General features: G+C 36.7%; 2 protein-coding genes and 4 pseudogenes across 2 annotated transcripts in view; 1 reads left to right on the top strand and 5 right to left on the bottom strand.

Annotated features, from left to right (window-relative positions):
* The window catches only part of LOC120154887, a 2,591-nt gene extending 922 nt beyond the window's left edge, over nt 1–1,669 (bottom strand). Inside the window, exons 1-2 of the mRNA XM_039166523.1 lie at nt 1,558–1,669; nt 1,241–1,343 (exon numbers count right to left, since the gene is read on the bottom strand). Coding sequence (XP_039022454.1) covers nt 1,241–1,343; nt 1,558–1,669 — 215 coding nt within the window. The remainder of the gene's footprint in view (nt 1–1,240; nt 1,344–1,557) is intronic.
* Nucleotides 1,670–9,743: 8,074 nt separating this feature from the next.
* LOC120154886 lies at nt 9,744–15,670 on the bottom strand (annotated as a pseudogene).
* A 3,364-nt stretch (nt 15,671–19,034) lies between these two features.
* Nucleotides 19,035–20,529, bottom strand: LOC120154845 (annotated as a pseudogene).
* Nucleotides 20,530–27,519: 6,990 nt separating this feature from the next.
* On the bottom strand, nt 27,520–37,737 carry LOC120154844 (annotated as a pseudogene).
* A 1,747-nt stretch (nt 37,738–39,484) lies between these two features.
* Nucleotides 39,485–68,259, top strand: LOC120154788 (annotated as a pseudogene).
* Nucleotides 68,260–68,860: 601 nt separating this feature from the next.
* Nucleotides 68,861–70,107, bottom strand: LOC120154741 (DNA damage-repair/toleration protein DRT102-like). Its single transcript, XM_039166396.1, is given in 2 exon segments — nt 68,861–69,307; nt 69,309–70,107. Coding segments are annotated over 2 exon segments (921 nt in total). The 5' UTR covers nt 70,038–70,107; the 3' UTR covers nt 68,861–69,115.
* Between the last annotated feature and the right edge of the window lie 1,982 nt (nt 70,108–72,089).

Genomic DNA, 72,089 nt, shown 5'->3' with positions numbered 1-72,089 from the left:
TAACTGGGAGAAAGTGAGCTAATTTGGTCAGATGGTTTACTATGACCCAAACTGCATCGTGTCTCTATCTCGTCATTGGTAACTCGATCACAAAATCCATGGTTACCCTATTTCGTTTCCATTGAGGAATCTGAATGGGCTGAAACAATCCTGAGGAAACCTGGTGTTTTGCTTTAACCTGCTAACTCACTAGACACTTAGTGACAAACTCTGACACTCTCCTTTTCATATTCAGCCAAAAGTATAAATGAAGAAGCTCTTGATACATCTTGTTACTGCTTAGGTAAACTATGAAAGGGTTACAATGTGCCTTATGGAGAATCTTATTACGCAATTGAGTGTCTGCGGGTACACACAAATGAGTCCTAAGTACAACAAATCTTTATCGCACAACTCAAAACCTGGGACCTCATCCTGAAAGACATGCTCAATCTGAGTTCTCAATCGGTCATCCAAACTCTACAATATCTTGGTTTCACCTATCAATTCTGGCTCAACTTGCAACTCGGCTAACAACCCACCATCACTGGTCAAACCCTTCTATGCTAGAAGGCCTCACAATTCTGATATTGACTTCTACATAAGGCTTCTACTACGACATTAACCTTTCTTGGGTGGTAATCTATCGTACAGTAGTAGCACTTAAGCAACTTGACCCATATGCACTGTCTAAGGTGCAACTCTTTCTAAGTGAAAAAAAAATACTTGAGGCTCTTGTGATCAGTAAAGATATGACATTTCTCTCTGAAAAAGATAGTGTCACCAAATCTTCAAAGCGAACACCACTAGTGCTAGGTCATAAATAGGGTAACTACGCTCATAAGGCTTAAGTTTATGGGACGTGTAAGCTAAAACTATACCCTCCTGCATCAGAACACATTCAAGTCTATTTAATGAAGCATCGTTGTAAACTGTGAAGTCCTTACCCGACTCTGGTTGGGTCAACACTGGGGCTTGGGTTAAGACGACCTTCAACTATTCAAAGCTATCCCAACGTTTCTCATTCCAAATAAAAAGAACTCATTTCTTAAGCAATTTGGTTAACGGGATTGCTATCATCGAGAAGCCTTGAACAAACCAATAATAATACCCGGTTAGGCCAAGGAAACTGCGCACTTTTGACACATTCTTAGGTGGCTCCTATTCAACTATTGCTTGGATTTTCTGAGGATCGACTCTAATGTCATCTACTAAAATGACATGGCCTAAGAAAGAAACCTCTAATAGCCAAGATTCGTACTTTCTAAACTTGGCACACAACTGTCTATCTCTGATCGTCTGAAGAACAATACGGAGATGTTGATCATGCTCATTCTCTGATGGGGAGTACACCAGGATGCCGTCTATAAACACCACCACAAACTTATCCAAGTATGGGTGAAAATGTAGTTTATTAGGTCCATGAATACCGCCGGCATTGGTGAGTCCAAACGGTATAACCAAGAACTCATAAATGATCGTACCTCATCCTAAAAGTTATCTTTCCCATGTCATCTTTCTTAACTTTCAATTAATAATAACATGATCGTATGCCAATCTTTAAAAAGACATACACACCTTTAAGCTGGTCGAAGAGGTCTTCTATCTTAGGAAGTGGGTAATGGTTCTTCATGGTCAACTTGTTCAACTGCCTATAGTCGACGCTTAGCCTCATCAACCCATTGTTCATCTTAACGAACAAGATTGGCGCTTCCCAATGAGAGATGCTTGGTCAGATGAAGCCCTTCTCTAGCAACTCATGAATTTGATCCTTTAACCCCATTAGTTCAGTCGGTGCCATGCGATATGGAATAATGGACACTGGAGCTGAACCTGACATTACCTCAATATCGACCTCCAACTCACACTCAGGTAGCAAACCAGATAACTCTTTTGGGAAAACATTGAGAAAATCTTGCAATGCTCGAACATCTTCAAGTGTAGGTGCTAAAATTCGAGTGTTGACCATATGAGCCAAAAAGACCTCACACCCACGATCGATCATCCTTTGGGCTTTTAGAATTGATAATATCATCGTCTGACGAGATCTCTCACTGGTCATCACCAACTTGGTTCCACCGACTGCTCTAAGCTTAAGTTTACTGGCTTTATACCTCAAACTGATATCGTGCTCGGCTAGTCAATCCATCGCCAAGATCAAGTCGAACTCCCTGAAGGGTAACTTTATCAAGTCTGTTGAAAAAGTCTGATTCTAAATCCTCACGGGGGATCGTTTAAACATTTTGTTCACCATGATAGCTAGACCTAAGAAGCTTGAAACTCGAACACCAGTCTCTAGATCCTCTGCTAGGATTTCTATTTCTTAAACTAGGTTTGAGAAAATGTAAGAGTGGGTGAAACTGGGGTCTATAAATGAGGTAACAAGTAAGGAAAAGACTGTAAAGGTACCTGAAATGACATCTGTCACGTCAACCTCCTGTTGATCTTGCACTTTATATTGTTTTGAAGTCTTTCTAAGCTCTGCATTAGCCATCGATCTAACCATGCCATAGCTTTACTTTCTAGAAACAATACTACCACCCCTGGTTGACATTGAGCCCCTCTGCATTGATGTGTCAATCGCTAAGTCGTCGATGATGTCGCACCCTAAACTCCAAGGCAATCTTTACTGAAATGACCCATGGAGTTACAATTGTATCAACCTTCAAATCTTAGCTGGAATGTGCCCAGGTGTCTCTTCCCGCTTTGAGCACATATGGTATAGGTGAACCCCTTAGCTGTCTCACTGGTTGTACTCTCATACATTAAATTCAATGGTCTCCTCCTCAAGTTAGACCTACCCTCGCGACCCAAACTCTGCCCACTCTTCCTGGACTCTACTACTAGGACCTCAAAGAACCCTGATTATCCCTAGCCCTCTTAGTTGGAGTGTGTGGAGGCCTGCTGACTCAGTGGCTCTCATAATCTATCATGTCATCTCACTAGATTGTTTATCCTACCTATTCAAAGCCCTCTAAACTGTATTTGCCTGGTAAGTATGATGAACGAAGACCCTGAGAGGATCAGCTATTAGGTGGGTCAAAATGTCACAACGAAATCCCTTTCTGAACCAGTAATAGCGACACTCCGCAGTCGGGATCAGATATGTGATATATTTGCTAAACCTGAGAATCTCTTGCTCATACTCTAATACTAAGCGATTAAACTGAGTCAAGTGCAGGAACAACTTCATCAGGTCATCGGTGTGGATCTGCCCGATGTACTTATCACAGAACTCGGTGAGGAGCTACTCCCAAGTTGGCCTCTCTGGCTCTATCGCTATCTCAAAAGTCTCCCGCCAATCTATTGCTTCATTTTTAAGCAGGGATGTGACACACGCTAGGTTACCCGTTGGGGTAAGATGTAACTGTCTGATGGTGCGAAGCGTCTCTCTGAGCCATTGGTCTGCTGCTATTGGGTCCTCATCCTCTGAACTAAAGAACTCAATGGTCTTATATATGCATAATCACTCTACTAGAGACTCTTAGAGAATGACTACTGGCTGAGCTGGAGGTACTGGTGGAGGAGGTGGTTCAGTTAAAGAACTAGGAAGTGACCTAGCTATTTGCATAAATACGGAGGTGAGGTCCCTAAAAAAGGTCGACTCCTCTACCCCCGCATCTACTAGAGCCTCTTGTTGGAATGTGTCTGGAACGAACTCATCTTCTGTATATGAGGCTAGTGAGGCATGACTCTCGTCTCTGCCATCCTGACTATGATTTAAATTTATATCTAAAATTAGAAAGAAAAAGGGGTTATTATCGTCATTCTAGTTGTTAAAGTATTCTAAACTCCCTAAAGGCATGTACTTATACAGTCGCTAACTAAATCTAACACGCGGGTCCTAAAAATGACTAAACTTGGCTACTCTAATATCGTTAATATAAAACTCTAATCCATTTGACCCAAAAATCCATGGATTACAATGTTACACGGGACTACCGAAATAGTGGCCCAAATTTTTTCTTTTAAAATTATTTATAATCACTGAAAATAATTCATCCATAGTGATAAAATAAAATGTAATAAACTGGGTTTACAAAAAAAGGGAGCTCCCAAAATACATCCACAAAATAATACGAAATATTGAGTTCCAAAAAGAGTTATTACTAAATACATAATAAGGGTCCATAACAGTACATGCCCTCTAAAGATGACTTACGACATACTCTGAAGGTCTCTGGGAATCTGATCTGCTGTACTGGAATATCTGTCGACGATAACTCTCCATGAATTGACCCTAACAACTTGTGCATGGAAACACATTCCAATCGCTGAGCTTACGAGCTCTGTGACTCACTAAAAGTTGTATTATACCTTATGCATTCATTAAATAAAATTACAAATGGCACATATCTAAGTATACAACTATTGAACTGCTAATATATGGATGCCATCAAGATACGATTGAGGGATTTTGCATCTCAGAGCTCACACACCCCTCTAGCACTGCCAATGTACCCATGGATACACCTGGGTAAGGTCTGTAATTCTGCATCGAAAACATACACCTACCAACTTACTCCGTCGAGTGTTGGGGCATCTAGCACCCAGTTGGAAAAAAGTGTTGTAGCACTGAGTTGGATCTATTAACTGTCATATTCTGCTAGAAAAAACTTAGGTGTCCTGATTGTTTCTCGAGCATCAACCAATGCCAGTTTTATGTAAACCTAGCTATTATTGTTTCTAATGTTATGATATTATTTACAGTTATTGCTTGAAGTCTTATTTGTCGCTACTCGGGTGTGTTTGGGGTACCTTGGGTCTGATCTAAAGTCCCTTGAATTATTTATTAAAAATTATCTATCAGATTTGATATTGAGACCTCAGTATCGATATTGAGCCACTTGGTATCGATACCCATATATTGGTATCGATACCTACTGACTGACGTAGGCTATTTGGGTAAGGTAGTATCGATACCCATGAATGAGTATCGATATTCTGGCTCTGGGGTATTGATACTAACATGAGTATCGATACCAAATTTATGTTCGATGTTCTAAAAAATAATTCCAGTATTGATACCACCCTTGTAGTATTGAAACCCCTGACTTGGTATCGATACTCTATGTGAGTATTGGTATAATAATTGTATTCTAGAATTTTAGTCTCGAAACCAATCTGATCAGTATCGAGGCCAGGACTCCAGTATCGATACTCTATGAATGAGTATCGATACTCCCCCTTGAAAATTGCATATTTTAAGCTTGGCTGAAGAACAATATCGATACCCACTACGAAAAGCCCTATTTTGGCTTGAAAGATCCTATCTTTCTACCTCAAAACCCCTAGTGAGGTCCCCAACTGATAATTAAGTGTTTTATGTGATATTAGGGATCATAAATAGGTCTAAAAACATGTTGAAACACCCAAATCATGCATCTACCATGGAAATACTTCAAGCTCATGCAATCCTACTTCATTTCATCTAAATGACTTACACATAATAAAGTTAAGTTAGAAGTTAGTTACCTAAGTGTCTAAGCTGTTGGAAAGGGCAATTGCTCAACTTAAGGTAAGTTTTTCCTTCCCCTAGTTTTGGTGCTTTCTCTAACTTTTTTCTCTAAACAAAACAAATGCATGGGTTACCATCTGATTCTAGGATTTTAGAAAGGTTTAAAAACACTTCTAAAGGTCTAAAGTTTCTGAAAATTAGACTAAAACTCAAAGGTTTCTTAAACCCTCCTAAAACCCATTTTCCTAAAACCATGGCCAAACCTTGTGTTTGGGAGCTTAAAATGGAACTAAAGGTGAAAGTGTGCTGATTTTTACCTTAGATTGTCCTTAAAACACTTGAAAATCTATAAAGTATCGAGGTTTTAACTTGGTTGAAGGAAGAATATGAAGATGAGATAGGAGAAGAAGACAAGAGTTGGTGAAGGAAAAAGGGAGACATGCTTCAGACGTGATATCACCCATTTTAATGGGTTTTCAGGCTTTTGAAATTAAAATGGCAAAATCACCTCCTTGGTCTCTCTGATTTTGGTTGCAACATGATTTTACCCTTTTTTTTTATCATTATTGGGATAATACTCAAGCCCAAAATAAATCCAAATTGGGTCAAAGTTTTCCATAAACTAAAAAATTAAACTAAAGTCCACTCCGGGTTAGCCCGAAACTCCTAACTCGGGATCCGGGGCGTTACAAGTTTAACTCGTTGATATGTTGCTTGCACTCCCGAATGTCCTCCTTGTGTGGAGTCGTGTAGAGTTTGTAAAATAGTCATTCATAAGTCACCAGTTTCTCCCACACATACTCTATCTTGATATTGAAGAATACCTCTCTTGTACCGCCATGTAAGATTGTCCGAGGGTCTTACTGTCAAGATAGATCTATTCCTTGGTTGTACCATCACTCACATGACTTGCTTCAATGTCCTGGATCCAATTAGGAATAATTGAAGTTGCATCTATAGAATGACACACACATTGATCTTCAAATTTCCTAGACATAGCATCTACCACCAAATTTGTCTTCCCTTTGCGATATTGAATAATATAATCTAAGCCTAGAAGCTTAGTCAAACCCCTCTTCTGCATTGTAGTCATGAGCTTTTGTTCCAAGAGATATTTCAATGGTTCATGATATGTTTTAATCACAAATTGAGCCCCTTCCAAATAATGTCTCCATTTGAAGACAACCAATAAAATTGCAATGTATTCCTTTTCATATATTGAAAGATCGACATGGAGTAAACCTAGTGAAATAATAAGAAATACAATAAGACGGCCTTCTTGAGATAAAACTACTCTAACCTCATTAGAACTTGCATCTGTTTCCAAATAAAAAGTTTTGGAAAAGTCTGGTAGTCTTAAAACAGGAGCAAAACACATAGTTTTCTTCAGTTCTTCAAAAGTTGTCTTAGCTTCAGGTGTCCAAATAAAGTTCTCTTTCTTTAATAGTTGTGTTAAAGGTCGGCTAATAGCACCATATCCTCAAATAAATCTTCTATAATAGTCTATCAGCCCCAAAAATACCCTCAAGGATTTTAAACTCCGAGGAAGTGCCTAATTTCTCATAGCCTCCACTTTCACAGATGTAGAAATAATATGGCCGATATACTCAATTTGATGTTGTCCCAAAAAAACACTTAGAAAATTTTGCATATAACTGGTTGTAAGGTGGCTAGAGCATTTGTAAGGTTGAAAGGCATAACTTTGAATTAAAAATGGCCATGATAAGTACAGAATGTTTTCTTATAAATATCCTCGGGTTATATATGAAACTGCTAATACCCTGAACAAATGTTGATTTCTTAAAAAACACCATGAGTTCATCTAGGAACGATCAAAATTGGAAACTTATTGTTCATTGTTTGGTTGTTCAATACTCTATAATCAACACAAAAATGCCACGAACCATCATTCTTCTTAACCAAAAGACAAGGTGAAGCAAAACAACTTTTACTTGCCTGAATTATAGAAGAATATAATATGTTCGTAATCTGCCAATTTACCTCGACCTTCTGGTGGTGAACAAAACGATAGGGTCGAAGGTTAACTGGGCACATCATAGTCATAGGGTGATTGAGTGCTCGTAAGTTCAAATCGGAGGTAATACTTTAGGTTCATCGAAGACACTCTGAAACTGGTGTAACAAGGGTTGTAGAACAGTAGGAATAGATAAATCTTCATAATCAACACTAAGAACATAAAATTCTCCTTGGATATTCGGATATCTGACAGTCAATTTTTGCATTCGTTCCCCTGAAATCAGGCGTCTGTCCTTGTATAATAATTAGCTGACCATTCTTTTAGAAACTCAGTGTCATATCGTTGAAATCCATAAGAACTGGGCTATAGTGTTTCATCCAATCGACTCACAGTACTATATCGCTCCCACCCAACTGTAAAACACAAAATTCGTGGCGAAACAAGTGTCTTTGCATTTTCCAACTGACTTGATTAGATCTCACTAATGTGAATAAATTCTCCCTATTGGCCACAATGATTGCTAGGGGCTGTGTGGTAACCTGCTCTAATCCTTCCTTAGCTCAGCTTGGAGTAATGAAACTGTGGGTACTACCACTGTCTATTAGAATATTCAATGGCCTACCTTTAATTAACCCACGAATATGAAGTGTAGTATGGCCAACATTACCAGTTAAAGTACTTATTGAAATTTTCAGAAGTTCATCAGTTTGCAATAGTTGAGCATCCATATGATCCTGCTTTGCAATATCCTGTTCAGCCACATCATCTTCCTTCATCAAATTAATCCGATGATTTTTGCATTGATGTTCTGGTGCATATTTCTCACCACATTAGAAGAAAAAATTGTTCATTCTTCGACACTCAAGTAAGTTGGTTTTATTTTGAGGAGTAGGGTGGTCTGTTTTGGAATCATATTGGGGTTTGGATGGGGTGGGCTTCGAAAATTAGATCTTTTTTTTCAAACTCCATTGCAATTTCATATATCTTTGCTTGTCTACTTGCTTCAGCTACACTGCTAGGATTGAGGACCTCTACTCGGTGTTTAAGCTCATCCTTCAACTTACTAACAAAAGGAACGGATGTAGGATTTTATATTAAGTGATGAACTAAAATTCTAGGGGTGAACTAAAATTCTAAGGAACGAAATAGATTTTTAATAAAAAAAAATACGTAGGGACAAATTTAAAATATATAGCAATTTTAAATTTTTAGAGAGTGACTGCCCCTACCCGCACCCTCGGTCCATCCTTATCTGACAAATAGGGAGACAAAAAACTCTTCACGTAAAGTTGGATTTTGTTGCAACACGAAAGGATGTAATTCTTCGAAACGATCTTGATATTCCTCTCCCGATCTTTTTTGTAATAATTTGCTAATTTTTTTCATGATGTCTGGAAAAGCTCGATCGTTAAACTGGTGACATAGGTCAACCTCAAATTCCAGCCAAGTCACCCTATTTTTCTGCATGATGAACCCATCGAACCAAACTTTTGCCTTTCCTCCTAAGTGCATCGCGACTAACTCGACTTGTTCATCTTCAGGAACCTTATAATAATGAAAAAAACTAGAGGCATCTTTGAACCCGTCCCCTCGGATTTGAACCTTTAAAAATAGTAGTTTGATTCGAGGTTTTGGCATTATCGACCTTGAATTTCCAAATGGGTCACCTTATCCTCGCCTTTCCTCCAAATATGCCCCATGAGAAAATTTTGTTGTACTGGTATCCTCTACCTGCACATCTACTCGTTAACGTTGTTGGTCCTTCATAAAATGATCTAGTTTGGATTTAAGAATCCCCTGTTCATCAGGCTGATATGAAAAATTTGACTTTTCATTTATCACAGTCATGGTGATAGGCTTTTACCAGTATTTTTAGAGGGTCCCAGTGTTTTTCCTTGATCAGTGTTTAGATTGTTGTGCTCTTTTTCCTCACTCATTCCTGTCAAAATGCTCAAGATCTGCTCTACATAGCCCTGGTTGGTATTAAGCCTAGACTCGAGAGTACTAATTATGTTATCATGTGCTTCCAACCACTTGGGAGGATTGGTTTCCTCATTCGCTTGTTTCACCAACGAAGCTAATTACTCAAGTTATTTTTGTATTGCAGATAACTCTGATGATTCCGTCATGGGTTGGTTTCTCTTTGGCATGCCTGATCTTTAGTTGCCAGGAATGATGATCCTTGATACCAATTTGTGATTACCCTGTGAGAGAAGAAGAGTATTAGAATAGAATAAAAGAAATGGATATCAAAGAAGAGGAGAAATGTGATCCAAGAAGCTTAGATTTAATTCAATTCAATCATAAAAAACTTCCCTTGATCTTTCATCAAATTTTGATATCTGCACGGGTCTTGATCGGCTTAACCTTCATCCCTAGACCCTCGGTAGAGAGAAGTCCTGGAGCTATGGATGGACTTGAAGGGTTCAAACCATTGCTTGATGGGTAGCAAAATGTGGTTATATTTGGAAACCAAACCCCATCGGTAAGAATTTGATAGGGACTAGCATGGCCAATGGGTGCTCTTCTGTCACCAATGAGCCACATGCTTTCACCTGGGAAACTAGCACAAACAAATTTAGGCAACGTAGATCAATTGCGCCTTCAAAGTTCGAAACCGAAAAGAATCGACTCTACAAAGAGAAACCTACCTCGATGAGAATGCAACTCTTTCGTCCGATTTTGGTACTCATATGCACAAATTTTGCATGGAATGGATTGCATTCACCCACAAAAATAAGAGTATTACACTGCAATTCCTTCAAGTCATCCGTAAGGTCATGCCTCCTGCATAAATACTTCAATCAATGCCACATACATGCACTTATATACACAAAATAAAGATGAAATGAAACAAACTTACATGTTATTTGCTTGAAGAAAGCGGTTGACATTTGGACTTTGCCTTACATCCAGTAACTGCGATCAAAGTACCGAAAGAATAACTGTTAAATATCAGGTTATATCAATAAAATATAAACTATAGACGAGCGTTGGATGCAGATTCTTGTTTCGTTATATAAATCGGCATCTTATAGAGAATACAGTGTTAAAAGTTCAAAGTTTGGCAACCAACTTTGAAAAAATGATTTTCAAAGTTTGGTAAATGTTTATTTGAAAATGGTTTTCAAAGTTTGGTAAATGTTTCTTTGAAAAATGGTTTTTCAAAGTTTGGTATATGTTTGTTGAAAAATTGTAATGGGATAATTATTATTAGTCACTGGACTTTAGGGTATTTATAAGATTAGTCATTAACCTTCAACTATAAATACCCTATCTCATTTAGCTTCAAAATCATCCCAAAATCATTTCTTTCTCCCAATACTAGAGAGTTTTTTTGTAAGTAGTGAGTGTTTTGTAAACACCTGTAAATTTTCTCTCTTAGTAAAAGATCTGCAGCAGTCTGGAGACGTAAGCAAATTGGTTGAACTCCGTTATCAATTTCGGGTATTATTTTTCTGCTTTTATTTCGCATTCTCACTAATCTGGTTATAAGAAAATTACTTGTTCTTGTTTATTTCCCAACAACTGGTATCAGAGCTTTTGGTTGTGAATTTTGTCAATTTTTGTGATATTACTATTCATTACTATTCATGTGAATAGTAAAAAAAATTGTCGGCGATACGAGTTTGTCGACGGAGGTGTTATAATACACGGTGGTTCGCACAAATTGTCAGAAACGATCCGAAGAAGCCAGATTCGAGTGGGAGCGATGGCTGCAGACGAAGGGAATGTGAAAATTGAAAAGTTTGATGGTGCAGACTTTGGCTTTTGGAAGATGCAGATTGAAGATTTTCTGTACCAAAAAAATCTATATCAACCTCTCTCAGGAAAACAACCAGAGGGCATGAAGAATGAAGACTGGGCTCTTCTCGACAGACAAGCCCTCGGAGTTATCCGACTGACATTGTCCCAAAATGTTGCTTTCAACATAGCAAAGGAAAAGACCACGGCGGGTCTTATGACAGCTCTCTCCAGTATGTATGAGAAGCCATCGGCCTCAAACAAAGTTCATTTGATGAGGCGATTATTCAATTTGCAGATGGCGGAAGGGGCATCAGTGGCTCAACACCTAAATGAGCTCAACACAATCACAACCCAGTTGAGTTCCGTGGAAATTGAATTTGATGATGAAGTTTGAGCTTTAATACTCTTATCATCTCTACCAGACAGTTGGAATGCTATTGTTATAACAGTTAGCAGCTCGTCGGGAAATAACAAATTGAAATTCGACGATGTTCAGGATCTAGTACTGAGCGAAGAAATTCGACGGAGAGAATCAGTTGAAGCATCAACCTCCTCAGCCTTGCACACGGAGTCCAGAGGGAGAACTTCAGAAAGAAATTCAAATCATGGCAGATCCAAATCCAGAAGGGGAAAATCAAGAACGAGAAAGAAATATTTTACCTGTTATAACTGCGGCAAGAAGGGTCACTTTAAAAGAGATTGCCGAGCACCGAAGAAAAATACCAGCGCACAAGAATCTGCCAACGTGACAGAGGAGACAGGTGATGCCATGATTTTAAGCATCAACAGTCTGATTGAATCATGGATCTTGGATTCAGGGGAATCTTTCCACTCCACCCCATGCCGAGAAATCATGGAGAACTATGTCAGTGGAGATTTTGGGAAGGTTCATCTTGATGATGATGAGACCTTGAAGATTGTCGGAAAAGGAGACATCCGATTAAAGTTGCCAAACCAGACCACCTGGACGCTGAAAGGAGTAAGACGTATTCCTGGCCTCAAAAGAAATTTGATTTCTGTAGGACAGCTTGATGGAGAAGGATATAGCACAACATTTTCAGGATGTGAATGGAAGATCACCAAAGGAGCACTCGTCATTGCTCGTGGTAAGAAGACTGATACTCTCTATGTAACCTCAAATTTAGAGAATATCATTACTACAGCAGATGCTGATGGAAAATCAAACCTATGGCACCAAATGCTTGGCCATATGAGCGAGAAAAGGATGAAGACACTTTTGTCAAAAGTGAAGCTGTCGGATCTAAAGAATGTAGATGTCGGACTATGTGCGGATTGCATCTTTGGAAAACAAAAGAAAGTCAGTTTTGCAAAGATTGGCAAGACACCCAAGGCAGAAAAGTTAGAGTTGGTTTATACTGATGTATGGGGACCATCTCCAGTTCCATCCCTTACAGGCTCACTATATTATGTCACCTTCATCGATGATTCAACAAGGAAGGTGTGGGTTTATTTTCTGAAGAAGAAATCAGAAGTCTTTGATACCTTCAGAAAATGGAAGGCCATGGTGGAAAATGAGACTGGTTTGAAAGTCAAACGGTTGAGGTTTGATAATGGAGGAGAGTACAGAAATAGTAGATTCAGAGAATTTTGCGCAAACAATGGGATCAAGATGGAGAGAACAGTTCCCATGACACCGTAGCAGAATGGCATAGCAGAGCGTATGAATAGAACTATGAATGAACGTGCCAGAAGCATGAGGATACACGTCGGCTTGCCCAAATTGCTATGGGCTAAACCTATCAACACTGCAGCTTATCTGATCAATTGTGGGCCCTCAATTCCCTTAGATGGCAGAATACCAGAGGAAGTTTTGGAGCAAGAAAGAAATAAATCTTTCACACTTAAGAGTTTTTGGTTGTATTTCTTATGTACACATAGACTCTTCTGAAAGAAGTAAACTTGATGCTAAGTCCAACAAATGTGCCTCTGTTAGTTATGGCGGCGATGAGTTCGGTTACCGGTTTTAGGACTATGAAAATCGAAAGATCATCAGAAGCAGAGATGTCATTTTCAATGAGAATATGATATACAAAGATAGATCAACCATAGAATCAAATAGCTCAAACACCGAAGCTAAAACAAAAGAATTTGCTTAGTTCGAGGAGATTTCTGGAAATTATGTTTTGATCAGTCCTGAAGCAGTTCAAGAAGAACCAGGCACACCAGAACTAAGACGTTCCTCCAGAATTCCTAAACCAACCAAGCAATATTCTCCTTCTTTGCACTACTTGTTGCTGACTAACAATGATGAACTAGAGTGCTATGATGAAGCAATGCAAGTGGAGGATTCAGTCAAGTGGGAGTCTTCCATGAAAGATGAGATGAACTCGCTTATGTCAAATCAGACATGGGAATTAGCTGAACTACCACCAGGCAAGAAAGCGCTTCATAACAAGTGGATTTGCAGGATCAAAGAAGAGCACGATGGGAGCAAACGCTACAAAGCAAGATTGGTTGTCAAAGGCTTTCAGCAAAAAGAAGGTATTGACTACAATGAAATTTTCTCTCCAGTTATAAAACTATCTACAATTAGACTGGTGTTGAAAATTGTAGCTGCAGATAATTTACATCTTGAGCAGTTAGATGTAAAGACAACTTTCCTTCATGGTGATTTGGAGGAATATATCTATATGAGGCAGCCAGAAGGCTTCATAGAGGCAAGAAACAAAAACCTGGTATGCAGGTTGAAGAAGAGCTTGTATGGTTTAAAACAAGCTCCTAGACAGTGGTACAAGAAGTTCGATAGCTTCATGAGTAGCAGTGGTTTTACCAAATGCCAAGCAGATCATTGTTGCTATATCAAGAGGTTCGACAATAGCTTCATTATTTTATTGTTGTACGTTGATGACATGTTCGTTGCAGGCTCAAACATGCAAGAGATTATAAACTTGAAGCAAAAATTGTCGAAGCAGTTTGCTATGAAGGATCTAGGCGCTGCAAAGCAGATTCTTGGGATGAGGATAAAGAGAGACACAAAGTTGGGGACTTTGATGTTATCACAGGCTGAGTACATCAACAAAGTACTCTCCAGGTTCAACATGCAAGATGCTAAACCAGTAAGTACACCTTTAGCTGTTCATTTTAGACTCTCCAAAGAACAGTTACCAAAGACGGAGGAAGAACGTGCATACATGGTGAAGGTGTCGTATGCCTCAGCAATTGGAATTCTGATGTATGCCATGGTTTGTACCAGACCAGATATTGCTCATGCAGTGGGAGTTGTTAGTAGGTACATGAATAATCCAGGCAATGTACACTGGGAAGCAGTCAAATGGATCCTCAAATATCTACGGGGTACCACAAACAAATCACTTTGTTTCAAATGTGGATATACAATACTAACAGGTTATGTAGATGCTGACTTAGCATGAAATGTCGACGTTAGAAGAAGCACTACAGGGTATGTCTATACTCTAGGAGGAACTGCAGTGAGTTGGGTTTCTCAACTACAGAAGATAGTTGCTCTCTCCACAACTGAAGCAGAATATGTCGCTGTTACGGAAGCCAGCAAGGAGATGGTTTAGCTCCAAAGTTTCTTGGAAGAGTTAGGCAAGAAATAAGAAAACAATATCTTGTATTGCGACACTCAAAGTGTTATACATCTAGCAAAGAATTCGTCTTTTCATTCCAGAATGAAGCACATACAATTGAGATACCATTTTATCCGGTCTCTTCTGGAAGATGGGATTTTGAAACTTGAAAATATTAGTGGAGCTCAAAATCCGGCAGACATGTTGACAAAGACGGTGACTACGGACAAACTGAAGTTGTGTTCAACTTCAATTGGCATGCTAGAGTAACAATACTAGAAAAGCTGCTGCATTGATCGAGGTGTGAAGACAAATTAAAATCAGTCTTCAAGTGGGAGATTGTTAAAAGTTCAAAGTTTGGCAACCAACTTTGAAAAAATGATTTTCAAAGTTTGGTAAATGTTTCTTTGAAAATGGTTTTCAAAGTTTGGTAAACGTTTCTTTGAAAAATGGTTTTTCAAAGTTTGGTAGATGTTTGTTGAAAATTTGTAATGGGATAATTATTATTAGTCACTGAACTTTAGGGTATTTATAAGATTAGTCCTTAACCTTCAACTATAAATACCCTAGCTCATTTAGCTTCAAAATCATCCCAAAATCATTTCTTTCTCCCAATACTAGAGAGCTTTCTTGTGAGTAGTGAGTGTTTTGTAAACACCTATAAATTTTCTCTCTTAGTAAAAGATATGCCGCAGTCCGGAGACATAAGCAAATTGGTTGAACTCCGTTATCAATTTCGGGTATTATTTTTATGCTTTTATTTCGCATTCTCACTAATCTGGTTATAGGGAAATTACTTGTTCTCGTTTATTTCCCAACATACAGAATGACTAAGCGTTGGCGTTTATCGCTTATAAGTTTCCTTACTTTCAGGAAAGCTTGGACGATCTCGAACCCTGTACCATGCATGCCATACCTGAGTTCCTGCAAGAAGAATTCCACAATCACACCATTGTTTTAAAATATTGTTTAAAATCTTAATTTAGGATTTAGTGAAATTATTTTTTAAATTTCAAACTTGATTATATTTAAAGAAATTATATAAAAAAAATCAGTGTAGTTTAAAAATGGATAAACTATGTCAATATTCTCCTTTGTTTTCGATCTGACAGACTTTGATCACCGGTTTTTTAATTAAGTGCACTTGATCTCTTATGTTATCGGTCCATTCAGTTTAAGTCCTCTGTTGTTAACTTCCGTTAACCTATTAACAGAAATTGGAGTTGACAATAAAAAAAATAAAAAAAAATATTTGGTGAAGTTGCCATGTCTATGTTGGAGTCTCGCCTATAAAAACTCACCTTTCCTTTTTGAATTCCCTATTTAGCCAGCGCTACAAGAGCTTGAAAATGCTTTTCAGGATCCCCAATCTCTTCAAACTCCTAAATAAAACATAATAGACCAAGTTGAAGAAAGACCGTCAACAACTCGTACTCGGAAAACAAAAGGACCAAACAACAAATTTCTAGAACTAACCTTACATCTAATCAGGTGCACCCCAACTGTGCCGAAAAAGCCTTCCTGTGATGAAAATCAAACTTGAGACGATAACCAAAAGAAACAATCTAAAACATGAGAAACGACATGACAGATGTGGCAACAAATAAAGAAGAAGAAACATGGGTATTTTGAATTATTTTAATCTTTTAATTGTCAACTTAGACTTCTGTTAATGGGTTAAACGAAGCTAAGACTGAGGTACTTAAATCGAATGGACCAATAACGTAAGAGACCAAACACACTTAATTAAAAAACTAGTGACCAAAATAAGTCAGACCGAAAATAAAGGGGACTATTGGTATAGTTTACCCTTTTAAAATATAAAAATCTAAATCTTACTTTTTTATTTTAAAAAAACCAATTTGATGATTATTTATAAAAAAATATTGTATAATTTAATCAAATATAGCCTTGGTTTGATGGTTAAGATGTTTGTACTCTCTTTTAAATTTCCATATTTAAATCCAAATCCCCTTACAAGCATGTTATTCTCTCTTTTTTTTTCTTTTTTTGATGAAAGGAAAAAAGGGTATTATTACCACGAGTTTCATTAAAAAAACCAATAATCCTAGTCAGACGAAAAGAGTATGATATTATCTTTTTTAACCAAAATATAATTTAATTTTTTTAATATAATTAAGAATCCTTATATACAATCATTAAATAAAATTAAAATATTAATTATATTTAAAAAAATTAATTTAATAATTATATATAAAGAAATTATATAAAAAATAAATATAGTTTAAAAAACAAAATTTAAATCTTACTTTTTATTAAAAAAACACAATTTAAAAATTATATATATAATATTGTATAATTTAATCAAATAAAAGCCTTTGTTTAATAGCTAAGAGACTCTCTACTAAATTCCCAAGTTTGAATTCCCATACATTCATGTTATTCTTTTTTTTTTCTATGCCACAGATTATATATAAAACGTTGTAAATAATTAACAATTGAGGTGCTTAGCCTAGTGGTTTAAGCCTTTCTAATGTGAATTAAATCTTGTGTTCAATTCCCATCTGTTGCATAATATTTCTTTAGCCTATTTAGTATGTAATCGAATGATGACACATATCACAAACTGATTGGGTATAAAATAAATTTAATTAAAATTAACAAATTATCATTCAATCTGATAATGATGTGTTATTGCCTATCTGGTTATTAAATTTATTTAAAATTACAACCAAATTAATTGAGTGTATAAATATTGATGACTAATTGTGTAATTATACTAAGTTTTTTAACTAACATGTGACTACCTCCGATAAATATTAATGGCTAGTGGCTTGATTGAATGCATTTAAATAGTTGAATGACCTAATTGACAAAAATTCAAAAATGTTTGTCAAATTTAAAAAAAAGTTATAGTTAGTTGGTCACTGGTATAGTTTACGCATATATTTATCACTCAATTAATCTTAATATTTCAAATCTTTCCTTTTAAAATTATATAAACATTGATACTATAAATTTTAATTATGTACAAGACTTGAAGTTTAAAAAAATAAATTAATTATAAATGAAAATAAATAATGAAGAACATAAAATTTAATCTAATCTTTTTTTAAATGGGGATTAAAGAGTAATTTAATTAGGAAAGTTTAGATCATAGCTTAATTCCATTGATTTCAAAATTTATTAGGCTTTAAAGAATAATTAAACAAAAAAATTAGAGATCTCCATTTCTTTAAAAAATACTTTTTAAAAAATACAAAAAAATAATATGAATAGTTTAAAATGGACTTAACTATGAAATTAATAGGGATTTTTACATAAATTATGCAACAAAAAAACAATTATAGAGAAATAAAAGGTAAAATAACTTGGAAGATTAGTAGTTTTTTTTTTGGCCCAATACCCATGCGGGTTAATTATTTTGGGTTTTAGAGCAGCCTAATTTTTATTTCGGGAAATTTGATAAAAGCTATATTGTCTATGGAATTTGTCATCTCGAGATGACGAGTTTCCCTGGATATTGTTTTTTAATGGTCCCCGATGAGTTGACTTCAGGTAAAAATATATAATTTTTAAATTTTAAAAAACTTCAAATTCAAAAAAAAATAGTCATTTTGTAGCGGTTGGTCACGGGCAGGTAACTGTCCGTTTCAGGTTTCTGCAAAAGATCAGTCATGAAACTAATCCGAGAAGCTACCGAACTTAACTTACCGAACCATCCGAGAAGAACGACATATTTTTCTCAACAAGACCGTCGAAATGCAGTTATCGTGCTGCATTTCGACAGTCGATGTCGAATACTTCATTTGCTATCCTCCAACTCAAGGCAAGGCAAAACTCAAAATCACAAATTTCCCAAGCATTCTCAAACAAATACACCTTCCACAAGAAGGATTCTACACTAGCAAGATGTTGCTTAAGGTTTCAAAGACGAGAGCTATCAGAATTTCATTTTCGGTTCGGTTGTATACCAAGGAACATTATGCAAGAAGAAACGCCTCGATCTAATGGGAATTTAACATAGAACGCAAAGTTCGATACTGATACCGAAGCAAACCAAGCAAATGATGTTTCAAATGCTAACAAGCTTAAAACAATGCTCTTCATATATCCGGAATGACCCAAGCACAGCTATAGTTCCGACCGGATTTTACCAACGGCTTAACACGCTACAATAAATGCAAACAAACTAAAGCAATGCATAATGTTTTTGTCTGTTGAACTGACCTAAAAACGAAAGCCATACTTACCTGGTGAGGCTTCGAGGCGACTTCAACCTGGCTGGTCTACTAAACAGGCTCAAACTGCAGCTTAAAGAAGATTTGAACAACTAATGTATTACCGATATACAGACGAGTAAGAACGAAAAAGTCATCTTTGATGCATTAATAGCTCAAGTCGAGTTAACCCAAGGTTGAAAAACTGAAGATGAACATAAACACAAATGGACAAACTTTTCATTGAATTAATTGTAATTAAAATCACAGAGTAGACAAAAATCACCACTTGCTAAAAGCTTTTGTTAGCATTCGAGAGTTTAGAGGAATTTGAAATCTCTCTACTCGTTCTTCCAAGCATACAAAATCAGCGAAAAGCCGGGATTCTGTGACTTTGCATCTTGAAATCTCTGCGAGAATGACCATTGCAAGGAACTCGGGCTGGAAATGTTTTGGCTAAACCACAACTTATCTTCTGATGCACCAGATGTTTTGAACAAAAAAACAGCATTTCCCCCAAGAGATGTTCCAAAGAGCCAATTATGCACATCCCAAAACACTTCTACAGCCATCCCATCGACCACAATGGTATGGTTCCCTCTGAACTTCCACCGCAGCCGCTTCACTTGCATCAAAGCTTTCCATCCACACGAATTGTAAGGCACGGATCGCTCACACCAACAGTGTCGCATTCGATCATCAGATCATGAACCCGACCATTATCACAAAACCGTGCCTTGGTAGCAAATACCCTCTTCCCGAAAACATGCTCTTTCCTGGCCACCAAAATGGAACTACAAGGAACATGAGTTGCACCAGTTTTCTTACAAGCTTCTTTCTTCATGTCCCCAAGAAGCAAAACCATTTTCTTATTGGCAACAACACCAACATAAAACCCTTCCAACGGTTCAGGCCCAGATCCGAACTTAGCCGAAGAAAGGTCCCAATATATGTCTATTTTACAAGAATATGCTTCTAAACTCTTAGACCCTTTTCTCCTGGAGAATAACCAAGGTTTTATATCAACCTTACAAACACAATGATTTGCAGAATCATCAATCCCTATACTCAACCCTTGCCCCATCAAGTTCTTGGTCCAAGTAACAGTTATTAAACAAGTCCGAACCGGAATTCGACATCGATAAACACAAGTAACCAAATTCTGAGCATTTTTACTACTACCTGATGATGAAGAATCAGCCACTTGAACTCCATTTTCACCAAAGCAAGATGGAAAATCTCTCATTTTCCCCCACTAAAATCGAGTTCTTTTTCTATTCAATTCTTTACACAAACTGCTTTCTTCCCACCTATTGTAACCTAAAAGCACACAATTAAAACATACTTAAGAACATGGAAAAGAAGAGTAACAGACACAAAGAGTAAAGAATTGAACCCTTACCTTAAACTGAACAGTTAATAAAACTGTCTCAGAAAAAACATCTCAAAAACCGTTTGTCTGGGTTTGATTTGATCTGCGATGGAGCCCTCTTTTTTTCCTGCAAGAAACTGGAAACACCCATCAATGAAAATTTCCTAAAGTTTCAAAATTTGAAGACAAATCAAGAGAATGTGGGGGGACATGTTTCAAGTAAAGTAAAACTTGAACAAAGAGAGTAGACAAAAAAGTAGGGTTCTTTCACTGTAAATTCTCAGGAAAACGACAGACCTGAAAAAGAAAACACTAATGAAAGGAAAACATGAAGGATTTTGGCAACTGAGTATTGCTGAAAAGGCTGGTTTTTTGAAGATTACTCTTCATCGGGCTGTTAGAGAATACATAATAAGTAGAAATAAAGATAGGGTAAACTACAGTTTCAGTACTTCAACTATAATTTTTTCTCAATTTTGGTTACAACTATTTTTGTTTCAAAATCACACCTGATATTACGTTTTAGTTTCATTTTGGTCACCCTCCGTTAAAAGATAACGTGTTACCATAAGATAATATCACATCATTGAAACAATTTTTTAACTATGAATAACCAAAATAAAACCAAAACGTAAAATTAAGTATGATTTTGAAAAAAATAATAGTTAAATGACTAAAACTAAACAAAAGTGATAGTTAAAGTACTACTATGTAGTTTACCCTAAAGTTAAGCTCTAAGACAGAAGAAGAAAAAGCTGCTTCATTTGGTGGACCAAAGGAACACATAAAAATTGCAATTTGCTAGCACGATTTATGTATGTATATAAACTAAATAATTAATTAAATAATAAAATCGGGTTTTGATACTTTAATGTGAAAGACATGGTTATCATGTTGATGATGGTGGTATATTTCCATGATTGATGATTACTATGTTTTTTTTAAAAGATTTAGGAAGTATACTTATATTCTTATAATTCAAAATAGGGTAAACTACACTGATCATCACTGTACTTTGTTGTATTTTTTTTAATTTTGCTCGATGTATTTTAAAACTGGTCAATTTCATCACTGAACTTAATATAGTTAACAAATTTGGTTACTTGGTCGTTTCCTCTAAAAACAACGTTATGACGGCGTCCGTTAAAATTCGTTGGTGAATGTCACCGCCTATGGCATCGGATAAAACCCCTACCGACCCCACTTCGTGAAGTGTCTTCGTTCGCCGTCGAGGACTGATCGAAGTTTCGTCAAAACCCATAACGACACCGCTGTTGATTTTTGCGATTTTTGACCAATTTCATCGTCGTTGCACCTCACCGCATTCACCAATGAGTCCCTTGTCCAATTCCGACCGAAGCCCATGTGGTAGTGTCCTTTCGTCGTCGCTCTATCATCGTGCGTCTTACCTCCACCGTGGGTAAGTTTTCAGTTGCCATTGAGAGAGGAGGGATGATGGGGGAAGATGACGGCAGTAACAGCTCAGTGACCCAAAAACTAATTTTATTAAGTTTAGTGACAAAAAACGCTAAATGTATAAAGTTCAATGATGAAATGGACCAGTTTTAAAGTATAATGAGTAAAATAGGAAATAAAGCAAAGTACAGTGATGATTTGTGTAATTTACCCTTCAATATCTTTAAAATTTATATACAAATCAAGCGATATCAGTTATTAAGAGACTTGTCATTCTCGTTAGAGACCTCTAATTCAATCACCACCAGAGATATAAGTGTTTATTGTCAATTGATTGAGAGTTTTTGAACAAACAATACCTTATAATCACCACAAACAATTCAAAAGAATAAATATATTTAACTAATTTTTTTTATAAAATAAGATTTTTAATACACAAATTTAGGTGATGAAAAATTATTACATAATAAAAGAATTATAATGTAGTTAAGTAATTGTTGTTATTTCTTGAAATCACATGTTTAAATATCATGTATACAAAGATTAGGGTGATTAAAACTCAACTCTACTTGAAAAATCAATTTTTTCAATTTCAAATTATGCGCGTTAAATCAAATTATCGAGTCAATTTTGAGTTGAGATTTCAAAACTTTGAGTCACTCGAAAAAACCAAAATTATGGATGAGTATTTTAATAGTTTTACAATTTAGTCCACAATTTCCTTATTCCTTCATTTTAAGCCTATTTTTTTTATCAAATTTAAACAACATGCTTCTAAACTCTTGTAGAATACATATGTACTTTTAATTCCTCTTTTTGATAATACAATTTACATTTTTTTAATTTAGCCCCTCAACTTTCCATGATTTTCTTATTTCTTCAATTCATCCTTCATTATGTCTATTTTTGCCCAAATTTGAACCACAACTCCCCTAACATTACAAAATATCTATGTAACTTCAATTCCTTTTTTATGATTAAAATATACTTTTTTGAATTTAGTTCATTAACTTTACATTTACTCAATTTGATCTTTCGACTATAATTGTTTGCAAATTCTTTATTCTTATCAATTTTTTTGACTAATTTATACTCATATAAGTACTTTACCCTCAAAATACCTTATTTGAAATATAATAATAAAAATATATTTTATAAAATTAGATTGTAATTGATTTATTAAATACTAACATTATAATGTGAAACAAATATGAAGAAGTATATATATATATATATATATTATGGTTAAAGAAAGTTGATAAATTGGAACTAATTTAAATCACAATACTATAAATAATTACAATTAAATTTGTATAGAAATTTGAACTATTCGACTCGAAAATATTTCAAGTTTAGTTCGAGTTATAAAATATAACTCGTCAACTCAAAAACTCAAAAAAATTATACTCAACTTGACTCGATCGAATATTCACACCTAACAAAAATGTCTAAACGTTCAATATCAAATATCTTTAAATTAATATTATCTTATTTTTATCTCATATCGATAAAAAAAACACTTATCAAAGAGACTTTGAAGGTTTTATTAAGTGTACGTGATGTAAAAAAATATTATTAATATTATAAGTGGAATGTCGTAGAAAACGAAATGACAATATAATGAATAGTAGTAGATAAATTTAATGCGGACAAATAGAATAGGAAAAGGTGGTAACAAAATCAACAGCTTTATTAACTTTTTTCTTTCATCATTCGTCTTTTGTCACCTGTCCAAGCCATAAATACAAGGGTAAACTATGCAATTAGTACCTAAAGTATTAGTTTTGATCCGTTTTAGTATATAAACTTTAAATTTTTTCAAAATCATATCTAACATTTAGTTTTCATTTCATTTTAGTATCTCGTAGTTAGGGGTGTTCATTTTTCGGTTTTAAATGATGCACCGAATTAGTTCGGTTAATTCTGTCGGTCATCGAATTAGTTTGGTCGGAGAACGTTTAATGTTTTTTCTATATTCGGTTAACGGATAATTCAGTTTGAAATCGGTTAATCAATTTAATTAACCGAAATTATTAAATATTAAATATATTAAATACATATTTTTAAGCTCAAGCCTATTAAGAATTAATGTCCAATTATTTTTTAATCACACTAGACTCATTAAATTATTAATACCTAATTAAATTTTAACTCAAATTAAAAAAAAATACTTCTATTATATTCAAATTAATTTAATTAAAAAATATAAAAAAAAATGGTTAATTCGGTTAACCGACCGAAATAACCTTAATATTAAAAAAAAGTTTTGTTCGGTTAACGGTTAAAGAAAAAAGTTCGGTTAATTTGATTAATGATAATTCGGTCGGTTGGTGGTCGTTTTAACCGTTTGAACACCCCTACTTATAGTTAAAAACTTAACGCGTTTAGCACCTAAACTATCAGTTTTGCTCGGTTTTAGTACCTAAACTTTCAAATTTTTAAAAAACTTAATGTTAGATTTTGAATGAGATACTAAAATGAAACAAAACCCAAATTTTTAATGGCGGGTACTAAATGAAACAAATACTAAACTTTAGGTATGATTTTGAAAAAATTGAAAGTTTAGATATTAAAACGAATCAAAACTGATAGTTTAGATACTAAATATGTAATTTACCCTAAATACAAATACAAATCAAATTACTAATTTGCATCACATATATTATATTAATAATATATTTATTTATCTAATAATAGCATAGACAAAATCATCATTTTTTAAAACAAAAATTTAAATTTTAAAATTAAATTATTGAATTTTAAGTCGATCAAATTATAATTTCTCTATCAACAATTGGTTGGTATAGTGGGATGAAATATTAGATCTCTTAAATAGTATCAAGAGTTTAAGTCTTAGTATTTATGAAAGGAGAAACCTTAATTGAGAGAGTCGTCCTACAATATATCGATTTAAAATTCGATCAAATATAATCGATTAACACATCATATACAAGTGATTAAAAAATTACCTATAATTTCTCTAGTTAATCAAATGGACCATACCCCTATTTGCCTCTGGGTTCACACCTCGTTGAAATCAACTAGCAACAAACACGAGTAATACATGAATCAAGCCTACAACATCGGTTATTATTAGCTAAAATATTTGAGTTTAATATGTTTTGATCCAATTTCAATGTAAGTTTTTAAAAATTAAAATTAAAATTGATCAGGATTGAGTTTAAAGATGATATGTTCTAGCCTATCTTAGTTTAATTATAAAATTATTCTTACATACAAACATATATAGACAAAAGCAAAAATTTATGTATGAAGATATGAATTTAAAAAGTTATAATAAAAATTATAAGGGTGCGAAGTTATAAAATTTTAAGTGATACGAAAAAAACCTAAAACATAAAAAGATTTAAAATTTATAGGGGTGCAACTGCACCCGGTCCATCCTTGTTTATATATATATATATATATGATAAGTGTAAAGTTTATATGAAAGAAACAACTATAGAAGAAGTTAGGAGAGAACAGAGAACAACAACAAATTATAGCAGAACAATATAGCAATTTCACGGCAACCTCAACACATAAATGATTTCAGGCTTACCTCTTAGCATGCACGCCCACTGCAGCTCATGACCACCATTTAATGACAGCCTTGGAAACATGGCTGGCAAAACTCGTCTCCATACCCTCTTCGAGTAGTCGCACCCAAAAAACAAGTGATCCCGAGAATCTCGCTATCGTAGGCAGAGATTACAAGTACCATCAATGCTCAAACCGAAAGAAATTAACTGGTCTTTGATAGGTAATAGTCTATCCATACAATAGTCGAATTTTTCGGAATACTATCAAAGTGCCACAGGAGCCTGTTCCAAGGGCCTTTCTCCCCTTGCCCTCCCTGATCTCCTTCTAAATTGCAGCAGCCGATAATTGGGCCCCCAAAAGAAAGCCTCGAAAACCAACAGTTAGGGGAGCACTCCATTTAGGGATGGATCTAGACGGGTGCGGTCACCCTTGAAATTTTATAATTTCGTTTCACCTCCTCGGACGGAGCATCGGCCGAGGTGGTAGTGGGAAAATACTCGTATTTCCAGCAAGCAAACTTAGGTAGCGAAAGGTTTGGCGAAATTATATCGAGGACGATCTATGGGCGAGAGTTTATTTGTTGATCCCCTTCAACTGTGGCTGCCATGATCGTTCTTGAAGCTTTTTGAAGTTATTTTTTAATTATTGTCCTGTTTAAGCAAATAAATAAATCTGAATTAAATCTACAGATGTTAGGATTTGAACCTGAAACATTGTCATTAAGTCAATGTAAGATAAACAACAATTGAGAGTTTATATGAAAAGAATCCATATGTACATATATGTATCGCTTGTGGTTAGAGACTGAGGTAAGATTTGAGTCGGGAGACGAATTTATAAAATTTTGAGGAAGTAAAAATATATTTTCAATAGAAAATACTTAAATTACATGGGAATTTAAAAATTTTAGGAGACAATCGCTCCAATCGACTCCCTTCTCGGTCCATTCCTGTTTGTAGTTTTACCTTGCAATGCAATTCTTCAGCAACATGAAAACTAATTTTCTCCATAAGAAGTTTCTAAAGCTGCTGTTATTTGCATTAATGGAAAAAGCATGCCAAATGCCTTTCAAGCTGTCAGGTGGCAAGTGAACCTCAATCCAATGCCAATACAAGACGTTGTCATAGTCAAATACCAACCCAAGTTTTGACCTTAATATTCACTCCCCATGACTAAATCTGATCATTACTTCAAATAACCTCGTCTTAATCCCCAGATTGAAAGCATTTGACTTTGACTGGTTTGTATAATGACTCTTGCTTCAAACCAATATATAGTTGGTCTAGTGGGATAAGACATTGAATCTCTTAGGTAAGGTCGAGAGTTTAAATCCTGGCGTTTGAGAATGAAACAAACTGGATTGAGAGGACAGGTCTCTGTAAAACCTGATTCGGAATAATCAGTCAATAGATTAAATACCGGTGGTTAAACAAATAAAAGGCTATTGCTTCAAGATTTGACTGAATAAATTTCAGTCACTGGCTCATTGCCATGGTTCAATTCAGCTCTCCCTCGGAGTCATGACCCTGAAAATAGCACAAAGATTGAATATCACACCGAGTCTTGTTCCTAATGGCCACAAGGTGAAAGATTTATGAAAAGACAGACCACCAAACATTGAATTAGCTTTGCCATTTTTGTACCTTTCTGCCTGCAAAAAGAAGAAAAGAAAAAGATGGAATATGGTGCTAGATATTGTAATCTATAATTCACCATTGTCTAAGCAAACCAACATTCTCTCTCTCTGGATTTTGGCCCTCTAAATGCTTCATTTGTTTCACCTACCATGAATCACTCCATCTTGCCAAAATGGGGTGGCTCAGATCCCTCCTCTTCCCATTGAAGAAGCTCTGGTTTCGGATGCACTCGGCTCCAAGAAAGAGTATTTTCTTCTCAAAATGCCTATCATTTCAGTTCATTCGGATCATTTTTTCTGCAATATTTTGCAGCATACCATACAATACACATTCTTCATTCATTCATCATGATTGAACATGTTTTTTATAGTTTTTTTGTGTGATTTTTCAGGTAGGGGGATATATATTTTATATGAAGATGTGAAGTCATGCACAGATGAGGATGTTCATGTACTCTGGTCAATACTGGTAGAATCTCATGCACCCCAAATCAAATCAAAACAATGAAGCATTTCAAGTATATCTTAAACCTCCTTTAGTATCTACTTATCGGCAAAAATAAATGCTATTGGAAGTAAAAAAAAAAAAACCTTTTTTTCCTTCTCTTGTTTACACTGTAAAGGTTCTGTTTGATCATGACAATGAAGTGATTTAGTCTATTGTTCTAAAAAGATAAGTCCCAGTAAACAAAATGCGGACATACACTTAACTAATCTACCTACATAACTAAGCTGGATGAATATCATCCATCATTTAAGTTCCTAGCATTATGATCATCATCTTGATCAAAAATACATTGAAATGAAGATATACAAAACTACCGTGGAATTCACCGTCGTTTATTTATAGTTTTAAGCGACCTTGGAGCCCTCCTCCATCTCCATTTTAAGCCACCAAGCTCTAATATCGGTCGACAATGACATAAACATCGTCCGCTTATCTTTGTTAAGGAATAGTTTTGTGGCAAAGTAATATAATTGGCTCTTTTTTGGAACTTCTTCCTCCATGTTATCCAGCAATTGAATTGCCTTGGGGATGTCGTATGGCTCAGAACTTGACTTGGCTGATGTTGCGGTACTCATGCTTTCGGCCGCACTACACAATCTAACTATCTGCCTAGACAGTTTCGAAACTCTCCCAACTAGTTTTGGTACTCTCTTTACCCTTGTTGAGATGAGAAGAGTCCGAATCCGGGGATTTCTTCTTCTGGTGGGGTGGCTCTGACTGGTGCTCTGATTCAGAGTGAGCCAGATGACTCTGTTCCATAAAACTGGTTATCTATCTCATGCAAATGTTCACCCATTGCCTTTTTCGGCATTTGAATCTCCTCTACAGCGACAACAACCTCCTCGACCTCTATTCTAGGTGGTTCATCATCATCGGTTCCATCAATCAACTGTAAACCAAATGTGTGCACAAACATTGGGTCGTCATTGATACCCTGAAACATCCAATCCAATTTGTTTTCCAGTTCTGGATCAATACTACCATTTTTAAACTTCGTAGCCTCGGGCATTATCTGCACATTTATATACAAGCATTATTGATCTTACATACAAGAAAATGAAAAAAAAATATCAATAAACACTTCGTTATGAGAGTCATTCATGTACCTTCAACTTCTTTTCCCACCAAACCTCTGAAGTATCGAGATTGTTCTTATTTGGATCCCAACCCAGACATGTATCGTTCCCTTTGAGCTGTTTCCATAGCTTCCATTCTTTTTTAAGTAGATCCCACCGATTCTTCAGTTGCGACTTCTCATACTCTTTACCAGTTTCTTTGTTAAAATTGCAACCAACCTAGACCATCCTTCCTTTTTAAAGTAAGATCCTCTCCTGCAATTATGATCTTTTTCCTTTATACAAAGATCGCAGAATATCATCGCTAAGTTCCTGTCCCATACAGCCTTGATCTTCTCGTTACTCCTACCACGAGGAACTTCTGTTGTAACGAATCGAGCATTTTTCATCTATAACAAAAGTAACAGAAAAACAGAATCATATAAACTTGCTGACAATAGAAAAAGAAAAGAAAAACATTGTTACATCCCAATTTAGGGGCTAGAGTTTAATAATTTTAAGTATCGAATTAAAGTCGTAATAAGAGAGAAATTGAGGACCAAATTGTAATTTTTTAAAGTTATAGCTCGATTTTGGAACTTATGAGAAGTTCAAGAACTTAACTCTGAATTTTACCATTTTTGTTAATAGAAAATAAACCCCTAGGTGATATACCCGAAAATTCCCCCAATTGAGCAACCCCCTTCGCCGGCCATATCCACTCAAAATTCTTTGTCGTCCGACCGCTATTCGACATACCGTCACCCCCATCGTGACCGCCGACTCAAGCTGACTAAAACCCCTATATCCCTCACCGAAAATCAACTCTGATTGTCGTGATAAAGGCCTTCGAAACCCACTGAAAACCTAAGTCTATCGTCGTTTATTTCTTTATTTTTTCGCCGATCTCGACGTTTGGTTACTTCACCGCCCTCACTTCTTGACTCCCCACTGTCGTGCGAGCAAAACCCAACATATGGGTGATTCCACCGTCGCTGATTTCATCGTATGTCACCAAGGTAAGCTTTCGATTGTTCTTTTAGTTATTTCAGCATGGATTTGGCTTGTTATCTGGGTTGATTTGAGTTGTTTTGTGGTGTAGTGAAGTAAGTGGAGCGATCGGACCGTTGAAACTGGCCCTGTCACCACCGTAAGCACTGCTACGATCCGATAGTGCACGTGAGACTTATTTGCCGATCCAGGAAGCTTCTGGAATTAATCCAACTGGACCGAACCAGTCCAGTCAAATCGGTCTGAGCCGGGTCTGTTTGATCCGTAAGTCAAAATTTTCGAAAAGTCCTATTTTATGTTTTTCGATGTCCTGAGTCCGAATCCGAAGTCTGTTTTTTCCAAATTCGCACCCAATAAGTCATTTTTCAGTGTTTTATCTTCAAATTCAAGTTCGGTTTTTGACGTGGAATTAAAGTTCGAGGGCGATCGAATGGAGTTTAAATGTTCAATCGGGGGAGCACACCAATTGAGGTAATACTCTACTACCTTTTGATTGCTTTCCGGAACACATTGATAATTGGTAAATGTATGAATGGAAATAATTGGTCCATGAGGTGTATTTAATTATCATTGGACTTAAACTGAATATTGAATAACGGTATAACACTGTAGAAGACTCAGATTACTCGCAAAAGAAATTGGTAGACTGATCGAAAATAATTTTAAGTCCATGAATTATGTAATAATAAATTGATCTCAAAACCCAAAATTTTGATTTATTTCTTTAAAGGGTAAATGCGAGGAATACATGACTATTGTTGAACTATGTTTTGATATAACAATTTAAGACAAAATGGTTTTTGGACTTGAATTAAATTTACAATATGTTTTTGGACTTAATTGAATTTATTCAAAGTTTTTAAAAGGTTTCAAAAATAATTCAAAGTCAATTAAAATTCTGATTTGAGCCAAAAATATTTTAAGGGGTTTCAAGATTGCCCAGGGGGTACAGATTCCCCCCCAGGGGGTACAGATACCCCGGGTACAGATACCCCCCCCAGGGGGTACCGATTCCCCCCTGTCTAAAGCTCAAAAACAGAATGTCCAGGGGGTACCGATTCCCCCCAGGGGGTACCGATTCCCCCTGTTCAACAGCCCAACGGTCATAATATTTGAATATTATGAAGGGGTATCGATTCCCTATGAAGGGGTACCGATTCCCCCCATTCTGGGCAACCTTTTTGAGTAGAAAAATCATTCCCAAACGGCTCCAAAACATCCCCAACGGCTATATACGACTTCAAACTCATTCCAATCTATAAATACAAGCTGAGGACACTTGAAGAAGTAAGAGAACAACTATCCAAGTAATCAAACACAAGAGAAGAGGTTTTCATTATTATTTCATCTTTCTCTTGTAAATATTTTGTTCTTGTGAGCTTAATTCTTGTAAACACCTACCTTAGAGAGGTTTTATTGTTTACATCTTTTATCCTTTTGTAAAGGGGAAAGGTTATAGCTTAGCCCGTGTAAAAGCTAGGGAAAGGTTCTAGTTTAGCCCGGAAAAACTAGGGAGTTGTAAGGTTATCTCTTTGTCCTCAAAAGAAAGAACAAATTAGTGAATTTGTTGGAAAATCCTTGGTGAGGAGCTAAGGTAGTGGACGTAGACTTTGATTGAGAAAGTCGAACCACTATAAATCGCTGTGCAATTCTCTATCTTTCAATCTCCTTACTCCCTAAACACAAAACCGTTCCGACCCCTCTTTGCAAATCGTTCCGGTTGTCGTTTCGAGCTTCCGAAAATCCCAACAATTGGCATCAGAGCCTAACTCGTTAAGAAGGTTTAACCACCTTGAGACGATCCTCGAAGAAGCTCTACCAATTCCCGACACAACCGAGAAGATGGCTTCTACCTCCGGCTCGTTCCACATGGAAGACTCCCTACCAACCGACAAACCTCCATACTTCAATGGAGTCAACTATCATCATTGGAAGAAATTAATGAAAGTATTCATCCAATCCAATGATCTTGATGCATGGGAGATAATCGAGAACGGCTACTCTTCTCCAAAGAAGAAGGAGAAGAAGATGAGTGACAAAGAACGGAAGAAAGCTCAACTTAATGCCAAGGCCATGCACATGTTGTTTTGTGCATTTGGTCATGAAATCTATGAAGGGGTTTCTTCATGTTCAAGTGCCAAGGAGCTTTGGAATAAGCTTGAGAAAATCCATGGAAACAAGAAAGAAGAACCAACAAAGGTGGTGTCTCTAATGGCTTGTGAAGAGCCCGAGGTATCTTCTAACTCAAATGAATTTAATTCATATACGTTTGATGAGTTACAAGATGCTTTTAATAGGTTATATTCGGAGTTTGAGACCATGAACTCCAAATATAAGAAAATGATTTCAAAATTTAAAATCGAAAATGATTTTCTTTTGAAAACAAAAATAGATTTTGAAAGCCAAAATGAAATTTTGAAAAAGGATTTAGAGCTTTCAAAAATAAAAATTGAAAGTTTTGAAAAAGAAAATTTTGATTTAAAAGTTAAGCTTGAATGCTTAACAAAAGAAAAAGAAATCATTTTAAATAATTCATTTAGTTCAATAATGACAATATGCTCACATTGTCATTATCATGGTCATAAGGAACATACTTGTCCTTTGAAGAAAGGAAAACGTTTTAAAATTAGGCAAGTATGGGTTCCAAAGGAACAAGGGGCATTGAAACTAACGTCCAAGGATCCAAAGCAATTTGGATACCAAAATCGAAATGAATGTCTCTTGTAGGTGTGTGGGAGCAATTGTGAAAATAATGATATTCAAGATGCTCTAGCCACACATGAAAAAGGAATGGGTAACCTCTAAGCTTAATGCTTTTAATTTTGGTTATTTGGTTGCTCATTTGATTTTAAGCATGCATGAGTTTTGGTTTTAAATGATTATGCATCATTGTTTTAATCTCATGTATGTTGAAAAGATGATTATGATGAACATTTTAAAGTTATATTAATTTTTAAGAATTTTTAGTTCATCATAATAAAATTTTGGTCAAAATTGGTTTTAATGCAAATGATATCTCTCTAACAATTGATATCAATTTTTCAAATAATTTAATTTTACAAATTTTAAAATTTTTGACCTAAATTTAAATGATTATGCATGTGGTTTAAATGAAAATGATATCTCTTTAACAATTGATATCAATTTTTTTTTAATGCATAACATTTTTCGAAAACTTTATGCAAATGCACTTAATTTTAACAATTGATATTTATATCAAATTTCAACAATTGGTATTGCATAAAGTATTTTAGTCTTGGATAAATTGAATTTCATGTGCTACTAACTTGTTTGTTATTCTTTGTTGAAATTCAATTTTGTTTAAGTGTCAAGTTCTTAAAAGCTAAATTTTGATTGGAATGCATTTATTAAGGGGGAGCTTTTGATTTTTCAAATGATTTTAAATGTAAAATTACTACTTACTCTCCAAAGTTATTTTGAACATCAAAGATTGAATTATTTTTAATATAACAAAAAGGGGAGAAGTTTGGTTTGAAAAATTCAATTTCTTAATAAAAAAATTCAATTTCTTAATGAAAAAGGGGAGCTTAACATTTTCATATGTTTTCCAACAACTAGGATCTTTTTCATTAAACATTTATTAAGGGGGAGTTTTGCCAAAAACAATTTTTCAAATGTTTTGTTATATCAAAAAGGGGGAGATTGTTGAACTATGTTTTGATATAACAATTTAAGACAAAATGGTTTTTGGACTTGAATTAAATTTACAATATGTTTTTGGACTTAATTGAATTTATTCAAAGTTTTTAAAATGTTTCAAAAATAATTCAAAGTCAATTAAAATTCTGATTTGAGCCAAAAATATTTTAAGGGGTTTCAAGATTGCCCAGGGGGTACAGATTCCCCCCCAGGGGGTACAGATACCCCGGGTACAGATACCCCCCCCAGGGGGTACCGATTCCCCCCTGTCTAAAGCTCAAAAACAGAATGTCCAAGGGGTACCGATTCCCCCCAGGGGGTACCGATTCCCCCTGTTCAACAGCCCAACGGTCATAATATTTGAATATTATGAAGGGGTATCGATTCCCTATGAAGGGGTACCGATTCCCCCCATTCTGGGCAACCTTTTTGAGTAGAAAAATCATTCCCAAACGGCTCCAAAACATCCCCAACGGCTATATACGACTTCAAACTCATTCCAATCTATAAATACAAGCTGATGACACTTGAAGAAGTAAGAGAACAACTATCCAAGTAATCAAACACAAGAGAAGAGTTTTTCATTATTATTTCATCTTTCTCTTGTAAATATTTTGTTCTTGTGAGCTTAATTCTTGTAAACACCTACCTTAGAGAGGTTTTATTGTTTACATCTTTTATCCTTTTGTAAAGGGGAAAGGTTATAGCTTAGCCCGTGTAAAAGCTAGGGAAAGGTTCTAGTTTAGCCCGGAAAAACTAGGGAGTTGTAAGGTTATCTCTTTGTCCTCAAAAGAAAGAACAAATTAGTGAATTTGTTGGAAAATCCTTGGTGAGGAGCTAAGGTAGTGGACGTAGACTTTGATTGAGAAAGTCGAACCACTATAAATCGCTGTGCAATTCTCTATCTTTCAATCTCCTTACTCCCTAAACACAAAACCGTTCCGACCCCTCTTTGCAAATCGTTCCGGTTGTCGTTTCGAGCTTCCGAAAATCCCAACAACTATGAAATTATGAAAATACCCTTATGAGGTAAAAATGACCAAGTTGAACTGAATGAAAATATCGTATGTATCTGAATTGTGGAAACAACTAAATTACTTTAAAAACTCCTACGTGAACGGGGTAAACTTGAATTCCAAATTACATAAGTACTCTCAAAGACCTAGAATCAAGCTAATAACTTGGATAAGTCTGGAAATGATGATGAACTTATATGATGTACCGTCCATAAGGATTTTGAATTATGAATCCATCACGTTATCATTTCGTGATACCGTTGTAACACAAAAATGAAATAAATACCATTGAAGTACATGTTAGTCTCCCTAAGATTCATTCAATGACGATCTTGATTTTGATCAGCTCAACTAGTGCAGTCAGTGTTAAGAAATGAATAATAGTGAAGTATCACGGTACGAATGATTGACAAGTATCGTAGTGTTCGGATATGTAGTTCAATCGGACTCAGAATCCTGATAATTCAATATTTATATAATCTTGAAATCTTAAATAACTCTGAATGGATATATCTGGCAAATTACCAAAAAAATGTACATATGTTTAGATTGAAATGAATTTATTGAAATATCATCGAGCTATGGAATATTAAAATAACTCCGATACTCAAATGATTGAAATACCCCTGAACCCCAATAGGATTAAAATACCTTGAACTTCAAGATGACTGAAGTAACCTCGAGTGTTGAAGTAACCTGAATATCCTAACGGATTGAAATAAGTGAATTTCTTTGGATAAATTCTAGAAACACCAACAAACTTATGTTGTATCATCCCTAAAGGTTATGGAGCATAACTCAAGTGTGCTGAGTATTCTTGATACCGATACATCCCAGAAATGTATAATACCATCAAATACATGATTGTCTCCTCTAGTTCCGTTCGGTGGTGATTCTGAAAGTGACCAGTTCAACAAGTGTAATCAATATTAAGAAGTGATTTTTCGTGTAGTATATCAGTCTGGAATATTGAAAAATTTATAGGGTGGAGATCGGTTAGTACGATTTGACTCAAAATCATGATAATTCAGTATAAATTCAGAATATTGCAAACTACTATTTTACCCTTATTGGATTAAGTTACTAAGAATCCATCAGAAATTAAAATGTCCAGAATACTCCTATTTACCTGAATAATGGGAACACTTATGTTATGTCTAAATCTTCCATAACTCTGTTGTAAAAGGTTCTGAATGCTTCCTGATACTCAATTGCCTCCAAAAAGTATCTGAATACTGTATGATTTTGATAAACCTATTTCCGTTTGAATGATGAATCAATTAGCTATCAAACCCCTTGTATAGAGATCTTGATTTTGAAATCCTATTAAATTACAAAAGGTTCATGATTCCCTACATGATAAATACCAAGTATCTCCGAATAATATTTGGATCATCTAGTGTGTTCCTTATGTGACATGTAAATGTTTTACCTGTTTTAAACGAGATTTTCCAATATCACTGATTTAATGGTTTATAAACTATGGTTACTTGAAATATGTTTTCACCGTAAAATATGATTTTTTTTATTTATGGATCATGAAATCTACTGGTTTATGAACTATGGTTACCTGAAATGTGTTATTTGGTTTCCTATTTTCACTGGAAAATACGATCGTTCCTGATTTATGGATCATAAAATCTATTGGTTACTGCTTGAATTGTTTAATTGGGACATTATCTGGGTAGGCTAGAGTATGGAGATCCAGTTATGATCAAGCTGGTAAATTCTTATAGACCTAAGGTGACCTTTGGGTAGGCTCTGAGGCCCGAGAAACTTTCTTGGGTAGGCTCTCAGGCCCCAAGACACTCTCTTTGGTTAATCATGGGACTACATATGGTGTACGAGTAGAGGGCAGTTATATGGTTTTTTTCATTTTCACGCTTACGAGATTTTACTGGATCACGATCCAGATATTACTATTACTGTTAAATCTGTTTTCTACCGAATACTGTATGGGTAGGATTTTGGAGTATGAAGGTTCAGCTCTGATCAAGCTGGTAAATCCTTACAAACCTAAGGAGACCCTTGGGTAGACCCAAGGCATTCCCTTAGGGTGACTCATTTGATGTGTGCTTAGGGTAAGTCCTTATGGATGCAGTTCTAGGGAACTGCATAAAGGTGTTTGGTTGGAGGGTTTTACTATAGTTTTAAAAATATGTTTTAAACGGTTACTGTTTTAAAAATATCTGTACCTTTTCATTGGTTTTGTGGGTACACACTAGACACCATATTATGATCTCCTGAACCTGATTCTATGAACATTTCCTCGAAAATGTAACTTTCATGTCCTTTATTCGAAGAAATATCAGTGGAATCTCAGCTTATCCTGGAAACTTGTAGACATCTAGATCGACAAGGAAAATTTATGCTTGCTTATTATTTGTATGTCCTTCAACATCACTTGGTAGTTCTGTATTACTGAGCTTCCCAAAGCTCACTCTTTTACTCACCCTTTCAGGTTAAAAGAATCGAATCAGTGCAACTATCGACATCAGTAAGGGAGTTCCACCGACGTTGCTTGCGGAGTACGGTGCATGTAATTAGGGGCATGCAGGTTGTATTTTGTTTTTATATTTGAATATGAAATCTGTTTTATTTCTGAATATTGTTAAATTCTACTTTCGTATTTATATATTGTTTTACGATTTTATATGTTTTAACAAAAATTTTAATTTTTCCTGAATTTTTAATTATGGGTCATTCCGGTGTACCTAATGTGACACCTCAGATCGGGTCACCCACATCGGTCCGTGGGTGTTACAAACATTCATCTGTTAAGAACCGAAGTTGATCGAAGTATAAGCCATTCTGTTTCTGAACAAAAATATATTCTCTAGTCAGAGAATCACACATGGATCAACCGAACAGTACTGATCCAAGCCAATTAACATTCCAGAGTTGTTTATATATACAGCCACACACTTGGAAACGCATATGAAAGTTGATTTCATTCGCAGCTTTGCAGAGATACATATGTTTGACCCAAATCCTAAGTGTGTGTGTGTATCCTGAGATCAAAGAGTTGAACTCGATTCGATAATCTTGCCAAATATTAAAACCATATACATACATGTATGTATGTATATATGCATGTATGCGTGTATAACACACCCATAGGAACAGGTATTCACATACATACAAAACACACATTCTTACATGCAGACATACACATAAACAGTCATACATAAATATATATTCATCCTTACATGCTGATTGATCAACAAGAAGTAGCTACAATTCTTAGCTCTCAATAGTGACCCCTTTTTTGTGCATTGTGAAACTTGAAACCCTAAAATAATACATTAATAAACTAAATATTGTTCAAGCCATGAAAGAATAGCATGGAAAAAACAAACCCTTACGAGAAAAGTTGCAGAGCAACACAAAATAAGCAAACCTCATTAACCAAACAGCATTAAAACAAAAAACCCAGAAATAAAGATCACAGAGGAATCAACTTTTATGAGTACACTCGAAAATCAAACCCCATTTTGGTGGATTGAAAAGAAGAAAAAAGATAGAGAAAATTAAAAGGAAGAAAATGGGTACATTGGGCCGAAATGAGGGCAGAAAATGTATGGATTATACATGAAATAAACGGAAGAGAGATTTTGTTGATGAGAATCTCATTGCGTTTGTCCAAACGCGTGGTTTGATGAGCGTTTAGGTCCTGAACGTGGCCAGGAGATGGAATTTGTGAATTTCGTTTGGGATCGCGTTTGAACGCAGAGTGCAATTATGCCACGTGGAGAAGTTAACGTCATGTTTGGGAGGAAAAAAATTAGTGATAATTTGGGGGAAATAATGCTAGGATATTTTTAATTATCCAAAAAAATGTTAGGATATTTAGTGTAAACTACACATTTAATATATAAGTTATTAATTTTGGTCCGTTTTAGTACTTCAATATTCAAAAATTTCAAAATCATACCTAATGTTTTGCTTTTATTTCATTTTAGTACCCCCAATGTTTAAAACTTAACACGTTTAGTACCTAAACTATCAATTTTGTCCCATTTTAATACCTGAACTTTCAATTTTTTAAAACTTAATTTTAAATTTTGAACCAGAGTACTAAAATGAAATAAAAACTAAACTTTAGGTATGATTTTTAAAATTACTGAAAATTTAGATACTAAAACAGACTAAAAGTGATAGTTTAGGTACTAAACACATAATTTATCCATAATTTTAATACAATAAAAAGGGCTTAATGCATTTTATACACCCTAACGTTTACCTGCTTTCCAATTTGGTATGTAGTGTTTTTTTCCTCAGTAGTGCCTAACATTTATAAAAGTTACTTATATTATATAAAAAATATGGATAAACTACGTACTTACTACTTAAACTATCAATTTTGATCTATTTAGTAACTAAACTTTTAATTTTTTAAAATCATACATAATGTTTAGTTTTTATTTCATTTTAGTACCTTACTATTGAAAAGTTAACGTGTTTAGTACCTAAACTATCAGTTTTGGTCTATTTTAGTACCTAAACTTTCAAAATTTTCAAAACTTGTCATTAAATTTTGAACATGAGTACTAAAATGAAACAAAAACTATTTGATTAAAAATTTGAAGAGATTGAAATGTTATCTATCAAGTTTAAACAAATAAAAAATAGAGAGAAAATAAAAATAATTCGATAGTATTTTCAATGACTCAACTTTAATAGAAATGATAATAAAAGGAGGAATGCAACTGCAATTTTAAATTTGGAAAACTTTAAAAAAATATGAATTTTTAAAGTGCTAAAATAATATTTTTTTAACGATAGTTACGATAAATTATTATAAATTTTAAAAGATTAATGATTAAAATACAATCATCTTAAATGTAGTTTACCCTAAGTTATAATATTCATTTAAAAAACTTTTAATTCCTCGACACTCATGAGGTCAGTAAGCCTAATATTAGGCAACTATCGTGGTCCTTCTTCTCTAGGCAATTTACTTAAAAAAACAACGAAAGATGAGGGAAAAAGATGGCATCATGCATTAAAATGTTAATCTCAACTTCAACAAGAAACTCAACAAAAGATTAATCATCTTTTACCTCTGTTGAACTGAAACCAAAAGTATTTGCCTATTGGTTTTGGTTGGTCAATTGTAAGTTGGTGGCAAAATCACTCAATTAAAACCCAATATCTCTTCCATTCTTTAATTTCTTCAAGACTTTGTTTTCTCAGTGTTGTAGAAAAAAATTGAATGTTGGAAGCTGAATTCTTCGACAGATTTCTTTTGCTATAATCTTAATTCCCAAAGCTTCTTTTATGGTTTATTTTCTTGGTTGATTAAAGGAAGAAATTTAACTTGTTATTAGTTAAGAAGGAAAGTTAAAGTTCCATATTTTTCTCGGGTTAGCCATGGCTCCTGCTTCTGTTCTGTTTGCAGCCACTGGTTTGGTTCAGTGGCTCGGGTGAAGTCTCCAAGGCTCCTCGTGTAGTATTCTTTAGACACCAATGTTTCTGACATGAGGGTTAATGGTTATTTCTCTTTCTCTTTCTCTTTCTCTTTGCTCTTGAATTTTTCATTTTCCTTATTTGTTTCTCCCTTTTGGGGATCTTTTGCGTTCTGGGTATTCTTGTTTTTCTCATCTCTTTGTGTTTGTTTTGGAAGATAAACTTTGTGAAGTTTATTTAATTTAGCTGAATTTTCAAGGACCCCATAGCTCAGACATAAGATTTAGAATATGAAAATGGGGCTTAGAGTTCGTGTTCATTTTTTTAATTTTTTTTGAAGGTGATCTTCGTTCGTTTATTGTTCACGGACATATTCGTTTATATGTTCGTGAATCGTTCGCGAATATGTTCATTAAGCATTTACGAACCTGTTTGTTTAGTATTCGTTTGTGTTTGCGAATATGTTCATTTAGCATTCACAAACATGTTTGTTTACCCTATTTGTGTTCTTCTGCATTCTGGGTATTCTTGTTTTTTTTTTCATGTTTTTTGTCTTCGTTTTGGTAGATAAACGTTGTGAAATTTATTCAGTGTAGCTGAATTTTCAAGGATACCATAGCTCAGACATAAGATTTAGAATCTGAAAATGGGGCTTAAAGTTCTTGGGTCTTATCATTTAAGTGCTGGATGCTGATAATCATGTTGTTCTAAATAGGTTGAATTAAAATTTCATGTCATCATGGTAGATAATTGGATTATTTATTTTCCACCTGAACCTGAATATTACAGGGGTCCAAAGCTGAAGGTGGCGATTATCGGAGCCGGCCTTGCCGGCATGTCAACAGCTGTTCAGCTATTGGATCAAGGCCATGAGGTTTTTCTTATCTCTAGATACTTGTTTTTGACAATATCTTAACCGAATTGACCTTTCAATATGAACAAAAATTACAAAGTAGAACCATATTTTTACAATAATTCGATATGGTGGCAGTAATTTGATGATAACTTCGGTTTCTTCAGGTTGATATATATGAGTCCAGGCCATTCATTGGAGGCAAAGTAGGTTCTTTTGCTGATAGAAAGGGAAACCACATTGAGATGGGGCTGCATGTTTTTTTTGCTTGCTACAACAATCTGTCGCAACCGTCTTTCGGTTGGACCCCGGAATTGGGCTTCGACTTGAAAAATGTAGATTGAGAGTCGCCACCAATCATTTATTTTAAACAAATGGGTTGATCGGATACTCTATTTCTTACCTGATTTGCGTCTTTCCAAATATGTGTCGGGTTCGGGAGTCGATTACGGTCAAGGAATGATTAACACCCTTGAACCGCCCTTTCGGTACTACGTAATTTTCAGTTGTTTTTGATTAAGAAAATTGCAAGTTAAATTAAAAGGTAAAATTTGATCCGAATTACTTACCCTTAATGAGTTTACGGAAATACCCTTAAAAATTAAAATAAGATGTTAAAAGAAAATAATAATAATAAAAGAAAGTAACAAAACTAAAGAGTAAACCAAGGAAATAAATGAAACCAATAATAATAAATATAAAATAATTGGATGAAATAAATATATAAAAAAAATGAAATTGAATAAAATAAAATAAATGAAGAAAAATATATATATACAAAAAAAGAATAAAAAAGGTAAAGTGTTTTTAAAAAAAGAAAAATAATAATAAGAACAAAGAAACTAAAAGCATAATGAAAATAAATAAAATAAAATAAATAAATAAATAAATAAAAATGTATATAATATAATAAAATACTAAATAGTAACAATAATAATAAATAAATGAAAAATAAATATACATATAATATTAACTAAAAAAATAGTAATCATAGAAATATAAAATAAAATGATAAGATATATATATATATATATATATATAACGTTAGGAAAATAATAAAAAAACATAGTAAATAAGTAAACATAGATAAAAAATAATAATATGATATATAATAATAAAAATAATATAATATAACGCAAAGAAAAATGAAAAAAAATTATAATAAATAAATAAATAAAATATAATATATATATATATACATATAAATAATAAGGGTTAAATTAAAATAAAAAATGAATTAGGGGTCAAAATTAAAAGCCAATCAAAGAAAAAAACGACAAAACACGCGGATCCACACGACCCGTTTATAAAAATCCGAATAGTTTTTCAAAACACAAGCCTCGGGGACTAGATCTAAAAAATAGATCTCGAAAACGCCCCCGTTCATCGGCCAAAAACACTTCTCTTAGTTTTCTTTCGAATCAAAACACAGCAAGGGTAAGGAAAAATAACATGCGAATGTATGAACTTTACCTTTCAAAATATAAATGCTTCGAAAAATGGCTACGAGTTGCTTGTAATTTTTTTTGCTTGGTATTTCGTATATCCCCTTGTTGTGTTACAATAGTGAGTTACAATGGCTATTTATAATGCTTGTGGATCCTATCTTTAGGAGTTTAAATAATAGTAGAACTCTATTCTATTTTTAGGAGTTTGAATCCTAGCAAAATTCTATCATATTTTTAGGAGTCTGAATCCTAGTAGGACGAAAATGTGTGTTGACAACTGCCCCTTTTTGCCCATAGTCGTGTAACGGGGATAGGGCAAAGATTAAAAGACACACTTTTCGTTCAGTGAAGTTGAAAATTGACTCTGATGTTTCAATAACTCCCTGTCGAATTGAGTTACGGATGACTCTTCCATCGTGAAGTCGAGTTCATCTTGAAATGATATGAAATTGAAGCCGTAGTTCGGAATTTGAATCAGCACGTGGCTTCCCGTTGCCCTTCGGTCTTCTTCTCGGTTTAAAGACCTTGGATCGGAATCGAACTCAGAAATCTTCATTGACAAATAACTTTTTCTTGACTTAAGCTATGCTGCTTGAAAATGGTTGTTTGTCACTAAGGCACGGCTAACCCAGGTCCTCTTCTAGACTTGAAAACCTCGACTGCAACCGGAAAGTAGTACGAGTGATGTGTCATCGAGCTGAATGGAATCGAACTCGACAATTTTGATGGCAGATAACCCTTCTAGCCTTGAGTTATGCTGTAAATGATGTGCTTTGGAGCTGAGCGTAGTCGAACTCGAAGGTCTTTGTTGACAGATAATCCTTCTTTGAGTTGGATATCCTTCGTCGCGAGGTTGAAATCCAATCTAAAGATGGATGATGCTTGTGTGCACGATTCCCTTCGTCGTGAAATTGAAACCGCGGGTGGCCCCTTCGTCGTGAAGTTGAGCCTGGAATTGGATATCCTTCCAAGTAAGTAGCATTGTTCCGAGTCCAATATCCTCCGTCGTAAAGTTGAAATTGGCTCTGGAACCGGGAAATTGTTTATTGACAACTAGCCGTCCCTTCGTTGTGAAGTTGAACTTGTGTTGTCTCGAGTCCAATATCCTTCGCTATGAAGTTGAAATTGGCTTTGAAATTGGGAAGTTGTTTGTTGACAACCAGCCGTCCCTTCGTTTGTGAAGTTGAACTTGTGCTGTCTCGATTCTAATATCCTTCGCTGTGAAGTTGAAATTGACTCTGAATGAAATTTTGTTGATAATCAGCCACCCCTTCGTCGTGAAGTTGAGCTTGTGTTGTCTTGGGTCCAAGATCCTTCGCTGAGAAGTTGAAATTGGCTCTGAAATTGGGAAGTTGTTTATTGACAACCAGCGGTCCCTTCGTCGTGAAGTTGAACTTGCGTTGTCTTGAGTCCAATATCCTTCGCTGTGAAGTTGAAATTGGCTCTGAAATTGGGAAATTGTTTATTGACAACCAGCGGTCCCTTCGTTGTGAAGTTGAACTTGCGTTGTCTGGAGTCCAATATCTTTCGTTGTGAAGTTGAAATTGGCTCTGAAATTGAGAAGTTGTTTGTTGACAACCAGCGGTCCCTTCGTCGTGAAGTTGAACTTGCATTGTCTGGAGTCCAATATCCTTCGCTATGAAGTTGAAATTGGCTCTGAAATTGGGAAGTTGTTTATTGACAACCAGCGGTCCCTTCGTCGTGAAGTTGAACTTGCGTTGTCAATATCCTTCGCTGTGAAGTTGAAATTGGCTCTGAAATTGGGAAATTGTTTATTGACAACCAACGGTCCCTTCGTCGTGAAGTTGAACTTGCGTTGTCTAGAGTCCAATATCATTCGCTGTGAAGTTGAAATTGGCTCTGGAATTGGGAAGTTGTTTATTGACAACCAGCGGTCCCTTCGTCGTGAAGTTGAACTTGCATTGTCTTGAGTCCAATATCCTTCGCTGTGAAGTTGAAATTGGCTCTGAAATTGGGAAATTGTTTGTTGACAACCAGCGGTCCCTTCGTCGTGAAGTTGAACTTGCGTTGTCTGGAGTCCAATATCCTTCGTTGTGAAGTTGAAATTGGCTCTGAAATTGGGAAATTGTTTATTGACAACCAGCGGTCCCTTCGTCGTGAAGTTGAACTTGCGTTGTCTGGAGTCCAATATCCTTCATTGTGAGTTGAAATTGGCTCTGAAATTGGGAAATTGTTTATTGACAACCAGCGGTCCCTTCGTCGTGAAGTTGAACTTGCGTTGTCTGGAGTCCAATATCCTTCGCTGTGAAGTTGAAATTGTCTCCGAAATTGGAAAATTGTTGTTGACAACCAGCCGTCCCTTCATTGTGAAGTTGAACTTGTGTTGTCTTGAGTGGCACGATATCCTCCGTCGTGGATTTGAAATCGTGGATGTTTGGCTTCGAGCTAGATATCCTTCATTGTGAAGTTGAAATCTACTCTCGAGCAAATTGTGAGTTCGAGAGAAACTTTCAATCTGTCGAGTTGGTCGAAGTGTAGCTTCTTTCTGCTGAGTTAAGCAACCAACATGAATCTTTAAAGGTGCTTTTAAATCGAGTATCCTTCATCTTGAAGTCGAAACTTGACTCTAAAAGCTGCAAAAAATTATGTATGTGGAAAATGATAAATATGATGCTCTAAAATGTATGCATAATATGCATGTAACATGAATTGGTTATATTTTATCTCCTAAAAAAGGTCTGATAATTTGCATTAGGATGTTGAATCCCCAAATGATGCCCCAATATCCAAAATGCCCAATATTTGATGTTGAATATTCAAAGATGCCCCAAATGTTCCTTATTTCTTGCTTCAGCATTGATTCTGAGCATGAGTTTTGTGTCTAAGAGTCACATGTCAATTACCAAGATCCACTCTAGAGAGACTAACTTGTTTGAAAAAAAATGTTTTTCTTTCTCTTTTATTTTCAAAGTTCTGAAAATATCAATAAAGAGATTCGAAAAATATTTAATCAAAAGTTTTGAAAATATTGTCTCTTTCACGGTTTTACAATTGAGACGAATCATAAAACTAGAGTTCATTGGATATCAAATGTTTAATTACAATGTTAATCCTTCAATAAATTATAGCTATTTGACACATGCCAAGATCAAAGCTATCTTTGGGAAATGGTTAAGTAAAGAAAGGATAAAAAGGTCTCAGGTTATTGTGTTTGGTCAAAGGTTTGGCATTTGATGCTCAAAGGTTTGATGGGGTAGCTTGCATGCTCCTCTACCGGAAGTGTTCTCCGACTCCCAGCTTTCATGGTCACATTTGGATTGTGCGATGTCTTATCAAGGAATTTGTGTGATCGCCTCAGTTGCATAATTTTTATATTCGAGCCTTCTTTTCAGGTTTTCAACTCGAATCCTCCTTTGGTTTCAAGACGTTATTCAGGATTTACGTCTTGAACCCCCCTTTGTTATTTTTCTCTACCATGCATTAATTACATTCTTTTTTACAAACAAAGATTAATCCTGATGGGCGGGATGAAATCTGAAGATAGTCTCTTATGTTTAGAAATCCATGTATGATTAGAAGGGACTTTTAAGGCACGTAATGTAGGCCAGGGTTCATAGTTATGAAAGAAAATGATAAATAGGCCCAAACAAGTGTTTCAGGATGTTGAACCAAGGATCAATTCATTCTGATGCCTTCAATCTTGTCTTGCTCAAAATGTTTCTCTCTCTTGATGCTCTATGATCTTCGAATGAAGTGATTCAATGATTCAGGAATGATTGTGCTTGATCAATCTCATAGTTTGAAGCTTGATGTGCCATTTGTCTTTAGGGAATCTTTGTATGTGCTTTTTGTCCCTTTTTCTTTTTGATTTTTGTTCTTTCTTTTTGTTCTTTTGTTTTTTCCTTTTTTTCTTTTTTTCTTTTTTTCTTTTTTCCCTTTTTTGTTCTGATTGAATCTTCGCACTTGAATTGATCCACCTTTGGATTGATCCTTGGTTAGGGTTGAATCGAAAGAAAAAATAATATAGGCTCAAAAGGGGATATATATTTTCTCCTGTTGTGAAGGGATAAAGAAAGAAAACCATTCATCATTTCATACATGTAAATTTTCACAGAAGAGGTATCCCCAGGGGGATAGATTTATAGGATTAATCCTATTCACATGAAAACAATGTAATTAACGCATGAATTATTTCGAATGAATTCTTCTTTCTTCTTTTTTGCTCCCAACATGTCTCAATGTTCAGGCTCCCTGCGAGATTCCCCAAATTGTGTCTTTAGAAAAATGTTCATGTTCAATGCCTTGGGTTTTAATGGTATTAAAATGTCAATTTTGAGTCTAAAAAGACAATGGTGTGATCTTATTGACTCAAAGAAAGGTGTGGGTGTATCAAAAAGATAAAGGTAATGTTCAAGAATTTCAAAGGGAGGTAATGTCAAAATTTGGTCTTTTTGGTAATGACCATGAGTTATTTTGGGTAAATAATCAAGGTATTTTATTTTGGGGTTTGAGACAGTATAAGAAAGGTCTAACCTTGTCATATGCCAAAAATCTATAATTCTTGAAGAATTAAAAGAATCCTTAATTCATTCAATATTCGAAGAACTAAAGATTAGAATTTGTTCAATTGCTCCACCTTAGAAAGTAGCATAAATTCAATCCTTTAAAAGATTAAGCAAACGATGAAAGATTAGAGACGTGTTTAAACAAAACAATCCTCTAAGTGCAAATGGTATATGCCATACCCCCTTCTTCGGTCGTTTATGCCCCTGAATCCATCATGTTTTGGATCTTGCGCTTCAACGCCTTATAGTTCTCAGAGGAATGTTTGGGGCTTCTTATGTGGTAACAGCTAACAACTTCAATATCGTAGTCCTTAGGATATGGGGATTATTTTCTTAGATCATCCTGGCCGGCTTTGTCCTACCATCAACTGACCAGGCTCTTTAATGTTACAATCTTGCTTCCATGTGGTTAAATCCACTTCATCGAGTCCTTTGTGAAAATGCTTAAAAACGTATATAAAGATGCAAAAAAGCAAAATGCAAGGATGCATGAAATGTTCGAGGCATTGATCCAAAAAAGTGTTCATTATTATAAATAATCTTTACTTAGACAAAAATGTTTTATCTTGTAAGAGACGTAAAAATAATCAAAGGTACATTCGGACTAAATCCTTTAGACCCCGAACAGCTTCCAGCAGGTTGACAAGTCTTCTGTTTTCATCTGTCACTGGTTGTATGCCTTGTCGGACCACTCCAGCTTCCCTTGTCAGGCCGTGTAGATCGCGAGCTGCCTTTTGTACTTGATCCAGGAAGTCTCGGATGACTGTGTCTCTGGCATTCACCCTTTGTTGTGCTTGCTCCCAACGGAAACGCCACTGTAAACCTCTGTCGAAGGGCACTATCTGAAGCTCGCTTGCTTGCTTCTTGAACCCATATACAATAGCTTCTAACTCATCTATTGTTTTGCCATCTCTCTCATGTTGTTTCTCCAGATCAGCCATCCGGATTCTCAAGCATTGGTTTTGATGCTAATTGTCTGTTAAGCACCTCTGGGCAGTCTTCATCTGTTCCTTCCAAGCTCTCTCATCAGGCCCTTCGAACTTTCTTTTCAGGCTATGAGCTTCGTCTTTCCAGTATTCAGAAGTCACTTTCAATTTGGAGTTATCCTTTACTTTATCTTGATACCCATTTCTCAAGCCTTCGAGCTCAAAACAACTTTTTTCTGTTCTTTTTCAAGTTTGTCTGCTCGATCTTTCTGAGAGTCGGCATCTAGCTTCCATTGATAGCGCTCAGCTTCAAGCTCCTTTTTCCTCTGCTTTAGCTCGTTATTTATAGCTTCAAACTCTGTCTTGGCTATCTCAAGTTCAGAAGGGATATGCCTGAGATGTTCTTCCATGGCCTGGGTGTCTTCATTGTCTGGCACCGAAACATTGTCATTTTTTCTCAATCTTCACCACTCCACATAGTCCGGAGTAAGCATGTTTCTGGCAGCTACAACATCCATCTGGAATACTTTCTTCCATGAATTGACTGCTTCCTTGATCATCTTCTTATAGTTGTCACCGTGATACTCAAACTCTGATCTGGCTAGTCCGCATGTTGCTAGGACAAACTGACGTGCCCCATACTGTCTAAGTGCTAACAATAGAGCATACCCAACTGTACCCCAAAGTCCAAGTAAGGTCATAGTGCTGGAGTCCCCACATCGAAAAAGAACGTCACTGAGGAACAACCAGGGGGCTCTCCAGGTAATATTCCGATCTTGGAGATGAGTGAAGACTTTCATCCACTTCTCTTTTGAAGCGCCTTCATGCCATTTCATGGTGATGAACTCTCTCAAAGGTGAATATGTAGTGCTAAATCGACGGTAGGCAACCCCATTAGTCTTCCAGAAATGGCTGTGAATCCAGACTTGAAGGAGCTGAACACACCCAATGAATCTACCTCCGCCAACTCTTCGACAATGATTGAGAGACCGAAAGGTCTAGGCTAAGATGGTCGGTGCTGGGTTGACTCGTTTCGAAAGTTGCTCAAACAGTTTCACCACGGATGTGTCAATGTACCCCAAAGTCTTTGGGAATATAATCAGACCATACAAACCCAGTGCAAATAGGTCTATTGCCTTCCACTCATCGGGATGGTCCTTCATCAGTTGCTTGATATGAAGCCAGGCAATTCCTTCCCTACTGCCTTTACATCGAGCTCGGTTTGTTACCCATCTTTCGTCAACCCCAGCAACCTTGGCTAGTGCACTCTTGAAAGGTTGACTTTTGATGTGTTTAATATAAGCTCGCTCCAGTCTGATATTTTCACAGTGCAACAGTGTAGTGTACTCTTCAATGGTGGGCACCATGTTCTCCTGATTAAAAGTGAAGCAACTGTATCCCGGGTTCCAAAACTGAACCAAGGCTCTGATCAAGGGCTCATCAGTCTTGATATGAAACAACAATGCAATGTCATCGTACCGTTAGCTGAACTTCTGTTTCTGATTGTTCTTCCAACTACCCTAGATATCCCGAAGCTCTTGCACGTCGTTCTCCTTTAGGCTAATAGAGGCGTAGCTAACCAGTTCTGACACATAGCTTCTTTGAATACTGTCTCTCTTTTCCTTCTGAGTCTTCTCGGATCATAGTCGTACCTCGGGGTTTTTAATCTCTTGTATTACAACACCTTTGTCCATTAATGCAAATTATTTATGGTTAACGAACACGTTTTTCTGGTGGATCAACACCTCTTTTGAATGATGCAGATGATGGAAATAAAATAAAAGAGAGAAAAAAAATGAAAAGAGTTAGTAAGGTAAAGATAATAATCAAAACGATCATGAAAATAAAAGTCCTACCCCGCATAATATCTACCCCACATGCTTATTATTTCTACCCGGACATGATCTTTATCCCGCAAGTTGATTTTGAACAAGTCCTAACCGCATAAATTTCTAGTTCACATGTTTTGAACAGAAAGTAAAGCAAGAAATAATTTCGGCATCCTAGGGTTTAAAATGAGGTTTTGGGGTGGGCTCTAACTCCTTGTAGTCTCCTGGTTTAGGTTCTAAAAAATGGTACTCGAGTTCTCCTTGTCGGTGCCCCCTTGGGCTTGCCAGACCCTTAGTCCTAAACCCATCACAGGCTTGTGTGGACTAAGTTAAACTCGAGAGGACACATTCCCTTATGCCCATACGGAGAATAAATTCACACGAAGGCATAAGGTATATGAATCTCGAAGGTTACTTGCTAGGCCCATACGATGAATAAATTCACACGAAGGCGTCGCTTTCACCCCCACTTAAAACGGGTTCGGAGCTCGGGTATAGAGCCTTTAGATGAAAACAGTTTGGAAAGCTGAAATCATTAGAAAACGGTCAGTACAACTATTTATTTGAAAAATAATATAATCAAAGGTAAGTAATAAGGATCGAAATGTTACCTTAAAATTTAAACTTACATTTTTCATTAAAAGACAACTGGAAATTACCTTAGCCTGACTCACTTACCTGGGTCCCTATCCGCTATTTGTGAGTACTAAAATATGATGCGGATATGTGTGCAAGTATACACAATCGAACAAGTAATAAAGTGATAAGTAGAGTATCGTCTCCACAGGGAATTGGGGAAATCAAATAGGTTTGTCAAGGCACTTTACTTTGTCACCTAAGTAAAGTTAGTTATGGTATATACAGATGAGAATGCAGTGGCAAAATGGAATGTACGTAGTGGAAATGGAATGGTGATAGTGTGGTAGCAGATGGATATGTCGTGGCAAATTAAATTGTGATACGTGAAAACAAATGGAAATGTCAAGGCAAAATAAAAATGCAAATACTAGATTTAATATATGTAGGACTTTAGCTTTCTCACAAGACAATCACAATGGAAATGAGTGATGGGAGACACAAGGAAAACTTAAGTCTATTTCTCTGAATGGTGCTTCTTCTATGCTTACCCTGCCCGACAGTCTACTGATGTGCCCTATGCTATCTCTAGTAAGGGACTCGACAAACTAAAGATGCCCTGGAAAAACCGATTGGTGTAAGCCCAAGCAGTGATCCTATTGACTCAGCTAATAGAATATGTCTCGGCAATACCTTTTGGCGGCAACATTAACATCTAACCTATGTTTATACACAACTCCTTTTAGTCGAATGAAATCCTATCCTTATCTCTAAGGTGGATTAGGCCTAGTTACTATCTAGAACCCGTTGTTTATGTAGTTCCTCCCTAGCTTCTCTCGAAGACTAAAGATAAATTTCCAAGGCATTCTCTCGAACCTCATGAACCCTCCTAAGGAAAGACTGCTCTCGTAGCTCCTACAACCTCAAGGCTTTAAGCATCATAAACAAAACAGAATAGAGCATGAAGCAACAATCATTCATTAAAATAACAACTTAAATAACCATGCGAACTCCCACCAAATAGGATTAATTCATGGTGGGGTTCGAAATCAACAAGCACAAAGCAAGATTCATTCGTTCCTTACAACCCAACAACAAAATATAAAAGCAAGGACTAAGGGGAGGAGAGAAAGCCTTCGACGTGCACTGCCAAATGCCTTCCTCGGCCACCAAGGACTGCTCCCAGCGGACTAGCTCCTCTCAGATGCTCAGAACGCCACTACTTTCTGCTAGTCAAGGAGAAATGCCACGACAAGTGGGATAGACGGAGAAAGATGAGACTTTCTCTCTCTAACTTTTTAAGATCAAATGTGGCTGGAACTAAAGTCCTCTTCCATATGGCTTCCTCCTCTATTTATAGGGGGAAAATAAATCCTAAGGTTTGGTGTTAACCATCCTAGGAAACCCCAAAACCATGGTTGAGTTACTTGAGAGTCGAGCAGACTAGGCAATGATGCAGCCTAGGTAGCTGGCTAGTGACCGGCATAATCCCGCTACAGGCGCCCTAGGACCGACAGGATCTGTAGGGTCAGACTAGGCAACGTCATCAATAGAACCGACGGTTGAAGCGCCAAAATGCTGCGGTGGGTATCCCGGGCAGAGCATGCGTAAAATCCGGGACAGCTGGCTAGAAAATATCTTCTCTCTCCTTGTACGCTCCTGAAATGCCATTTGAACTTGGCATTTTTATTTAGCTCAACAATATCCTTATGTCACGGCATTTTAAATCCTCTTTTCCTTTCTTTCAACACCTGCACATCATCAGACAAGTACCTTTCCCATAAAGCAGCACCGCTGTAAAAATAAAATGCCACGGCAAACTGAAATCCACCACATGCAACTAAATGCTTCTAAATGCATCTAAATGGTCCTAAATGAGCTTTTAGAAATTCAATAACTTAAGTGAAAAAGTCCCAAAATATGACATTTTCAAGGAGTTATCACACCCCCAAACTTAAGCTATTGCTTGTCCTCAAGCAATGGATAGTGATAAGCAAAACAAAAATACCATGACAAGTTCAGAAACAGAATAGTTATATGGGATAAAATTTCAGCCCTCAGCATTTGGCTTCAACATGCTAGACTAGTTTGAGAAATCAAGTACCGTCCCCTAGGGCAAGATTCTTTATGTGGGTGTGGGTGTGTGTGTGTTTGTATACAGTCCATGCTTAACAAACCTAAAAATTTTCTACTCAAGCTTTCTCAATTTACCATGACATTTTCAAATTACTACTCCCCTTTGTTTTCTTTTATTACTTCTGCTACGAGGAGAGTCAGCCCATCACTCTACCATCCCACACTCTAGATGAAAGGGAGCATACCTTTCACCCCCGAGCTAGTCAGGTAGAGTCATCCCGTGACAACTTTCATTCACTCATATGCCAAGACATAGCGGAGTGTTCCTCTACAGATATGCCAAGGCATTTATTTATAACTTCTATTTCTTTTTTTCTTTTTCTTTTTTTTGGGTTTTCATCATTCAAAGTTTTATGCCACGACATTTAAGAATTCTCTTATAAAAAATTTCTAAGTTTCTCAAGCATTGAAAACATACACTCGTGTTCAAGGGTTTCAAAGAAGCAAGTCCTAGAGTTGGTTCTATCATCCTCAACCAGTCATGTACATTCTATCCTAGCCATCAAGAATTCTTCATCATCGGACATCCTCAATTAATTCCAGAAAACTAATTCTATATTTACTAATGTCATGACATATTCATTTTTCTAATACTATCATACAATGATGCGAGAACCCTACTTCCCCCAAACTTGAGAGAAGCATTGTCCCCAATGCTGGCTAAATCTAAGGAAAATGAAAATTACATGCTATGAATGCAATGCAATGCAAGGTACCTTGGCTTCATGGTGGTGGTACAGCAGTCGCGAGGCGAGTACGCTTGCAGAGCTTCGCAGGGCTGGAATGCGGAGTCAGAAACTGGTGCAGCTGGAGGAGTGCTAGGGCCTGCTTGAACAGTTGGGAGCGGGGGCTCCTGATGTTGAGATGCCTTTCGTAGGCGACGTCTGCTCCTACGCAAAGGAGCTTGCCGTGGCATCTCCGATTGTGACTCCTCGGCCGACTCAGTAGGTTGTGATACTTCAGGGTTGTCTGCTTCCATCGGTACAGCAGGTGGTGGCATTGCTGGATGTTCTTCTGCGAACGGTTCAACAAATTGGGCAGGCTCCAGAAAATTAGCAAGTTGGAGGTTGGCTTCTCTGTCTACATCAGGTGAAACTTCGTGGATCGGATCAGGGTCCACTGGCTCCGCTGCTTCAGCTCGCTGGGGACTGTCTTTACTCGATGAGTGTTGAGCAGCAGCCGGGGCGGGTGGAGGTACTTCTGTAGATGCCTCGGCATCTCCATGCGGTGGAACGAGCTCATCAGGAAAAGGGGGAATGGTAAAGTTAGTGTGCGGGAGGAACTCCATCAGGGCACTGGTGAGAAAGACATCACGTCGTTTGGCATAAGCAAAATAGACCATTAGTTTGTCGGACAGCTGCCCAATATGCTGGTGAGTGCGCTGGACGGCTTGATCTAGGGCGTTTGAGGATGCCCTGACATGTGGTGATGATGCAACGCGAGATGTTGTTGCCTCGTGTTCCTTTCCTTTGGCTTCCTTGTAGCCCAGCAACATAGGTATTTTCTCTTTGTTGAGTCCAGCAATGCCCGGCAAAATCTCATCAAACATTTCTTCTCGAACCTTCTTTTTTCGGCATAAAGCAGTGATGAGATTTGAGAATACCAAGGCACTTGTCTGTCGCTTTAGGCATAGATGAGCCTGTTCCATGATAATCTTCCCTATATCGATGGTTCGTCTGGTGATGAAGAGTGCAGCAAAAACATCCGCTGGCATGATACAGTTGTATTGTGGGAGGTTGGCAAAGCTTGTGCTTCATGAAATGGTTCCACAGTTTGACATGGGGGAGCAGTCGATCCCTATCCACGGTCTTTCGTTTCAGTTGCTGACCGTTCCAGTGAGTATCGGGAAGACACAAATCTTCCAAGATGCCTTGGTAAGTTTCATGGTCGGCCTCTTGGGCGAAGCTCGCATGGTGGTCATCAGCAACCTGCAGTTTAAAATAACGGTTAATAGCGGTAGGAGTAAAACGAATAGAAATGCCGCGAACCATCACGGCATGCTGATTTGGCTCGGTAATGTTAGAATAAAACTCCTTCACTATTGTGGCGTTGACAGGGGCAGGATGTTTGGCAAACTTCTGCCACTTATGCTTAGTGACCACGTTTAGCACTTCGCTGCCCAAATCGGCGTTCTCCTCATCGTAGAAGACAAAGCCCAACTCGAAAAAGACTCGCCAGTTCTTAATGGTTTGATAGCGTTCCATGGCAGCATCGTCTACAAAGCGTGGTGGGGAAGGCGGTGGAGCTGGTCGTGAGCGCACCATCGTGAGACTGCAAAAATAATGAAGAAAGCTTTTTGAGGCGGTTGTTATGGTGGTCGACGACAATTGGAAAGGAGAAGAGGAAACTAGAAAGTGAAAGTAAAAACAGAAAGTGAAAAGTGAAAAGTAAGTGGGGTAGGCTAGTTAAATGGAAATATTTTGGGGGGGGGAATAGATAAGCGATGGGGTAGGCGGGAAAGAAAACAAAATGAAAAAAATTCATTCCTAAGTCAAAAGTCAAAATAAAATTTCCCTCCTTTTTCCTTTTCATTTTGCCGCCCAAAGTGTTCTCAACTTCATCGACACGCCTCACGTGCTTAGTGCGTGGGATTCCCTTGCAAAAATATGAAATGAAAATAATTACTGAATAATGAGAAATATTAAAATAAAGGCAAAACAAAAATAATTTATGTACAGATGTAAGTTAAAAATGCCACGGCATCCTTAAGATGCCGGACCAGTGTCAACGTCGTGCAAAAGCAATGCTGACTTGTCACGTGCAGGTGGGACTCCTTGATAAGCCTTTAGGTGCTGGCCATTGACTTTAAAGATGGATCCATCGTCCAGGTTCTTGATATCAACAGCACCATAAGGGTAAACATGGTGAACTTCAAATGGTCCAGACCAGCGTGACTTTAATTTGCCTGGGAAGAGCTTGAGCCTAGAATTGAACAACAGTACTTTCTGACCCATATGAAATTACCGTGGAAACAACATTCTGTCGTGCCATTTTTTGGTTTTTTCCTTGTAGAGCTTGGCATTTTCATATGCTTGCACTCGAAACTCTTTTATTTCATTTAGATCAAGTAATCGTTTCTCCCCAGCTAGTTGATCGTCGAAGTTTAACTTTTTGATTGCCCAGTATGCCTTGTGCTCTAGTTCAACAGGGAGGTGGCAGGCTTTTCCATATACCATCTTAAAGGGCGACATTCCTAAAGGTGTTTTGAATGATGTCCTATATGCCCATAATGCTTCGTCAAGCTTTGGGGACCAGTCTTTCCTTCGGGGGTTAACCACCTTCTCCAGGATTTACTTAACTTCTCGATTGGAGATTTCAGCCTGTCCATTCGTCTGCGGATGATATGCCGTGGCAATCTTATGTCGCACTCCATATTTCTGTAATGCCTTGCAAGCAACTTGTTGTCAAAGTGAGTGCCCTCATCATTGATAATAGCTCTTGGGACTCCAAAACGAGCGAAGATGTTCTTATGAAGGAACTTGAGCACAGTCTTTGAGTCATTTCTCGGCGTAGCAATTGCTTCAACCCACTTTGAAACGTAATCCACCGCAAGCAAGATGTATAAATCTCCAAAGGAAGATGAAAATGGTCCCATGAAATCAATGCCCCAATCATCGAAGAGCTCAATCTCCAGAATATTTTGTAGCGGCATTTCGTGTCGCCTGGAAATATTTCCAGTGCGCTGGCATCTGTCGCATGCCTTGCAAAATGTGTGGGCATCTTTAAATAATGATGGCCAATAAAAAACTGACTGGAGGACCTTTGCAGCAGTCCTCGAACCTCCAAAATACCCTCCACAAGTTGATGTGTGGCAATGGTGTAAGATATTGCTTTGTTCTTCTTCGGGGACACACCGTCGAATCATTTGATCAGCACATTGCTTGAATAAGTACGGCTCATCCCAAAAGTAGAACTTGACATCATGAAGAAACCTCTTTTTGCCCTGGCTGTTCAATTCATAAAGAAAAACACCACTAACAAGAAAGTTAACCAGGTCAGCGTACCACGGAATTGCCGTGGCATATAAAATTTTCTCATCAGGGAATTCTTCTTTAATATCAAAAATGTCATGGCATTCTGAAATATTTTCTAGCCTAGATAAGTGGTCTGCAACCTGATTCTCAGTACCTTTCCTATCAATTACCTCTAAGTCAAATTCTTGCAGAAGTAATATCCACCTGATCAGTCTAGGCTTGGCATCTTTCTTGTTCACTAAGTATTTTATAGCTGAATGATCAGTGTGAACTATAACCTTGGTGCCTATCAAGTATGGCCTAAACTTGTCAAATGCAAATACCACGGCAAGTAATTCTTTCTCAGTGGTTGTGTAATTTAATTGAGCATCATTTAAGGTACGGCTAGCATAATATATGACATGAAATATTTTACCTCTACGTTGCCCAAGCACAGCTCCCACGGCAAAATCACTTGCATCACACATTAGTTTGAATGGGGCCGTCCAATCTGGGGGAACTACAACTGGTGCAGCGATAAGTTTCTGCTTCAGCTCTTTGAATGCGCCATGGCATTTCTGATCGAACACAAAGGGTTGGTTCTGTTGCAGCAAGGTGCACAAAGGCTTGGATAGTATGGAAAAATCCTTGATGAATCGTCTGTAAAAACCAGCGTGGCCAAGGAAACTCCGAATGCCCTTGACAGAATTTGGTGGGGGAAGCTTCTCGATCACCTCGATCTTAGCCTTGTCGACCTCAATGCCCTTTGCAGAAATTTTATGTCCTAGAACAATGCCTTCAGTCACCATGAAGTGGCATTTTTCCCAGTTTAGTACGAGATCAGCCTCCTCGCATCGCTTCAGTACCTTTGCCAAATTGTCGAGGCATTTTTGAAAATCGTCCATAAAAATTTCCAAAAAATCCTCCACCATGTCAGAAAAGATGGCTTGCATGCAATGCTGAAAAGTTGTTGGGGCATTACATAGTCCAAAAGGCATTCTTCGAAAAGCGTATGTGCCATACGGGCACGTGAATGTCGTCTTCTCTTGGTCCTCTGGTGCTATGGCAATCTGATTATACCCTGAATAACCATCCAAGAAACAATAGTATGCCTTGTCCGCAAGTCGATCCAGCATTTGATCGATGAATGGCAAAGGAAAATGATCCTTTTTGGTGGCCTTGTTAAGCCTGCGGTAGTCCATACAGATGCGCCATCCAGTGACAGTGCGAGTAAGTATTAATTCATTTACTTCGCTCGTTACCACGGTCATGCCTCCCTTTTTAGGCACGCATTGGACGAGACTGACCCACAAACTATCCGAGATAGGGTATATCACTCCAGCATCGAGCCATTTTAGAACCTCTTTCATCACAACGTGCTTCATGATTGGATTTAATCTTCGCTGTGGCTCTATGGATTTGCCGTGGCATTCTTCCAGCAAAATTTTGTGCATGCAGATTGTTGGACTTATTCCCTTGAGATCTGCCATCGTCCACCCTAACGCTTTCTTATGCTGTGACAAAACACTTAGCAAACTAGATTCTTGGTTAAGAGTAAGGGCAGAGGAAATAATCACAGGAAAAGTGTCATTACTACCCAGATAAGCATATTTAAGATGTTGTGGCAAATTTTTAAGTTCAAGGGTAGGTGCATGCTGTAATGAGGGCTTAGGAGGAACAAACTCTTCGAAATTCAAAGGTTCAAAGCGCGTACCTGGGCTAGCTTTAAGGAAGCTAGCCTGCTATTTCTCGGATGAAAAGTCATTCGGCTCTTCAAGGAGCCTCTCATCAATATCTAGCTGAATGAAATTGTCGTGGCAAAATTGATCTGCTTCTTTTGTAATTTCCGTGTCTACCTCAAAAATGCTCTGACATTCTTCATAATCATCCATGTGTTTGAGAGATCGGAAAACATTAACAGTGATCTGTTGATCGGCCACTCGCATGGTTAGCTCGCCCTTCTCGCAATCGATGAGAATACGACCGGTGGCTAGGAAGGGTCTCCCCAATATGATGGGCGCTGTGCCGTCGACCTCACAGTCCAGAATAAGAAAATCGACAGGGAAAATGAACTTGTCAACCCGCACGATGACATCTTCAATTTGCCCTTCTGGACGCACATGTGAATGATCGACAAGTTGCAAGATGACCGAAGTAGGTCTCGTATTTTCTATCCCCAGTTTTACGAAAATCGACTTAGGCATCAAGTTTACACTTGAGCCAAGGTCACACAGTGTTTTCCAACAAATTTGTTTCCAATCGAACATGGAATGATAAAGCTGCCCGGATCACGTCTTTTTGGTGGTAGCTTGCTTAAGGAAGAGCAAAATTCTTTTGCCGTGGCAATTGTTTCGTACTGCTCAACCTTTCTCTTCTTGGTGACGATTTCTTTTAGAAATTTAGCATATGTGGGCATTTGTTCCATTGCTTCAAGAAAAGGAACATTGATATGCAGTTGACCCAGAATGTCAACAAATTTTTTAAACTGAATGTCCTCGTTATGTTTCTTCAGTCTTTGCGGAAAAGGAGGCGGGGGTCTGGCTTCTTGTAATGATGGGGTGCAAACAGAAGTTACCGTGGCATTTCTATTTACCCCCTCAGCTTTGTTACTTGATGAACCCTCAGATTTATCTTCTTCCTTCGGTGCTTCCTCCTGCAGTTCTTTATCAGCTTGACTGGTTGTGGGGGATGAATCTTCCTTTGGTTTTCCCCCAGACTTATCTTCTATATTAATTTGTGTACCGCTTCGGAGAGTTAGCACATTGCATTGTTCTTTGCTATGAGGTTTGGTGACTTCAGTGTCACTTGGCAAATGTCCGGGTTTACGTTCTTGTAATACCGCTGCAATCTGACCTACTTGACTCTCTAGTGCCCTTAACGATGAACTATGGCTCTGAAGTAGAGCTCCTTGTTTTTTATAGAGGTCGAGTGGTCTTGCAGCATTGTTTTTGTTGTTGCAATGAATTCTTGCATTGTGGCCTCCAAAGAACTAGTATTTGATGAAGATGGCCCTCCCTTGTTTTGATTATGCCATGGCATATTCGATTGATAGCCCTGGGAATCATTAAAATTCTGCTGACGAACTGGCTGTTGAGCAGTGCTATTTCCTTGATTTCCCCAAGAAAAATTTGGATGCTGACGCCATCCAGGATTATAGGTGTTTGAATAGGGGTGTTTATTGCCTCGATTAAAATTGCCAACAAAGTTGATGGATTCTTGATTGGTTGGGCAATTACTCTCATTGTGATTGCCTTGGCATAATAAACAAGCTGAACAGGCTGCCTTCGCTTCCCTTACCTCACTTGGCCTTTGTAAATTCTTTAGCATGTTGGTAATGGCACAAGTCGGGCTGACACGACATCATTAGAATCTAGCTCGAGAGCTCCATGTGTCTTACGCCCAAACCCATGCTTAGTTGAGAGAAACTGATAATCATTGGTAGCAATCCTATCCAAGATGTCAAATGCCTCTGCTGGTGATTTATCCAGTAACGTCCCATTTGCCGAGGCATCTAGCATCATCCTCGTGGGTGCGTTTACTCCATTATAGAACATCACTACTTGTGTCCAATCTTGAAAACCATAGTTTGAACACTTGCGAAGCAATGCTTTGTATCTATCCCAGCACTCATGCATCGACTCGTCATCAGCTTGACGGAATGAAGCAATGTCGTTCCTAAGTTGGGTGTTCATGTTCGGATGATTACACCGCAGCAAAAAATATTTGCACAGATCTGTCCACGACTCCATAGAACCCGCTGGAACTCCACTCAACCATGCCCTTGCTCTGTCTCGTAGGGAATATGGGAATAGCTTTAATTTCAGAACATCTTCGTGCACCCCTTGTTGGCGAAAAGAATCGCACACTTCCAAGAAGTTACGAATATGATGCCTGGCATATTCATTTGGCATGCCCCCAAACTGCCCTATAGAGTTTAACATGTTGAACATGACAGGTTTCAGCTCGAAATAGGCTGCCTGAATATCGGGTGCCACAATTCCAGGGTTGAGATCCTCTAAGATTGGATTTAAATGATCACGAATAGCCCGAGGCCTAGCTGCATTCCCAGCATTTGGATTTGCCTCGGCATTTCGATCACCCTCATGGCCAATGCCTTGATTTCCGAGTTGGTACATATTGACATGTTGTGCTCATCTTCTTTGTCTAAAGAGCCTTTCAATTTCAGGATAAATAGGTTCCAATGGCTCTTCAGGGTTGCTTCTGGTCATAAACTCGAAAAAATCTGAAAAATTAAAGAAAATATAAAGTAAAGAGAACTAAAAGAGAAAAATTTACACAAGTAATATAAAAATGCTATGACAAATCAATTTAACTTCCAGTTGCAATTCCCCGGCAACGGCGCCAAAAACTTGTCCCCTATTTGTGAGTACTAAAATATGATGCAGATATGTGTGCAAGTATACACAATCGAACAAGTAATAAAGTGATAAGTAGAGTATCGTCTCCACAGGGAATTGGGGAAATCAAATAGGTTTGTCAAGGCACTTTACTTTGTCACCTAAGTAAAGTTAGTTATGGTATATACATATGAGAATGCAGTGGCAAAATGGAATGGACGTAGTGGAAATGGAATGGTGATAGTGTGGTAGCAGATGGATATGTCGTGGCAAATTAAATTGTGATACGTGAAAACAAATTGAAATGTCAAGGCAAAATAAAAATGCAAATACTAGATTTAATATATGTAGGACTTTAGCTTTCTCACAAGACAAGCAGCAATGGAAATGAGTGATGGGAAACACAAGGAAAACTTAAGTCTATTTCTCTGAATGGTGCTTCTTCTATGCTTACCCTGCCCGACAGAGTCTACTGATGTGCCCTATGCTATCTCTAGTAAGGGACTCGACAGACTAAAGATGCCCTGGCAAAACCGATTGGCGTAAGCCCAAACAGTGATCCTATTGACTCAGCTAATAGAATATGTCTCGTCAATACCTTTTTGCGGCAACATTAACATCTAACCTATCGTTTATACACAACTCCTTTTAGTCGAATAAAATCCTATCCTTATCTCTAAGGTGGATTAGGCCTAGTTACTATCTAGAACCTGTTGTTTCCCTAGCTTCTCTCGAAGACTAAAGATAAATTTCCAAGCCATTCTCTCGAACCTCATGAACCCTCCTAAGGAAAGACTACTCTCGTAGCTCCTACAACCTCAAGGATTTAAGCATCATAAACAAAACAGAATAGAGCATGAAGCAACAACCATTCATTAAAATAACAACTTAAATAACCATGCGAACTCCCACCAAATAGGATTAGTTCATGGTGGGGTTCGAAATCAACAAGTACAAAGCAAGATTCATTCGTTCCTTACAACCCAACAACAAAATATAAAAGCAAGGACTAAGGGGATGAGAGAAAGCCTTCGACGTGCACTGCCAAATGCCTTCCTCGGCCACCAAGGACTGCTCCTAGCGGACTAGCTCCCCTCGGATGCTCAGAACGCCACTCTCTTCTGCTAGTCAAGGAGAAATGCCACGACAAGTGCGATAGATGGAGAAAGATGAGACTTTCTCTCTCTAACTTTTTAAGATCAAATGTGGATGGAACTAAAGTCCTCTTCCATATGGATTCCTCCTCTATTTATAGGGGAAAATAAATCCTAAGGTTTGGTGTTAACTATCTTAGGAAACCCCAAAACCATGGTTGAGTTACTTGGGAGTCGAGCAGACTAGGCAATGATGCAGCCTAGGTAGCTGGCTAGTGACTGGCATAATCCCGCTACAGGCGCCTTAGGACCGATAGGATCTGCAGGGTCAGACTAGGCAACGTCATCAACAGAACCGGCGGTTGAAGCGCCAAAATGCTGCGGTGGGTATCTCGGGCAGAGCATGCGTAAAATCCGGGATAGCTGGCTAGAAAATATCTTCTCTCTCCTTGTACGCTCCTGAAATGCCATTTGAACTTGGCATTTTTATTTAGCTCAGCAATATCCTTATGTCACGGCATTTTAAATCCTCTTTTCCTTGCTTTCAACACCTGCACATCATCAGACAAGTACCTTTCCCATAAAGCAGCACCGCTGTAAAAATAAAATGTCACGGCAAACTGAAATCCACCACATGCAACTAAATGCTTCTAAATGTATCTAAATGGTCCTAAATGGGCTCTTAGACATTCAATAACTTAAGTGAAAAGGTCCCAAAATATGACATTTTCAAGGAGTTATCAGTCCCCAGCGGAGTCGCCAAGCTGTCGCAACCGTCTTTCGGTTGGGCCCCGGAATTGGGCTTCGACTTGAAAAATGTAGATTGGGAGTCGCCACCGATCATTTATTTTAAACAAATGGGTTGATCGGATACCCTATTTCTTACCTGATATGCGTCTTTCCAAATATGTGTCGGGTTCGGGAGTCGATTACGGTCAAGGAAGGATTAGCACCCTTGAATCGCCCTTTCGGTACTACGTAATTTCCAGTTGTCTTTGATTAAGAAAATTGCAAGTTAAATTAAAAGGTAAAATTTGATCCGAATTACTTACCCTTAATGAGTTTACGGAAATACCCTTAAAAATTAAAATAAGATGTTAAAAGAAAATAAAAATAATAAAAGAAAGTAATAAAACTAAAGAGTAAACCAAGGAAATAAATGAAACCAATAATAATAAACATAAAATAATTGGATGAAAAAAATATATAAAAAAATGAAATTGAATAAAATAAAATAAATGAAGAAAAAAATATATATACAAAAAGAGAATAAAAAAGGTAAAGTGTTTTTTTAAAAAAAAGAAAAATAATAATAAGAGCAAAGAAACTAAAAACATAATGAAAATAAATAAATAGTATAAATAAAATAATAAAATAAAAAATATATAAAAATATAAAAATGTATGTATAATATAATAAAATACTAAATAGTAACAATAATAAAATAAATGAAAAATAAATATACATATAATATTAACTAAAAAAATAGTAATCATAGAAAATAAAATAAAATGATAAGATATATATATATATATAACGTTAGAAAAATATAATAAAAAACATAGTAAATAAGTAAACATAGATAAAAAATAATAATATGATATATATATAATAATAGGAAAATAATATAATATAACGCAAAGAAAAATGAAAAATGAAAAAAATTATAATAAATAAATAAAATATAATTAAATATATATATATATATAAATAATAAGGGTTAAATTAAAATAAAAAATGAATTAGGGGTTAAAATTAAAAGCCAATCGAAGAAAAAAACGACAAAACACGCGGATCCACACGACCCGTTTATAAAAATCCGAATAGTTTTTCAAAAACACAAGCATCGGGGACTAGATCTACAAAAATAGATCTCGAAAACACCCCCGTTCATCGGCCAAAAACACTTCTCTCAGTTTTCTTTCGAATCAAAACACAGCAAGGGTAAGGAAAAATAACATGCGAAGGTATGAACTTTACCTTTCAAAATATAAATGCTTCGAAAAATGGCTACGAGTTGCTTGTAATTTTTTTGCTTGGTATTTCGTATATCCCCTTGCTTGTTGTGTTACACGCGGATCCACACGACCCGTTTATAAAAATCCGAATAGTTTTTCAAAAACACAAGCCTCGGGGACTAGATCTACAAAAATAGATCTCGAAAACGCCCTCGTTCATCGGCCAAAAACACTTCTCTCAGTTTTCTTTTGAATCAAAACACATCAAGGGTAAGGAAAAATAGCATGCGAAGGTATGAACTTTACCTTTCAAAATATAAATGCTTCGAAAAATGGCTACGAGTTGCTTGTAATTTTTTTGCTTGGTATTTCGTATATCCCCTTGTTGTGTTACAATAGTAAGTTACAATGGTTATTTATAATGCTGTGGATTCTATCTTTAGGAGTTTAAATAATAGTAGAACTCTATCCTATTTTTAGGAGTTTGAATCCTAGCAAAATTCTATCATATTTTTAGGAGTCTGAATCCTAGTATGACGAAAATGTGTGTTGACACAATCTATTTCGTTTGATGAAAAAGGTGAACCACAGGACTTTATAATAGTAATACAACTTTGCCATGGTCATTGACATTATATAATTCTTGCCATTATATCGGATACCTTTATCTGACATTTGCACCTGAGTCCGTGTAACATAGTGTTGTCGTTTTAACATAGGTTCAACCGTCTATCTGGCCTCTGATTGTTTTTCCTTGACCCCTACTTGATTCTAAGCGGGTGCAGATAAAAATCTACTTGTGAAGGATCATACTCACACATTCGTAAACAAAGGGGGAGAAATTGGTGGTATGGTTTGCATTAAATCCTGTTTAAACAAGTTGTAAGATAGTAAATCTTATGTTAAGGTCTTACTTTAAAGAATCGAACGAAAATGGTAATTCTTTTAGTCATGCTTTCCTTTGTTCAATTCATGGCTCTGAGTTTGGATGCAGAACTTGATTTTAGATTTCCAGTTGGAGCTCCCTTGCATGGAATTAATGACATTTTAACTACAAATCAACTGAAGGTTTTCTACTATCCTTTTCTCGGCTATTATTATTGCTACTGCCATCGTCATATCGTCAATGGCATTTCTAAGACTCATTTTCCCGAATCCTTAAGTTATATAGTCTACAAGTTTTACTCGTATTCCCCAAGTAAAGTAGCTGGTACTTATGCTACTCTATAGTCTCTATTCACTTTTTTCCAACTGCAGACTTATGATAAAGCAAGAAATGCCGTGGCACTTGCCTTAAGTCCGGTCGTGAAGGCTCTTGTTGATCCAGATGGAGCGATGAGCGATATAAGAGATTTAGACAGTGTATGTAAGATTAATAGATACTTATTTAACATCTAAATAGCATTAAGTGTCCTACACTATATATGATCCTTTCTCATTCGTTCTTTGGTTCCTAAACTTGAACTCGAATGAAATGTCATTACTTTGTTCCATTTTCATAATCCTCATGCTTTTCTTACTCTTCAATCATGTTTGCTCTTCTCCGTATCCTTCTTTTCTGATAAACAACTTGTTCTTGGCATTTTCTCTGTACTTTTTCCCTATGCATTTCCTGTGTACTTAAAATTCATTTTCTGCTTGCAGATAAGCTTCTCCGATTGGTTTTTATCTAAAGGCGGTACACTCACAAGTATCCAGAGAATGTGGGATCCAGTTGCTTATGCCTTGGGTTTCATCGACTGCGATAACATAAGCACTCGTTGCATGCTCACCATTTTTTCACTGTTTGCCACAAAGACTGAGGCTTCCCTTCTACGAATGCTAAAGGGTTCTCCGGATATATACTTGAGTGGTCCGATCAGAAATTATACTTGAGTGCTCACCATCTTTTGATGGCAGCATGTGATGTCCCCAGAATAAAAAGGCTACTTCCATCCCAGTGGAGGGAAATGCAATTTTTTAATGACATTTACGAGCTAGTCGGAGTGCCGGTTGTTACCGTACAACTTAGGTACAATGGCTGGGTCAAGGAGTTGCAGGATGTGGAGCGGTCAAGGTAATTCTTTCATCTTATTTTTATTACCGGTTGTGGATAAAGTGGTGTTCCTTTTAACAGCCTAATGAAAGCCTTCCGCTTTTGCTTCTTGTGGACTTGAAAATTGCTTATCGTGGTTCGTTTCCTTATTTGTCCTTGACTCGTTAAAAGGCAACTGAGGCAAGCTGTTGGCCTTGATAATCTCCTGTACACTCCGGATGCGGATTTCTTTTGCTTTGCCGATTTAGCTCTCACTTCTCCGGAAGATTACTACATTGAGGGGCAAGGTTCATTGCTCCAGTAAGGACATGCTTTTTTCTTAGTGTTATTACTCTTTATATTGACATTGTGCAAGGTTAATTGTTGGATACGAATTCGGACCAAAATTTGATTACATGTAATAGGACCGTTGAGACTTCTCCATGTTCTCTTTTAACCGAGTTATTGCTCGTTTGGACGGTGGCTTTCAGATGCATCTTAACACCAGGTGACCCTCACATGCCATTGCCAAATGAAGATATCATAAAGAGAGTAGGAAAGCAGGTTAGTAACTCCAAAGGAAACCTTGTTCTTAAGTTGATTGCATTTTTTGATAGAGTAAAATGCTTGTCCAAGTCCATATCGTTTTCCTAACATATCGTATTTTACGTTATACAATGTTCGTGTCTTTGGTCCACTAGTTTCTATAACATGCATTTGGTTGAATTCTTAAACATATCTGCATAGGCACACAACTATAATCTCTAAGAGGAGCTATATCATTTCTCATGTTTTTCTTCAATAGCTGCTAGTTTAGTTAACTGTTTCATGTGTTAACAAGTGGCCGTCGGCCGAAGAGTTTCTAGTTTGGCTTGCCAATGGATCTTGTCCGGGTTCAATGGCAAAAGAGGACTGAAACCACTTACCTTTGTGGCAGTTTTCTTTTAAAACCTCTTCACCACTGTCTCAAACGCATTGTGATTACTGTCATTTACCATTCATACCTTATTTGGTGTTTTCTTGAAGGTTATTGTAGATCTACTACATACGTTAGAACTACAGTTGGAGACACCAAGGCATTCCCGGTGGAAATCTGACTCCACCAGGGGTCAGCTCTTAGCCCTTACATCTTCTCCTTGATTATGGACGACATCTATTGTGCGACACCAGACGGTGTTCCATTGTGTATGCTTTTCGCTGACGACATTGTCCTAATTGCTGAAACAAGAACTGAGCTAAATAGTAGACTGACTACTTGGAAGACTGCTGTGGAAGAAAAATGTCTAAGGATCAATATTACAAAGACATAATATTTATGTTCAAACTTCAGTGGGAACCAAAATGATAAAGATGTAGAGGTATGCATAGAAGGACACGTTCTCCCCTAAAATGATTGTTTCAAGTATCTGGGGTCTATGATACATAAAGATGGGGTGTGGATGATGACGTTACACACCGTATAAAGGCGGGATGGTTAAAGTGGAAGGCTGCTACCGGAGTTTTGTGTGACAAGAAAGTGCCTCTAAAACTTAAGGGAAAATTTTATAGAATGACAATAAGACCAGCGCTGCTGTATGGATCAGAATATTGGGCAATCAAGAAGGATCACGTAAGGAGGATGGAGGCCGCAGAAATGAGAATGTTTCGATGGGCATGTGGTAGGACTATGTGGGACATGACACCAAACTCTGCTATTAGGATGTCCTTTGTGGTGCTTGTATCCGAAAAATTGAGGGAGGGAAGACTACGGTGGTTTGGACATGTCCTTAGGCGACAACTGTTGGATGCGGTCAGGAGGGTAGAGTCGATTACAGTCAACGGTGCCAAAAGGAGAGGACGACCAAGGAGAAAGTGGGAAGACAGCTTGAGATCTGATTTGAAAGATTTAGCCCTTATCGAGGACATGCCCTATGATAGGAAAATATGGAGACTTAAGACTAGGGTAGCCGAGTAGTGCAGGTCACATCCATAGGGTGTATCATCTATGTCTTCTTTTAATACCTTTGTAGAAATTTCAACGACTTCTACTTTTTATACGTTTCTGTCATTGGAATTTTTGAAGGCTTAGAACTAGGGTAACAGAGAAGTGTTACCTTAGTTTAGGTTTTAACCCATTTGACTTTATTCCTTCTCGTTGCTCGCTATCTTTGACTTCTGTGTATCATTCTCTTCAGGTTTCCTCTTTTTAATTTTAGTCGGGTCTTATGTTTCTGTCTATATGCAGAGCCTTTTTACGCAGGGATTTATTTGCAGGGATTAATTCCCATTACAAACGCTCATATGTAGACTGCATATGCAGGCTTTTTCAACTATGTATTTATTTATTTATTTATTTATACATGCATTGCATTTTATCTTTATTTTTAGTTTTCTGACTGCCGGAGGTCTTCCACGAAAGCTGCTCTCAACCTGGCGTTGAGACAGCCTACTACCCTACCTCCCTCTTACCCCATTGCATATGAGAATAGGGTTTTGTTGTTGTTTAAGGTTACTGAAATTTCACTCTCATCATCATCATCACACCTTTAATCTTCATGTTTTGTTGGCAGGTTTCAGTTTTATTCCCTTCGTCCCGAGGTTTAGAAGTTACTTGGTCATCTGTTGTCAAAATCGGGCAATCTCTATATCGCGAAGGACCTGGTAAAGATCCATTCAGACCTGATCAGAAGACACCTACAAAGAACTTCTTTCTTGCTGGATCTTATATAAAGCAGGTAACTTCCTACCTTATCTTCCTGCATTGCTTAGAAGACTAACTGTTTCTGCTAGATGAAAAAAAAACGAAATTGTATAGCAAGAAGGCAACGCAATATATATATATATATCTGTGTGTGTGTGTGTGTGTGTGTGTGTGTGTGACAATGGTATTACTGTGTGCAGGATTATATAGACAGCACGGAAGGAGCAACTTTATCTGGCAGGCAAGCATCAGCCTATATATGTGATGCAAGGGAAGAGTTAGTGGCACTGCAAAAGAAGCTTGCTGCAATTGTATCTCAACAACAGATTCCTGATGAGTTAAGCCTTGTGTAAATACTTAATTTGTATAGTTCTATACCCAAGCCTCCTCAAATATGACTGCTCAATACATTTAAGATTATGCAACCCAAGGAAGTTATATAAGGGGTTTACAAATGAAAAACAGGTAGCTTTCTCATATATTGATGACTTTTGACACTGGCTTCAATGATTTTATAGTTAAAAAAAGTTCAATTTTCGGATTATTGAGAGCAGAAATGTTTCAGAAATAAGATCAAAACTATGGTATTCAGACCAACTTTATGACAATCTCAAAAGTTTCTAGTCAATGAAACAGTATAAAATCTCCCCAGCTTGATCACCATGCTTAAATTGGCCATTTACAAGCATAAAACATACAATCAACAGAACCTATTGATCGACCTCAATATTAAAAGTGTGTTTTTCTCCCTAAAAGTTGAGTTCGAACAGTTGTCTGTAGAGAGTGTGTGTTCAATGTCAATTCTAAAAAATATTATCTTGTAATCACCCCAAACTAATAAAAAAAACATACAATCAACAAAATGGATATCTATTTCATAATTAACATCAGAAAACACAATGTAATTATAGTAATGTAAAACGGAAGTATCAATGTTGATGCAAAAAAGCCATCAAATTTATTACTCAAACACAGGCACAGCTATAATACCACAATAAAACCCACATCTTTTACACAAAACACAAACATTTGACCAACAATTTTACAGGAAAACATGGAATTTTAAAAACTATGAGACTCCATATTTATTACTCGAACACAAGCACAGCTAAAATACCACAATAAAACCCACATCTTTTACACAAAACACAGACACATTTGGCCAACAATTTTTACATGAAAACATGGAATTTTAAACACTATGAGACACAAGACAGAGATTGCATACATCGATGAACATCCTCTCAAGCAGAGCCATTAGCCAAATCCTTGTCAATAGCAGCTTTAGCAGTCTCAAGATCTTCATCAAAGAACATATCCCATTTCCCATCCCATTTGATGAAAAACTGAGTATCTTCATAGTATTTCACTCTATGAACATCCCCAGCTGGAGTGAACAAGTAATCCCCAACATCCAGATCGTATCTTTCCTTTTTTACTCAAATTCCAAACACTTTTCTTCCCTTCCATCACCACCAAACAATGCCCAAAAGTATGGTGATGGGCTGGTTCAACACTCCCAGCCTTAAATCTAACAATAGCCGATGTGGGAGTTTCTCTCAATATCTTCATTGACCCACCAGGGATTATGTCGATCGGATTCAACTCCCTGTTCTTAACCAAACAGCAAATAGCACAGGTTTCAGCTTCGGTTTTCTCAGAAGCACCGATTTTAGGCATTTCATTCATCGATTCATCGAAGAATTTCGCGATGTCCTCAGACCAAGGCTGAGAATTAGACGCCGGGCACGGCGATTTGAAGGGGGTGTTGAGCCAAGTGTCGACGATTTCCTTTGCGGTGTCGACGGGCGTTGCCATGCCGGATAGTGCTAAAACGTTGCAGTTGTTGATGGAGCGATTGTTGCGAGCATCGTCCGTAGTGAGACACGTGGTGGCGAATACACCGGGGAATTTGTTGGCGAAGATCCCCACTCCGACGCCGGTTCCGCAAGCAAGGAAGCCGCGGGTTTCCACGGAGGGGGAGGTTGTGGCGGAAGAGACACGACGGCCGACTTCAGCGCCGATGTTGTAGTAGGAGGTGATTCCGAGGTCTTCGACTTCTATGTTGAGGGAGCGGAGGTGGGCTACCATGGCGTCTTTTAGCTCAGCGCCGAAGGAGTCAGCTCCGGCAATAACTTTGAGTGGCGTGGCGGCGGAATCGGCCATGCTGCGGCGGTGTGAGGAGGAGAATAACTGAAGTGAGCTTAGGAATAGAAGTTAAGGAGGAAATTAAGTGGCTGTTAAGATTAGATCTAAATTCAATTACGTAAAAATATCTTAAAGAGATAATGACAAGATGGTAAATAATCTATATTTTTTATATTCATCATAATAAATTGGGTAAACTATAAGGATGATCCTTTTTTTTTATTTTAGTCATTGATATAATTTACCCCAATAAATTTTTCATACTTGGATATAATTTAATAATGATATAAATAAATATTAAGTTTGATATAATAAAAATAGATTCACAGTATGCGGATCAAGGAGGATAGATACTGGATCGACGACTGTAATACCCAAATTTTGGTTAATGACCAAAACATAAATTTTTAAAATTTGGTGACCAAAGTATAAATTTAAAAAAGTTTAGGAATTAAAAAAGGAATTTAAAAATTTAGGTAATCTGACCCCGTAAATAAATAGTTTACCCTTAAGAGTGAGGTTTTATGGAAAACAAATGTTTGATCCGGAAATTATGTTAAAAACTACAAGGTGTTATAGTATGGGAAGAATACGGTAAATCGAATCGAATAGAAATTTTGAAAATTTTTGAAGGAGGGTAAATTAAGTTTAAAAATATTATTTTTCACATGTTTAAATGATGGAAAATAATATTGATCATTGGATTTGATGAATTATAGATATGCTTAATTTGGACTGTTGGATGAAAAAAGACAAGATTGAAATTTTGGAAAGTTTGCATGGGTAAAGTGGTAAAGGGTAAATTATTTGTTCATCTTTGACTTTAGGAAAATGATAAGGGTTATGTGGATTAGTATTAAGGTAAATATCAAGTTTCATTAATTGCAAAATGGTAATTTCTCATTAAATGAATATTTTATTCATTTAAGCTTAAATAAATGTTAAATTAATATGAAATGACTTAAATTTTTCATGAAAGTTAGGCCACTTTCAGATCCATTGTCGTGAGGTCCCAACCAAGGTAAGAGAAACTTTATTTTTTTCATTTTTGAGCAATTTCCTTTGGATTTTGGGTTAAGATGTGAAATAGAAAATTGTTCTATTAGAAAAAATACTATCTTTTGGTACAATTATTGAATACTAATTTGGTTTGTGTTCAAAGATCCCAAATTTTAGAGTTTATGTTCATATTAGGGTTTTATGATTTGATGAAGGATTTAGATGTTTTTGAGGTTGTATAATCATTTTCAATCATGACTAATGATTAAAATCACTTGTACATGACCATATGAGCTTATGAACTTTCAGTCAAACCCTAATCTTGGAGAAAAGATATGATTTGATGAAATTAAGTTAGGGGTTTAATTGTAGAGGTTTTAAAATGAGGATTAGAGGTTGATTTTATGTTTGAATCAAGTGAAAACTATAGAGATTGAACCCATATAGAATTCAGCCTCAAGGTAATTTTTGGGGGGAAACTGTAAAAAATTTCATGTGGCCTAGAAATGATATTAGGAAGGTTCTACAAGCCTTAGAAAAAATTGGTCCATTTTATAATTTTTCAATAGTTGGGGGACCTATTTAACAATTTTGAAAAGTTATGGGATGAATGCGTTATTACTCAATAATTGTTTTTCATTGTTGGAAATTATTGTTTGGGGATGAAATTGAAGTTAGAATATAAAATTAAGCCATTTTAAAAAGTTGGCAAAGTTTAGGTACAAAATTGCAAATGTTGGAAAAGTTGTGACTTATGTACTAATAAAGGATTTGTTGAGGTGCTTGCTAGAAATTTAAAATGCTAGAATTTATTGGGCTTATTTAAGAATTGAATTGAAGGAAATTTTGGCAAGGGCCCAATATGAGTAAAAAGGAAAATTTAAGATGGACTTTAGAAGAATTTGAAAATAATAATACCTTTGAGTATTATTCTTATGTATAAAATGTTAGTATGAATACTAACATGTAATTTTATATTTGTATGTGCTTGTATGGATGCTCGTGTAGATTGTGAACAAACTCGAGATACAAACAAAGTGAAAGGCAAGGAAAAAGTTCATGAGTAATCAA

This window comes from Hibiscus syriacus, unplaced genomic scaffold (assembly GCF_006381635.1).
Source record: "Hibiscus syriacus cultivar Baekdansim isolate YM2019G1 unplaced genomic scaffold, ASM638163v2 tig00111151_pilon, whole genome shotgun sequence".
In the NCBI taxonomy this organism is placed as follows: Eukaryota; Viridiplantae; Streptophyta; class Magnoliopsida; order Malvales; family Malvaceae; genus Hibiscus; species Hibiscus syriacus.
The sequence above is the reverse complement of the archived record's forward strand: the minus strand, read 5'-3'. Positions and strand labels throughout refer to the sequence as shown.